Genomic DNA, 72,089 nt, shown 5'->3' on the forward strand with positions numbered 1-72,089 from the left:
CTGCTCCGCCCCTCCAGCACTCACTGGAGTGCCAGGCTGTGGAGGAGGTGGGAGGGGCTGGCTTGGCTTCTTGATGGATCACTGAGAGGCTGAGCCAGGTGACTGTTCAGGCTTCTTGGTGGATCCTGACAATATGGGTGGGATCTTTTCAAAAGCCTGGACCGGCTCAATGGCTTTAGCCTGTTGTTGGCTAAAAACGGGTTAAAGGAGTGCTGAATGAACTGCACTCCTGTGATCCATAGAAGTATAGCCAAAAAAGTGATCACTGGAGGAGTAGCCTTGTCAACTTCAGTGATTTCCAGCTTCCATTGACATTGGCCAGGTTTTGTATATACATAGTCACATTAGTACTAGATGGACCAATGTAACTATGTGAAAGTATCCCATGCCTGGAATTCATTCTCCTTCTGCATTGTAACTCCAGACCAATATAAAAGCTAAAAGAAATGCCCAAAAAAGGATGAAAATTAAACCAGCTTTTGCTTCAATATTCTCCTTCAATCCAGAGATTTCCCCACAGTACTTTTTTCTTTCACTAGTTGTCCTCAGTCTGATGGCCAGCATCATTCAACCCACATCCTCTGAGAATAGGTTGTCCTGTATCTCTCCAGCTTGTTACTGGATCATCTCTGTAACTCTTATTTCTCTTCCTATCAGCATGAGCTTTGTCAGTACATGAACTGATTGAGGTGGATTTACTATAGGCAAATAGAAAGTGGACATAGCAAGGCAAAGTGTACAGTCTATCACTGCCGGCGGCTATAGCCATGGTTGCAGGAAAGAAAATTGCCTAATATATGGCCTGCTTCAGTACCTGAGTTTGACCTAGTATTAGCTTTGTGAAATCCCAGTTCAGCAAAGTGTGAGAAGAAGTACTACAAGTAAACTGTGGGGTTGATTTACAAAAGACACTGTGGGGTTTAGTTACTAAAGACAGATAGACTGGGGGGTTTATTTACTAACACTGGAGAGTGCAAAATAAGGCTCACTTTCATAGAAACCAATCGGCTTCTCACTTCAGCTTGTTCAATTAAGCTTTGGTAATAAATCTGGAAGCTGATTGGTTTCTATGCAGAAGTGAGCCTGATTTTGCAATCTCCAGTTTTAGTAAATAAACCCCAGTGTACTTTGCAAGTGCAGTGAAGCTTCACTTTGCAAAAAATACCCAATCAGGTGCAAGAAAAATAAAAAACAGCACCTTTTGCTCGTGCATGATTAGATAATGGAAATCAACAGAGCTTCACCAGGTTCACCAATTTGATTTCCTGCAACCTTGGCTATAGCTGCCAGCAGTGATCACAGTCATCTTCAGTACAACCAGCATGCTCGTACATAGATCGAAATTCGTCCAGTTCCTGCTTAACTTGCCGAATTTCAATCTGTCTATGGCAGGCTTTATATTGCATGCGTGTTAAAGACATTTAATTTGTGTATTTTATATCTGACTGCAGTTCATCTATAAATGCTGCATGGAGTGCGAATGCGCGGCCGGCCGGACGGGATGGTCCGGCACTAGGTCCGCACATCCCCGGACCCAGTGACAGCCCGTGCACGGGCACCGATCCCCCGCTGCTTCTGGGATTTCCCCCGGGTGTTGCCCGGACTTTAGTGCCCCCGCACAATGCCATGGCGGGGAAGAGCTGCAGAGGCTCACAATTCTTACTCCCTGCAGGGAAGAAGGGACCCAAGATGGCGCCCGGCTCGGCGTCTGCGGCTCATGCCGCCTCATCTGCTGTCTGCAGAGCTGCACCTCTCCCACAGAGGGTGACACGGGGCCCTGCTTCTCCCTCCATCATGGGCCGGGACCGGACCGCTAATGTTGCGCAGGATGGGGTGAGTGAATCTCGACAGCCCCCTCAGTCACCTTCCACCTTCCTGCGGTACCCGAGTCCCAGGCTTTGGCCTGTTCACTGGGCCTTGATTCCCCTGCTTCCTCACCACTGGGAAGCGAGATAGCGGCCATATTTTCTAGCCAGTATAGTGGCCCCGAACCCGAGGACGCCAGCCCCGCTCACTCGCCAGCAATCCATCCTGATATACCACAATATTCGAGTGATGCAACCCTAATAGCTCGGTTCGCTGATTTACTGCAACGCGAATTAGATAGAGCTACTTCAAAATTGGCGGCCGACCTCAACCAAGATTTTCAGGAGTTGGGCCAGCGCCTAGACAGTATTGAGGCTAAAGTTGATACGACAGTTCATAGAGTTTCCCAAAACTCTAATATGATTACCGACTTGCAAGATCGCTTGGAGGAGGCTTACTCTAAAATTGATGATTTAGAGAATCAGGCTAGACGCTATAATTTCCGCATACGAGGTCTCCCTGAATCGGTTAAAGATCTCACTAGCTGCTCACACACCCTCATGCAATCTGCAATACCCGATATCGATGATCTCCATACTGAAATCGATCATATCCACAGACCGCTGATTCTCCCTAGACAAGGTGGGCCTCCTAGAGATATCATCGTAAAGCCTCATTTTTTCCAGGTCAAGGAAGCGGTAATTAAGTATAGCAGAGAGACTCTGGATCTGGATTTTGAAGGTCATAAGATACAAATTTTTGCTGATGTTTCTCCGACTACTATCCAGAAACGGCGATCCTTTAAGCCTCTACTTTCCCATTTGGTGCAGAAGGGTATCTGGTATCGCTGGGCCTTCCCCTTTCGCCTACAATTCAATCTTAATGGAAGGTCTTATGGATTCTCCACATTCCAGGATGGCGAGCAATTGTTATTTCAATTGGGCATTATATCTTAGAGTCCTTCATCTCAGTCCCCAGCAAGATCGGCTTCTCGACCTCAGTTGCTCTCACCTTTGTGGACTGCTTCAAATCCTCTAAAGACCAGGCCGCGGAAATCACCCAAGCAGACTTCCTAAGTTTCTACAGCTTTTCATGGGACTCATTGGGTGGTTTTTTTTTTTTTTTTTTTCTTTTTCTTCCACGGTTGGGTGGAGGCCTCTCTGTGGTTCCTCGGGAACATTAGCCACTACTTTTCTGCTGTTGTGGGAGGTTTGGCAGGGGGAGGGGCCTTAGGGTTACCTCTTATTTACATGCTGATTTCTTTATTGGAGGGATCGGTTGCATTTTTGACTACTAATTGCTGTGTTATTGGTGGGTTGTTGTTGGTTCCGGGGAGTGTCTATGCGCCCTCCCTGATTGGAAGACTCTTCCCTGAGTTGTTTTCTCCGGGTGGACCCATTCCTTTGCAGGGCTATTGCTCTGCTATTACGGGTGTGAAGTTTGATTTGCTTATGTTACAAAAGTTTGTATATCACCTTCGGTTGCTTGACATGAGGATTTCTCTATTCCAAATGTCCCTTTTTCCTTCTTTTTTCCTTCCTCTCTTTTCTTTATTGTCCTCCCTCCTTTTTCTTTTTTTTTCTCTCCCAGGGTCAGCTGTCGGCGTATCTTGATCCTTTGGACCCTTTTTATGCTCCAGGAGCGGAGGGTCCCCATTCTATCTAGTTTTTTAAATTGCCGATTATGTCTTCCCTACGGTCTTATAGCGGAACGATCCGTCTACTTTCCCATAATGTTCAGGGGCTTAACTTCCCCTCCAAACGCATAAAGGCCTTTAATTCATACCGCTCTTTTGGGGCGGACATAGTCGCCCTACAGGAGACGCATTTCCCACCTTCGTTTTCCCCATGATACGTACATAAGGATTATCCTGTCCTGTTATTTTGCTAATGCCTCAGAGAAGAAACGGGGGGGTTGCTTGCTGTCTTTCCTTTACCAAATATAAAGTTATCCAGACAAGGAGGGATGGTATCTTCTTGTGCAAGGACACCTGGGGGGACACTTGATTTACTTTTTTAATTTACTACACTCCAAATACCAACCAGGTGGCATTTTTTCATTGCCTATTGAACTCTATGGCTTGTGAATTCGAAGGCGATGTCATTCTGGCTGGTGACTCTAACTTAGCTTTAGATCAGATTTTGGATCGTTCCCAAACCGCCGTGCTTCAGCCTCCTTCTGGACAAAGCCGTAAATTGGCCCAGCTATTGTATCGGTTTGACTTTGTTGATGCTTGGAGGGAGGCTAACCCAACCTCTCGAGACTATTCCCATTACTCTAGGGCTCATAATTGTTATTCTCGCATTGACCATATATTTCTTCATACACATTGTCAGGGCTCCCGGGTATGACCAGAGGTGTGTGACTGACGCAGGGAAACGCAGACTTCAGATATGTTATAAACGATATAATTTATTAACACGTGCAATACTAAACATAATACAGTGCAAACAAACCCAACCAACCACCCACAGATAACAGTACAAACAATGCGAGCGTCGTCAGGCAGGCCGGGTCAATATCAATCGGGCAGGTAGGTACAGGGGGAGCAAGCGGAGAATGGTCAGGGTCACAAGCCAGGGTAAGCAGGTAGCGGGCAGCGTGGTACAGAGTGTCAGGCAGAGGGATGGTCAGGAACGAGCCGGGGTCAGAGCAGGAGAAGTCAGCAGAGGTATAGATCAGGCCGGGTCAGCAACAAGACAGGAACAGGAATAGGAACAGGAACAGAAACAGGAAGCAGGAACAGGATACAGGGCCCAGGAAAAACATACACCAAGGCAGAGTCTGCAGGTCTGGCCATCCCTTAAATACACCAGTATAAGCAGTTTCAGGTGTTTTGCTGGCTGCAAGGTTGAGTCTCTGATTGCTGGGAGCACCCGCTGGCCAGCCCTGGTACTGCAGCTCATAAGGCAGGTGAGTCCCACCATTGCTGGCCAGTCCATTCCTGACACACATTCACTCCCTAGACTCCTCACTGCTAAAATCCTCTCCATGCCTTGGTCCAACCATGACCCGATTTCTATAACATTGTCATCCGGGCTGCTTGGTAGGACTGCTTATTGTTGGTGCCTTAATGAATCTATTTTGGGTAATTCTATTGTCAGGGCATCTCCTCTCACTTACAAATGTACTTTGAACTTAATAAGTCAGAGGATATGAACCCGGCCATTAACTGGGCAGCCCATAAGGCCTCGGTTAGGTGGTTTATTATTCAGCTCTCTTCACGACTTAAAAAAGCCCGAAATGACCTTCTAGCCACCAAAACTCAAGCATATTCTGACTTGGTTGCCCAGCATAAGCAAAACCCCAGTCCGGACTTGATAAAGGTCTAACCATAAAGTTTTTACTTGGAGGGATAGACCTGGTACCTTATTGGCCCGCAAGTTGACTCCCAGACATTCTCAAACGGCCCTTCCTAAGCTCAGATTAGACAACCCAAGATCTGGGTAAGATTCTTCGAAAATTTCACTCTTTTTACACTGCACTTTATAGTATGCCTCAGGGAGGTGCTTCTTCGTCTTTTGACGACTCCTTGAGTTCTGTTTCTCTTCCCTGTCTCCAGGAGACTCATAGGGAGTCGATGGAACGGCCCATTTCGTGTGAAGAGATTAGGGATCCTTTGAAATCTCTTGCACCTTATAAATCCCCAGGACCGGATGGTCTTCCTCACAATTATGACAAAGTTTTCCCTGATATCCTGGTTCCCCATATGGTTCAATATTTTAATTATCTACGGGATGGGGGACTGGTGCCCCCCTGACAAAAATAAGGCTTTTATTAGTGTCATCCCCAAACCCCTCAAAGATGTTTCTATAGTTTCCAATTACCGGCCCATCTCATTAATTAATTGTGATCTAAAGATTCTCACTAAAAGTTTGGCCTTACACCTCCATAAATTCCTAGCACTGTATGTTCATGATGATCAGTCAGGATTTATCAGCGGTCGACAAACATCTGACCAAATTCGCCGGACTTTAGCTTTGCTGTCAGCCGTACATTCTAATTGGGACAAATCTTCACAGAGGGAAATTTTATTGTTATCGTTGGATATGCATAAAGCGTTTGACAGCCTATCGTGGGACTACCTATTTCAGATGTTAGACAGGTTTGGGTTTGGCCCTTCTTTCACGACCTTGCTACGGGCCCTCTATTCTAATCCTTCGGTTCAAGTTTCCATTCGATAAGTCAGCCTCCCTGTCGATAGGGTGTGGTACTAGACAGAGTTGTCCTCTCTCTCCACTATTATTCGCTCTGGAAATGGAACCGCTTGCGATCACCATTCGCTCTGATCCCACTATTTCGGGCATCCGCTGTGGTCAGCGGGATCATAAATGCTATTTTCTGATGATGTCCTTATGTACATATCTGATCCTCGCACTTCTTTATCCAGTCTCCTTCACCTGTTTCATCGTTTCTCAGAGGCCTCCGGTCTTACTCTTCATTCCTCTAAAACAATTGCCTTAAATATTTTGTTGCCTGACTCAGAGGTTCGTTACCTTCAGGACAATTTTGATTTCCAGTGGGCCCCTCGTTCTTTCCCCTATTTGGGGATTCAACTCACAAAATCTTTTTCATCCTTGTACAAGACCAATTATCTTCCGCTCTTCAAGCGACTTAAATCTGATTTACTAGAATGGCAGGATCTCCCACTTTCCTGGTTTGGTAGAATCCACTCTTAAAATGACTTTTTTACCGCGCCTATTGTACTACTTTAGGACATTACCGATCATGGTTCCCAAACGGGAACTGCTACTATTACAGGCTGCAGTCTCTAGATTTATCTGGAGGGGAAAGCATCCTAGGGTCAACAGGTCAACTCTCTTTTCCCTAAAGAAGCATGGCGGTTTGGGACTTCCTAATCTCCTAGCTTATTTTCATGCGGCTCAGATAGCACAGTTAACTTGTACTACAGCCAGGGGTTATGTCCCCCAGTGGGTTGGCATTGAGGCCTTATCCTGCCATCCTTATGCTATTGGTGCTCTTATGTGGCTCCCCAGTCGCTTACGTCCTCCTATTTTGTGTCCTACGCTGTCCTATTCGTTGATCGTGTGGGACAGATGGCTGGCTCGCAAACCTTTCTTCTCCCCACATACTCCATTAGCTCCAGTTTTTTATAATCCTGAGTTTATTCCTGGGGTGTCACCATCAGTGGTGGTTGAATAAGGGTTTGCTGCGTATTGGAGACTTCCTGGATGGACTTCGTCCTCGTTCTCTCCAGTATTTTCTGACACAGTACCAGATGCCTCCCGGAGAATTGTTTCGCTATTATCAAATTATCTCATTTATCTCTAGCAAACTTAAATTAATCGCGGAACCTTGTACACTCACTCCTTTAGAAGTCTCCTGTGGGGCAACTGGGTTGATGAGGGGTCGTTTGTCCATTGTCTATGCTTCCCTTGTCGATCCTCTCACTAAATTATCCTATATGACTCAATGGGAAAGGGACTTGAATAGCTCCCTAGACGGGATGATAAGTTAACTAGCATTGTCAATGATGAATCTAGATTTGAGGGAATGTGGGAACCATGGATCAGATATATCTCCATTGCTTAACGCCGCAGCTGACTCTCTCATTTTCTCCCTCTTCCCCCCCATCTTTTTTTTTTTTTTTGGTCTTTCTTTTCTTCTCTCCTCCTTGTCTTATCCTTGATCTTTTCTTTTGATCTCCCTATTCTTAACTTTTTTTCTTTTGAATTGGGGTTTTATATTGGTGGTTAAATTCTCTGTCAATGCCCTTGTCCATCGTCTGTTGGAACGTTTGCTACCTGGTGAGAATGCTGGCTTATATATATATATATATATATATATATATATATATATATATATATATATATATATATATATATATATATATATATATATATATATATATATATATATATATTTATATGTTCTATGACTTTGTTTATTCTCACCATTTCGCCATGTGGGCGGAAATGTTATTGTTCCTATGCATACCACTGTAAACCAATTCTCAATAAAAATATTGAAGTATAAATGCTGCATGATACCTTTTGTACATGAATGCCTTATCGTTTTAGGAGACTAAACTCTGTTCCCATCCCTCTTTGACTCTCTTGTCTTTTGTATCACAGCAGTGACATTCTGTAGGAAATCTTCAGGGTCTAGACAGGGAAGGTGGGTGAGGATAAGACCATGCTTGATGGAGTTTAGATGGGAGAAACTGAGATACAGGCTTCAGTCACACTTCCCGTTAGTCTGTCCTCACCCTGCTCCTCAGAACTGTCAATTGCAAAAACCTTCAGCAGTGGGTAGTGGTGTATTGAGTATAGTCTATAAATAATAAGTTGTTCACTTATAGGACTTTGTGGCATGGTTTTGTCATCCGTCTGCTGAATGCCACCACCGTTTGTGGTATTTCTGTCTGCCACTGAGCAAGCTGTCCTCTCCACACACTGAACAGTCATTTGTGGACCCCTGTGCCTGGGGAAGTAATGCCACCAATTGTATTATTTCTCTTTTCTTTTTCAGGCATATTGACCTTATCACTGTGAGCCTATAATTTCACCAAGTGTTTCATTCAAGTCCCATAAAACTCCTTCATACAAGAGAACTTTCACAACCGGTAAGACTGGATCCTGCTTACATATGTTTACCTTTACAGACATCTAAGTATTTATTTATTTTTTAGCAAATGAATGTGTATCTTTAGCAGGGAGTGTATCATCTTGGCACCATTAAGCCTGCCGCACTAATAGAAAAGTGTTTCTTGCTTTTGAAGCAGGTCCAAAGCTCTAACTTTTTTTTCCCCATTTTGGATAGCGTAAAGGGGGGTTCTAACCGTTTTATAGTCAGTTTTTTTTTTTTTTTTTGGGTGGGGGGGGGTTACCATCTCTTTGCCATTGGGAAGATTTCCCTTCACCTCCTGTCCCATAGCCACAACAGGAAGTGAGAGGAAATCCTTGGTTGTCACCAGGTTCACCAGAACTAATGTCCCTATTGGAAGACATTTATTATTCCGGGGAAAACCTAAAATTTACCAGCAAAGAGGCAACACGTTTACGAATTCCCAGCAAGGGTGAGAGCTCGGTGCGCAGGGTATGGGTGTCTTCCGTGCACCCAGGTAAAAGTTGTAGCAAAAACAGATGACAGGCAGCTCAAGACATCCTCATTTGAGTACAGGGCGAGTACAAGTCAAAAAGGCTTGCGTATGATCACACCAAGAGCGATGAGATCACATGCTTTACCAATTTAAAAATGGCGCTGTTTATATCTGTCAAAACTGGAAATGGCAAAATACTCGTCGCTTCCAGTTTCATATATCTATTAGAATTTATCGGGACCTTCCGGTCCCCAATCAGCTCTATTCTAGGCTGTCAGAATCACCAGCTTCATTCAGGGCTCGCTAGTGGTACAGTAGAGCCAGGTGAGGCACTGGCCGAGGGGGAAGTCAACCCATCCCGCTGCCTGTAAAAGCATTCCAACAGATAATTAGCCACTAGGATGGCTTTTACAAAAAAAAGATAGCCTCCTGAAAAAACAGTACTGGGATGATGTCTGTAGCTGCAAGCATCATCCCGGTATAACCACTTAAAACTGCTGACATACATGTACGTTAGGCAGTTTTTAAGAGGTTCTAGCGAACCAAGTAGGATTTTTCAGTGCTGAGTTCACAGGTCAGAATAGAGCATCAAAATAGATGAGCTGCAATTTTTAAAGCAGAACTCCGGGCATTTCTTTACATTTCCTTTTTGCTGAATTTCTGCCTTCATTGAATATGTCATCCATCTTCTGGTTCACTCAGTAGTTATTTGATATAGCCTATTCGTTTTCAAATCAAACTGTTATTCTCTTTGGTTTCCTGTTTGTAAGACCAGTGGCTGCTGTCCCGATCGTGGCGTCAGACCCCAGACCTTCTCATCCAAACTCGTGACCGAAGGGCTAGCCGATCTAAAACCGTGATGTGACGTGCATAACAATGCCACACCCAGCTGCACCCTGCACAACAATAACCTGGCCATAATACAGGCCTGTTATACAGAGGGTTAAAACAAACAATAGCGTCTCTTTAAAGGCAGGGATTCGTAACTTGCAATTAAGAGCTATAGAAACAGTTCAACGCTTTCAGAAAGAGAGATTTATTACTAAAAGGGTCAAACAGGTGCAATAAAATATTTACAGAGAAGATGTAACTAAGATATATACATACACATACATACATACATACATACATACATACATACATACATACATACATACATACACATAGAAAACAGCACAGCAAAGAGATAACAGGGAGAAGTTAAAGGGTTAAGTTACTTGCCATTAAGCCTTGGATGTAAGCAGATCACATTTCAGAGCAAAAGGCACAGGTTTCTCCAGGTGGTATATTGATGTTAATATTGCAGATGTCTTCAACTAACTTCTTAGGCTTGACAGCCTGCTTTAAAGTTTCTCGGCAGGGGGTGGTTCTGAAGTAAAAGACCAATCCCCTCTTTAAGGAGGGATTGTCGGGCGGAACCCTAAACTGGAGCCCACATCTTTCCTAATTCATATTCTGGGTCATAACTTCCCATCTGCACAAGTGACAGTCCACCCGTGGGTATATTATGCAGACAAGCCTGGGGATTATTTAGATATGAATTATGAAATTGTATGCTACACGGTTCGCGAGATCTATTTCTCTGCCTTCCCGTGCGCCTGAGATAAGGCAAGTGACCCATCAAACTGTTCGCCTGCTCATTGTCCATCTGATGAGATGTCCGGCTTTTATGTCGGTCTCTCATATTCCAAGATATGAGACATAGGGGAAAAATTGATCTTTTAAAAATGTTATCTGGTGTGGGCTTCTTGGGAATGCCTTGAACTCCTGGGAAGTCTCTGTTATCTTTTTACGAGGCGTGAAATTACACAGGTTCTTTGGACAGTGAGGCACTACGTTGCTCCCTGCTGGGATCTGGCCTGTGACACTTTTAACACACACACACATCTGTCACTGTGCCTCTCAGGAAGGGAGGGGGAAGGAGAAGGATGAGGGAGAAATGGAAACCCTTAGCAAGATGGAGTCTGCGTCAGTCTTTGTTGTGCACATTTGCGACAGCTGCTATGCCTCCTATTCCCCCAGGAAGCGGTGATGTAATTCAGCCCCACTTGCTGTGGTGGGGGGACCTGGGATCTTAGACACATTCAACATGTACCGGCCTAGTGTATCTGCCCACATTCACTACAATTTCCTGTGCTTGATGGGAACTGTAGTTTCCTTTTACTGCAGAAAGAGAGGAGAGGATATGATATACCTGCTGTTACACCTCCTCCTTCGTAGAGCAGATGCTATTTTCTTTTGAATTACAGAGATGTGGTCATGAAAATTAAATTAGACTTTTCTCCTAAATGGTAAGGATTTTCAAAATGTTACGGTTTTGTGTAGGGGGGTGTACTAATGGGTTATTTTTTTGCCTATCCCGGAGTTCTTCTTTAAGTTTTTTAAATATGCTATGTGAATGAGAACATGTAACAAATATAAAGTACGTGTTATTCCAATATGGCTGCAAAAGTGAAAATACACATAAAATTCATTCCATCTTTTTGGCACGTTCTACAGTGTTTTGCCACTTGCTGAATGGTGTAAATTGTTTCAAAATGCTGCAAATTTACAAGGAGGTTTTAGTAGTAACCAAAATGTCTGCGCTGCCCATAAATTAGTACATTATCTGGAACAGTGCCTTTGCATTTATTGAACCTTATTTTCATAATCTTATCTGTTCAACAATGTTTTACTGTCATTAAAAGTTCAAAAAGTACATGTAGTCAGCTACCCATCCCTTCCTGTGAACATATGCCAAATGTTGCAGTCATATCAATGCCAGCTACTGTATATTTAAATATGTATGTAAATGTCTCTGCTTTAGATGGTACTGCACATGCTCTGCATTTTATTTTGTTTAAAGTGATATTAACCGCTTCCGTGCTGCCCTATAGCAGAAATTCTGCTACAGGGCGGCACAGGTGTGCAAAATCATGTGTGTATATGTACGTGATTTTGCAGTTCCGGGTAGGGGGAGCGTGCACGCCCTACCTGCACCACCATTCGCGGCCTCAGCTGTCAATCACCGAGTCCCGGCCAGTGATTACCCGGCGATCTCCGAACATTTTCGACATGGGAGATACCTGTATGTAAACAATACATATCTCTCTCCTGTCAGCTCCTGCACAGCAGAGCCATACAAATCAGTTTGCTTACAGTGAAACACACACAGCCAACTTAGTGAAACAGCACACAGTTAACGCTTTGATCGCCCCACATGTTAACCCCTTCCTACCCAGTGCCATTAGTACAGTGTCAGTGCTTTTTATTGGCACTGATCACCAAGTCAGTTCCCCCCAATGTCAGAGTGCCCGCTATAAGTCGCTGATCGCCGCCATTATTTGTAAAAAAAAAAAAAAAAAAATTGTGTATATATACTGCTATTTGTTAACGCTATAACTTTCACATAAACCAATTAATTTTCACTTATTGGAATTTTTGTTTTCGCAAAGACATGTAGCCTAAATTTATGACGAAATTTTTGATTTTTTTTTTACAATTTATTTACTGGATATGTTTAATACCACCGAAAGAAAGCTCTATTTGTGGGGGGAAAAAAAGACATAAATTTTGTATGTGTGCAGTTGTCAGTTAAAGTAACGCAGCGCCGTATCGCAGAAATGGCCTGGTCAGGAAGGGGGGTAAATCCTTTGGACGGCAAGGGTGGTTTTACTCTGTGCAGGTTTATGCCATAATGCGGGGCTTGACAAATTTGCTTTGAACCTAGGAGCCAGCTAAAAAGGTTAGGAGGTTTTTTTTTTTTTTTTTTTTTTTAGCGTAACGTGGGTTGTCGGCACCCAGGGCAAGGCAACTTTTGGGCGACAAGCATCACGCGATGTGATTTGCCGCAGGATAATTGCAGCAAAACTGCACCACATTTTAGGCACCATTAAAAATGGCACCTGAACCTGTGTTTTTGCGATCACAGGGATTCTGTTGCGATCCCAAAACGCCCAGGTGTGAATGGAGACACCCTGCTTCACAGATATGCAATTCTGGGTGCGTTTTTAAACTGGGAGATTTGCATGGCAGGCTAGATATGTGTTCCTATTGAAGTGGTTCACACAGATGCAATCCACACGCATTGTGTTTTGAGTGCCATTATGAAAAGGGTCCTTTTGCAAGTTTGTAGCAGTACGTTCCAGGCTTGCAATTGCTAGAGTGGCATGCAGAGATAAGTGTTCACCTAGGATTGCTATTGACAAGCATTTTTGCATTGAAGTCAGTGGGATGCGATTTTGCATTGAAGTCAGTGGGATTTCTGGACTAAATTTATGAGGAAAAATTTAATTGCAAAATTGTATAACAAAAACTAAGAAAAAATGTTTTTGTTTTCTTAATTTTCAGTATTTTTTCATTGATATAGCCAAAAATAAAAACCCCAGTGGTGCTTAAATACCACCAAAAGAAAGCTTTGTCTCAAATAAATGATACAAATTTCATATGGGTACTGTGTTGCATGACTGAGTAATAGTCACTTTTTTTTTATAACTGAAAGGTTAGTGTCTGACATATCCCTTCCCTTACCCTATACAAAGGTATGCATAAATGTATATATTCGGTAAGGTAGGTCTGGAAGAACTTTCTTAACTGTGTTGTAAAGTAAATTAAGTAGTTTAGTTTTGTTTTGAAACATTTGCTTTTATTAACCAGTTCTCCCTATACTGACATAATGCTGTGCTAATTATTCTCTTGTTCTTTGCAGTCAACATGAATGCAATTATGGACACCCCAGAGATGCCTGCCGTCTTTGACGGGATGAAGCTTGCAGCTGTTGCTGCCGCCCTTTATGTTATTGTGCGCTGCTTGAACTTGAAAAGCCCGACTGCATCTCCAGATCTCATATACCAAGACAACCCTTTAACCCGCTTCCTAGTAAAATCTTGTCCTTTGCTGACCAAAGAGTGAGTAGCCAGCTGGTTTCTGCCTTTTTTATTTATTTCTGATATGATAGGAGCACAGCATTCCATATTTAATGCTTAAAATAATCATTAGTGCTTCTGAACAGTTAATCATTTGCAGTAGGCTACACTGAGCAAATATACAGAAGGCTGAGCAGTCATCTGTTTGCTGTATCTATGCATTACATTGCTATTACTCATAAAGGTTTGGGCAGGGCTCTTATTCCTGTCATTTCATGTTTTTGTGCGTGTTCGCTCATAAAGGTCCCCACTTAGAATCATAACCATGTTTAAGGTTCATTTTCAGCTGTTAGTGTTTAATTTTATAAGCTTGGCATATATAAGAGCATTTCATACAGAAATTATGAAATAATTTTTAATTCTGCATGAGTAGTCAAAGCTTCTGAATATGCAAGAAATATTAGGGCCTCGGATATACAAGTAGTATGCCTCTTACTAAAAACCTCAGACTGTAGTATCCAAAAATGGGTCGTTTGGGAGAAATCTGAACTGTCCTGGCATTTTGGGGCCTCAAGAAAAAAAAAAAAAGGAAAAAAAAATGTAAAAACTGAATACAAAATGTATTTTATTTTTTTTTAATACAGTTACCAGTTAGTGTCCCTGATCACAGCCACATCAGTCATATGATGATGCTATACTGCACTGGTGACAGTATGTAAAAAAAAAAAAAAAAAAAAATTTGATTTAATTTCTTCACTTTACAAAGAATTGTGACAAAATTACATTTTCAAAAAAACTTGCCTCTTGCTAATTACCTTGGACTGTCTACTTTCCAAAAAAGGGTCATTGGGGGGGGGCGCATTTGTTGTCTTGGCATTTTAGTGTCTCAAGAAATGAGATTGACCGTCAATACATTAAGATTGATCAAATTGCTTCAAATATATATATCGATGGAGAAAAATACGTTTTTTTTTTTTTGTTTGTTTTTCAAAATGTTCAGTCTTTTTTAGTTTATTTAGCAAAAAACCCAGAGGTGATTAAATACCACCATAGGAAAGTTCTATTTTGTGTGAAAAAATACAGTGTGACAGTGCTGAAAACCTAAAATGATGTGGGCAGGAACGGGGCGAAAATATCCAGTATTGCAGTGGTTAAAGAGACAGTGGGGTTGATTTACTAAAACTGGAGAGTACAAAATCTGGTGCATTTGTGCATGGTAGCCAGTCAGCTCCAGATGTCAGCTTCTTCAATTAAGGTTTGAAAACAAAAAAAAAACTGGAAGCTGATTGGTTTCTATAAACACAAAAAATAGGAAAAAAACCTCCTGCGCTTAAATGGAATCCTGCCCACGAAAAAGCTGCTGACACTAACCTTATACCCAATAAGTGAATAGTCAATAAAATAAAACAGTGTACAGCTAATATTACTAAGAAGTATTATGTAAATCGGTGATTACAAAACACAAAATAAATTAAATAATCATCCCCTAAATATAAACATCAGGGAAAACAACACACACATATATAGATAATAGTGTCATGCGTGAATCTCTCATAAGGGAATATCCAGTGCATAGGGTGACAAATACAACCCTAAATCAATACTGTGAAAAAAACACAATAGTGCACGATATTAGTGAACAAATAATCAATTCCAAAGTCTGAAAAAATAAATGCGATGCTTAAGGTGGTCCTCCCACTTCACTCTTCATGCAAAGTATCGTGCAGTGTACGTGATTCACACGTGTCAATCCTTCAGCATCCAAAATGCCCCCTCACCTCCTTAGACCCCACAGGGCCAGCACGCTTTGAGGATCAAGGTGATCCTGTAAGAATAAATTCCTCTCAGGCTTTTCCCTCACTGTTGGTAAACGTCTCCAGCCTTCACCAGATTAGCAGCCAGGGTCATAATGAAACACAAGCAGAGACCCTCCATAGTGCAACCAATTTTAATAGATAAATATCCAGATAAAAAGTATTTTACTCACATTACAGCAAAAAACGTCTCTTCCTCCAGCTTTCTACCTCATGCTATGGGTGTACTGCATGGGTGATCGAACAGGGTGATCAAATATGGCCCCCATGCCGGAAGTGATGTCACCGCGTTTAATGGAAGCTCCTCCCCACGTACCGACGCGTTGCGTCACGTTCAACACGTGACTTCCTCAATATTTGTCACCCTATGCACTGGATATTCCCTTATGAGGGATTCACGCATGACACTATTATCTATATATGTGTGTGTTGTTTTCCCGATGTTTATATTTAGGGGATGTTTATTTAATTTATTTTGTGTTTTTGTAATCATCGATTTACATAATACTTCTTAGTAATATTAGCGCTACACTGTTTTATTTTATTGATTGGTTTCTATGCAGAGCTGCATCAGATTTTGTACTCTCCAGTTTTAGTAAAGCAGCTCCAATGCCTTCTAACCCTTGCAGCACAAAGTGACAGTGTCCCTGCAAATGGTTCCCCATCACCCCAGAAGGATCTGGCCTTCTCCCACTCTACCAAAATAAAGTGTTCTATTGCTGTTATGTCCCCACTGGAAAGATGTCCCCACACATCCTCTCCTGTGACCATGTCCATTATGAGAACTTGTATAGATAAGCCTCTTAAAAAGAAAAAAATCCTTCTGTGTAAAATAAATGAGGGGGCGTCTCCTGGGATTTCCTGGTGTCAGAAGTGACTTTTGCAGATAGCAAAGGAATGACAGAGCAGACAGAATCACACTCAGTGCTTTGGGTTCAGGCAAGTGCACAATGTAAAAGGATATGCTTTGTTTATTTTTCTTTTCGGGGTTTTAGCTGGCCCATACACTATACAATTTTCTTACAAATTTCTGTCCAATTTACTTTAGATTTACCTTCAACTATGTAGTGCAAGGGCCCGCCTAATTGGATACAATGTTGTTTAGTTTTGACCTCATATTTATATGGTTTTTTGATAAATCTAAGCAAAAATCTCAAGAAAATTGTATAATGTATGGCCAGCCTTAAAACCACTTTGAAGTATACGTATACTTCAAGCGATAATTGTCCAATCTGGCTATTTTGTCCCAGATTGAGTGTGGTGTGTGGGTAAGCCCATGTCCAGCTAAACAATGTCTCCGGTAACGTTTGATCAGGAAAGTTAGAAAATCTGTCCCATATGCTATTTGTGTCCTTATGAGATGATCAGCCCCGGTGGTGTCTTCTAGCAACAGTCTTCTACTCCATCCTAACTTTCCCATTCACAGGTTCAGTACTGTTATATGGAACAGGATATTTTTGTTTGTGGAACCAGCACCCCATCCGCCCATCCTCTTAGATTTCCGAGTGGCTTTGGTCCAACTCCTGCTGTTCAATTTATTAAGCAGGAAAGTTATGTTGATACTTTGTCTATTGTAAGTAACTGACAATTCCACATTTTTCCCCAAACATCCTCACTCCAAGAGCTGATTTGTTTTCTTTCATCTGATTATATGCTTAAATAAAATGCTGGAAGATGTCAGTGTGGTTTTCATTGTATTTGCTTTTACATTACTTACACCTTAAAGGATAATTTCATATTTTTAACAAAAAATAAATGCACATTTGTTTGCATTTTTTTTAACTTTTTTTTTTTTTTGAGGGAGGGGAGAGCCTGCAAAGCATTGCACCAGCGATCCGCAAATCGCTTGTGCTATGCAGGTCTCCTCCAGACTGTCGCTGTAATCTGTCTGTTCGTACATCGTACAATCAGGCAGTTTTAGGCTACGTTCACACTAGCGTTGCCAGCAGGCGGCAAACGGGCGTTTGGGAATCGTTTTTACCGCTTTCCAAACGCCTCTGAAAATTCTGCACATTGGAGCACATATTGCGGTTCACACGGGAGCGTTAGTGTCGCGTCACGGCAAAACAGACGCCTCTGGTCGAGTCAGGAGGAGTTGAAGCCTCCTATTCAAGTGTATGGTGCCGCTCCGCAAGCACCTGGCCGGCGTTTGCGGTGTGGTTGCAAGGTGTTTGCGGAGCGTTAACACCATTCAAACTTCATTATAGGCGTTTTTAAACGCCTAGCAACCGCTGCAAAACCAGCCATACGGCGTTTGTGGAGCGTTAAAAACGCTTCACAAACGCCGGACCAACGCTTGTCAAACACTATAGGGGCGTTTGGCTAGAGTTGGAAAAAAAGCCAAGTGTGAACGAGCCCTTAGCATCAATGAACTACCAGAGCACTCAAAAGCTCCCTGTAGTTTCCCATTCATAGGACTCTGTGAATGGATGATGTGACCGCGTTTTTTTTAAATTGTGACAACTAGCGGGTGGAGCGGATCCCCTGCTGTCACCACACGGGATCAGGGGGGTGCAGGGGCCAGTCGTACAATGACATGTTACACCCTGAATATGGTTGTATGTTATGAAATGTGAACTTCTCCTTTAATACTGATTATCACAGTCAGGACTGGGATCCAAACCCACATGTGTGAGCCTTCCAGGAAGCTGTAACCTGTAAGGGCCAATCATCCACAGCTGGGGCCATCTGCGCCCCTCAGTCTCATGTATACACGCCCCTTGTATACAAGACAGGGAATGCTGCGGCCGCAGATAATTAACCCATGCAGGTGAAAGCTTCCTGGCAGGTTTGGACCCTGGTCCGAACACGACTAAGCTCCTCACTAATCATAGTCACTACTCATTGTTGACAAATGTGCAAAAGATGTAAGGGTAGCTAGTTTACACATACATTGCTGTTATATACAGTTTTCTTTTAAAAAGGATTTTTAGATGTTATTAATCTGCTTAAATCCTCTGTGCTTTATATACATTTTGGTTTGATTTGTTAGATACATTCCACCTCTCATCTGGGGAAAAAGTGGACATATCCAAACAGCGCTGTATGGAAAGATGGGTCGAGTCAGCTCTCCAAACCCATATGGTCTGAGGAAGTACCTCACTATGCCTGATGGAGCTACTGCAACCTTTGACCTCTTTGAGCCACTAGCTGAGCACTGCACTGGAGGTTTGTACATACATGAAGAGGTGGATAGATCTGTTTGTAATGTACCTAAATATTAAGAATCTATAGTTCCTATTTAAAGACTAAATCCATCTATCTTTATTCTGGGCTTAACATAAAGCATGGTCAGAGTCTGCAGCCCCACACTCTGACTGCTCCCCTACCTTACAGGAGCTGGGGGATAGTCTTCCTGTTGGCTCCTTTCAAATTTACAATTGTCATTCAGAGCCACACATAGCTGCATCATTCATACACAGGAAGTTGTGAATGAAAAACCTACGATTGCCATCTGCCCTCATACTGGTAGTTCATTGATACTTCCCGCAGGCTTCTAAATGATGGACCGAACCTGGGTAGGGACTAGCAATTGCCAAAAGTCTGCAGGAGCCTGTAAATTGCACCCATGATGGTTGATGCGGTGTTTTCTAGGCTGCTATGTGAAAAAATAATACTTTTTTTTTTTTAACACAGGTGCATTCAGAATTTTTTGAAAAGACGCACTTAGCTTTTAAACTCAGGGGTTATCAGCAGTCTTAAAGTGTTACTAAACCCAGGACCCTGCATTCACTATATCCGGTGTACACAGAACATGGAAATGCAATTATAATCGGAAATATGAACTGCTAAATATCTTTTCCCATCATTAGCAGTCTTGTGTCTTTTTTCAGTGTTCGGCTGAGCACTGGTCAAAGCTTGTAGGTGGAGTCTTCATTCTCCTCTGACTGTCCTATGAGGCTGCATGACCCCTGACCATCTGTCTGGACAGCGCTGATTGCCCCTGTGCCAATCACATGCACCCTCTCAAGAAAAAAAAAAAACTCTCTAGCAATACACACCAACACAGAGCATGTGCAGATTTTCCATGGCTGCTCCAACTATGGCAGATGGATTGGGGACAGTAGAAGAAGGGGAGGATCAGAGAAGACAGGATTAAGCCGCCTTTTTACACAATGCAGATGAGTAACCCCTTAGGTTCTACAGTGAGTATCAGAAGAATGCTTTACTGCAGATACAGACTGATTTTACTCTTGCGGGTTTAGTAACCCTTTAATTGCCCATGTCACCTAGAGAATGAAGAGTCTAATTGGTTATTCAGCCTTTCCGGAACTATCTAAAACTCCTTTTTAAATTAGAGAGAACTTCAGCAGGTACGGGCCAAATTTCGATCAATGTATGGCCATTAATGTTCATGAGCAGTTGATGTTTTCATGAATGGACTTATTGGAAAATTTCTGCTCAAACAGCGCATGCCGACAATGGCTGCAGCACTGATCAATGTATTCTGTTGGCGGGTAGCCCTGCTGTTAGAATATAATAACTAATAACACAGTGGGAAGCATTTCCCCATCCACCTCAATGGGGATGTCAACTCTGTCCCTTTTTTTTTTTTTTTTTTTTTTTTTTTTTAAATCTATAATCTATAGAGCGAGCATCAGTAAATGTTCACCATAAATAATCACTATGAACAGAGAAGCATGGAATTTAGAAAAAATCTCACAACCGCCCTCTGAAAGTGATCTACTGCAGATCGCTTTTCAAGGGTCTGCTGCAAGTGTGAACGAGCTCTAAAGGTAGTAAGTATTTGAAAATCAAAAGTAAAGGTGGGAAGGGGTGGGGGTTGGGCATGCTGATGAACAGAGGGTTTAGATCTGCTTACAAATCTAGAGAGTAATCTTTCTTCTCATCAATCTACAGACAGTATCACTATGGTTATATGTCCTGGGATAGCCAATCACAGCGAGAAGCAGTATATTCGGACTTTTGTGGACCATGCGCAGAAAAATGGATATAGATGTGCTGTGCTGAATCACCTCGGAGCCTTACCGAACATTGAGCTAACATCTCCACGCATGTTCACGTATGGTAAGCAAGTTTAGGACTTTTAGAAGACAGCATTCTAAATGTACAATAGCCAAACGGCAGGTTCAAGGTATAAAAACACACAATTACATATGTTATGGTATACAGTATAGAACGTATATAATAAAAGATAGCCTTGTATTGCCGATTAGTCACTTTCACAATTTCACACTGTTAGAATAAAGCATGTATATTTTCTTCTTCTACATTTAAATGATTAACAGAGAAGCCAGTGGCACGCAATTTTGTTGAATGACTTCATGTTTTACATGTGGCATCCCATTGAATGATATTAATCCAATCAAGTATTGGTATTCCAACTGCCCACTCCAGCCTTCCCTGTTTGTTTTTGCTGCGTTTTATATTCATTTCAATGGGGAGGTGTGCTTTAAGTGGTTTTTTTTTTTGTTTGTTTTTTAATACTGCACCAAAGCTGTACCAAAAATGCAGCAAATCGAAAACGAATTCTCCTGCGCTCTAGGACCCAGGCGGGTGGCGAATGGATGGAACCAGACCTGGAAAAATCGACCACCAATGCATGTAGAGTTGTGCAGCTCCAAACAAGGCTGGGGAAGCCCGACCAATACTGCAAAACGAAATGAAAATGTGAAGCGCACCAACCTTGCGCATTACCTCAGTAACCAAAATGTATTAATTATAAAATGATACTCACAAACAGCGAATAAAATCTGGCATGTAAGTCCGCAGAGGGACTTGAAAGATAAAGAGCCAACGCGAATCCCATCAAGGGGGTCCATACTCAGTACATCTCACGCGTTTCGAAGATGAAGAAGGGACGCGTCGGCTGTACTGTGTATCCACCCCCTTGATGGGATTCGCGCTGGTTCTTTATCTTTCAAGTCCCCCTGAGGACTTACATGCCTGATTTTATTCGCTGTAAGTATCATTTTATAATTAATACATTTTGGTTACTGAGGTAATGCGCAAGGTCGGTGCGCTTCTCGTTTTCATTTCGTTTTCCAAAAATGCAGCAAGCAGGATTTTAAAAACTCTGCAGGCCTGCAATGGATCAATGTGAAGAATAGAATTACATGGTGACACTTTTTTTCTTTCGCTTTTTTTTTTTTTTTTTTTTTTTTTTTTAATGCAAAAACAAGAAAAACGGATCAGTGTGAAAGCAGCCTTAGCTAGCATGACGTTTTACTTTATTAAACTGTTTGTTATTTTCAACTGCAACAGATTGGTCTGGAAGAGCAGTACTGATTGGTTTACATTTGCAGTTGTCCACCCCCATCCACTGCCCATCCAAAGGCAGTGGATGGTGGTGTACACAGGCCGCGGCTGCAGTGCTTTGCTTCAGGGCCATGGCAAAAATGATCCCCCTGTTTTGTTTGGTGGGCAGTACCGCTGCCAAATGTGACCCATTCTGTTGGATGGGGCTGCAACTATATGTATTGCAGCATGGTGGTTCAGCATTTACAGGGTTAAAACAAGTGGTGAGGAGGTGACACGTGTCCTCACTGCCTGTCAAACACCTCTGAAAAGCGACCCCCACTGCTGAACACTTTTCAGAGGCTCAGCAGTGACTGGCTCTGGTGTAAATATATCCTTTATGCTATTTTGTCATCAGACTATCTGTTTGCCCTTAGATGTCCTGGGGCAATGTTTGCTGACACTGGGACAACGCTTGAAATATCTTGTGTCATCTTAACTTTCACATGTTATCTCAAAAGCACGTCAACTAAATTTTTTTTTATTGCATGCTTTGTCACCAGCTGTAAGAAATAATCATTTTGTACCTTTTAGTATTTTATTATTATTATCCACTCTCCATTTTATTGTGATTGTACCGACAAGAAGTATATATAGAACAACCTTTGCTGTGGCTCTCTCAAAAAGTAAACACATATAAACAGCCATTAACTGAACACCTAGCAATGATCCGTGAGACAGCAGTATTCTGTGGACAGCTCTGGACATCTTATACTTTGACAAACACATTGTGACATGCATAGCTGTGGAATCACAAGAGAATGAGCTTGCTTACTTATTTATTTATTGCGTGCATAAGTGTACCTGTCACTGTATGCACACATTTACCAGGCTTGTAATTGGGTGGACAACATTTTCAGAAAGTCTACTGTTAGTCATCTTGTGACATCAGGCAACATATCTTCCCCTAATTCTAATCAACTGTCTTTATGGTGGTGTTCTTGTGAATGATACAACTGAATATATATATATATAATCACACACTTTGCAGTTTCTAAAGCTAGCAAAATCCTTTCTTGTATTAAGAGAGATATAATTTCCCCCGGTACAAATCATTAGTAAGGCCTCATCTTGAATATGCAGTTCAGTTTTAGGCAACAAGAAGGATATCGGGGAACTGGAGAAAGTACAGAGAAGGGCAACCAAACTGATACGAGGCATGGAGGAGCTCAGCTATGAGGAAAGATTAGAGGAAATGAATGTATTCTCTCTTGGGAAGAAGAGATTAAGGGGGATATGACCAACATACATAAGGGGTCCATATAATGAAGTCGGTGTAGAGTTATTCACTTTAAAATAATCATAGAGGACAAGGGGCACTCTAAGTCTGGAGGAAAATAGATTTAACCTACAGATATGGAAAGGCTTCTTCACAGTAAGAGCTTTGAAAATGTGGACTAGACTCCCTCAATAACTAGCTCAGTAGATTGTTGTAAAAAAAAGCTGGATGTATTCCCAAATACACAACAATAACTGGATATTACCCAATTATAGGTAATAACACCAGGAATTCCTGGAAATATCCAATTGCCTCTTGGGGGATCAGGAAGGGGTTATTTTCCCCACTGGAGCAAATTGAACTATGCTTTACTGGGTTTTTTTTTTTTTGCCTTCCTCTGGATCACCCATGTGTTTAGGATTCTGTACATGGAGGTTTGATATTTGTTTTATTTTCTATTGGTTATACCAGTGATCTCCAAACTGTGCCCCTTTGCTTGCCTGTATCTGGCCCTTGGGGATTCCTCCTACAGATATGAAGCGCTATTCCTCCCACTGAAATAAAAAATGAAATTATATTTCATTCACTAACAATATTTATGGGGCACTATTCCTCCTACTGACAACATTGATGGAGCACTCTTCATCCTACTGACACCAATGATGGGGCACTATTCCTCTCACTTACACCAATGATGGGGCTCTATTCCTCCCACTGACACCTACATTATTCCGATCACTAATGCCCATTGTGGGGCACAATTGCTCCTCCTACTGACCACAGGCACTATGTAAATTTTTATTCCCATTGACCACAGTTCGGCCCCCTAAAGTCTGATGGACAGTAAACTGGTCCTTTATTTAAAAAGCTTGGAGACCCCTGAACTAGACAAATTTGTGACTTTTTTTCAACCTTACTACGCAACTGCGGATGACGTTTGTAGACTGCCATTGCTCAAGTTTGAACAAGCTGTCAATCCAGACCAAGAATGCATATTAGGTGCTGACCTTCCTCTTTCTTCACTTGCTTGTTCCCAGCCAGTGATCTAGTATTTGATGTCAGAGACAGCCAAACAACTGGTATTTTCAGAGGGAGGTTAGCAATACCAGACCAGTGTTCCTCTTTGTGAATGTTCCCTTTAAAAGGTGTTTAAGAAAAAAAACAGTTGTGGGATAGTTACCACTCTTGCTCATGCTGGATAAGTAAATCTAGTTGCAATCTAAAGAGTAAAATATTTTATACGGAAATAATATATGTTTCGAAGAAGGGAATTGTGTGAATAACTTTCAGAATTTAAAAATTAAACCAGGCACTGCCATTTGGACCAGCTTTAATCTACTTTTTAACATGCTTCCTCTGGAGGTTTAATGGCTCTCTGTACGCCCATTGTTTTCAATCCAAAACTTGGCTGAAATCTTTTCTACACACAGGAAAATGTCACATGCCACGTTTGTCCCCAAATCCTTTGCTTTTTTTTTTCCTCATTTCTTCCCTAAGCAGTAATAAGTCACCCTGGGTTTTGATGATTTCTCACTCTGTAGGCAGAGTTTTATGGAACAGGCTAGCACAAGACAAATGTCTCTGAGAATGACAGGTGATGAGGCATCTACATCTACCACATTTTAAAGTGGTTCTAAAGGCTGAAGTTTTTTGAAAACCTTCAGTGTGCTGCTACCCCGCAACCCCCCTCAATACTTACCTCAGTCCAATCTCAATCCAGCGATGTGCATGAGGGCAGCAGCTCTCCTGGCTCTCTCCCTCCTCATTGGCTCAGAGATAGCAGTGAAAGCCATGGGCTCCCACTGCTGTTAATCACAGCCAATGAGGAGGGTTCAAGCGCAGGGTGGAGTCATGCTCTGCACATCTTATGGACGCAGAGAACTGGGCTCAAAAGCGAGCATGCACATGTGCCCCAACAGGAAGTGGCTTGTTTTGGGGGCACTTGGCAGAGGGGAGAAGCCAGGAGCGCCAGAGGGGGGGGGGCTGCAAAGAGGAGAATGAGGGCTGCTCATTACAGCAAGGAATCTGCAATATATTACACATTTTTGTTTTGAATTTAGATACACTTTAAAGTGTCCTTTCACCTTTACAGTAAAACTGCAAAGGTGCCCTAACACCGACCCCCTTCCTCCCTTGCTTCCCTGCTGTACCATCCATGATCTTCAGCTGTCAGGGCTGCCCGGAGCCAGTCCACCAGCGCCGTCTGTTTTTCTGTAAAAGTGAACTGACCCTTTTAGTACAGCCTGTTCTTTACCCGAAATGTTCACACTCATTACCCAGTACTTCAGGCTCAACAAGAATACGAAAAAAATCATATGGAAATTCCCATATAAATACAACTGTGTCTCTTCTTCTCCTTTAATAATTGTATAGTTGGTCTGGGAATCTCTAATAGAAGTATAAAAGAAAATCTTGAGTGCTGTACAGCATATTGTAAAACAGTAATTGTACACAGAACACCATACACGTTTGACTGAATCCACATCTCTGTTCTCAAAATTCACATTTCCATACAGAACTAATAAACAGTGTTCTCTGTGGAACCGATGTGTACTCTTCATATACATACATTCCTACTGTATAATTAAACTGGTTGTAAACCCTCACATATACCCAGGGAAGTTACTGGCCTCAGGTGATCCAGAGATGAAACAAAGCCTCCTAAAAATGTTGTACCTGTGTATCTGCGTCCTCTCTTTTTGAACATTCCTTAAAAGAATTTATACAGCTTGTCAGAGTTCAGAAAAAAGTGGGCAGAGCTGTAATGACAAACTGCAGAGCTCAGTGAGGAGAGTTCCGAGAGCTGATTGGAGGAAAGAGACAGACCCCCCCTCCACACATCTCACAGGAACAGAGCTGAGGCAGTCTCCCAACCTTGTCATCCTTTTTTTTTTTCTTGGTGTCATGAAAACTTGTCAGAAGTGTTTCTTGCTGATGGCAGAGTAATGAAGCAGCAGACAGAAATGACACTTAGTGCTCTTAATTGAGACAAGTACACAATATAGACGGATATGCTTTGTTCATATTTCATGTTTTAGGTTATCAAATACTTAAAGCTGAACTGAAAGTTTGATCTTAAATACATACTTAAATTTAACCAGCTTGAACCAATGTAAGTATGCACAGTCACTGTGTTCGTCATTGCTATTACAATGATCACCGTAGTCTTGCAGGTCCTGTGCCATGCGGTTGCCCCACTGCATACTGACCACAGGGGGTCACTCCCTGGACATGGCCATTATTCACAGAACCTTACATATTTTTTTTTCCGGTGAATACAAAGTGCTTGTTGGAACGAGATAGAGATTGTAACATCACTGCTTCTCTGCTCCACCTCCTCCAATCAAAGAATGGCTTGTATTCATTAAAAAATACAAGAGGTTCTGTGAAAGGCTGCAGTGCCGAGTGAGTTGTCCGCCTGTGGTCATTGTGCACTGGAGCAGCCACTCAGCACAGGACCTGAAAGATTACTTCGATCAGTGTAGTAGCACCACCTACTACAGTAATTGTCAGCTTCCACAGCAGTCCATCAGCTATGAGATTTGCAGACCTATTAGTCTTACCTTTTTAAAGTGGTTGTAAACCCTTACAATACCCAGTGAACTGACTAGCCTCAGGTGATGCACAGAGATGAAACAAGTCCTCCTACATCTGTCCCCATACATGCATTCATAGTGCAGAATTTACACAGGATCTCTCCACTCTGAAAAGCAGAGGAGAGCTGATTGTAGGGAAAGGAGACACTCTCTTCACACAGCGCACAGGAACAGAGCTGAGGCTGTCAATCACTGGCTGTGTGCTAAAGTTCCATCCACTGTCAACATTTTTCTCTGGTTAGGAAAACTTTTCAGAAATGACATTTGCTGATAGCAGAGGAACTAAGCAGCAAACAGAAATGACACTTAGTATTCTGGATTGAGACAAGTACACACTATAGATGGATATGCTTTGTTCATATTTGAGGTTTACAACCACTTTAAATTCAGCTTTACATATTTTGCTGACTCAGTTGTTAGATTTCAGCCTGTCATTTTCTACCCTAAGGTTGTACGTGGGAATTTGGAGGAATGGTCAACTACATCAAGAAGACGTATCCTCAGACCAGGCTGATAGTTGTGGGGTTTAGCCTTGGTGGAAACATAGTGTGTAAATTCCTTGGTGAAGCTGTAGTCAACCAGGAGAGAGTCCTGTGCTGTGCCAGTGTGTGCCAGGGGTACAGTGCTTCCCGGTAAGTCATCTTTATAGCATATGATATATATATATATTTCTTGGTAACTTTACAATGATTTAAAAGCATCAGAATGCAAACTTGTCCCCACTGCCATGTGGACTGAAACTTGAGTCTGAGCACGAGTTATCCTGCTATGATTAGCTATAATATGTAGGTAGGAACAGCAGAATACATAGCATGGCATACTAATCATGTTAAGTCAGCTCTAATGTGCAGTCATTACCATCATCTCTTCCTCATCTTTCCAGATTCTGTCCCTCTGTCTTCTGATAGAACATCTAATCTTTCTCACCCAAATTTTAAGATATCCAAAACCTCCTAATTGGGCAGAAGAGGCCATATACTAAAAATAATAATATACGCCTGACGAATGATGCACATTCAATTCGCTTCCATTCAGATATCTGAGTAACAGGCTGGAAAAGTCAAACAAGATAACAAGTTCCATGCATGAAGTTACCATGAAACTGGAATCATAGTTCATGATCCAGAAAGAATTGGTTTCATTCACTTTCCTCACCACCAGGCCTTTGCTGACATTTTTTATTTTTTTTTTTTACATGTGAAAATGTATATTTTTGAAAGCAGAGGCCCTAGAGAATAAAATGATGGATGTTGTCATCTTTTTATGTCACACGGTATTTGCACAGCGGTTTTTTAAACGCAATTTTTTGGGGGGGAATAAATACACTTTAATGAATTTTAATGCACAAAAACACATAATACCCAATTGTTTAGTAAAGTATAAAAGGTGATGTTATGCTGAGGAAATAGATACCAAACATGTCACACTTTAAAATTGTGCATGCCTTTGCAACGGCGAAAACTGCGTACGCTTTAAAAGCCTTTACAGGTTACCATTTTAGATTTACACAGGTCTGATGCTAAAATTTATTACTGTGAATTTAACATTTGAATTGATACCTTGTGTGGTGAGATCGCTGTTTACGTATGTGTGTGGGACCGACATATGTGTTTGCCTTTGCATGCAAGGATGGCGCTGTACATTTTTTCTATCTTTACTTTTTTTTTTTTTAATTGTTACTCTGTCTCCTTTATTTTTTTCTTTATTATTGTCATCATAGGGAGTGTAAATATCCCCTGTGATAGCAAGGCCTTGTGCACACTGGACGTTCTAAAAAATACCAGTGGTATTAGCTGTAGAATGCCTTTTGTCGTGTTTTTTTAGTGTTTTTGCATTAGTGGTTTTTAGCGCTTGCATTTTTTAGTAAAACTACACTCCCATAAAAGCTTGAGGCTCAAAAACACTCATAAATGCTGGATAGTTGCATATTCAGCTTTTATCAGCGTTTTTCAGCATTAGATCGTTTTTACACGGAAAAAAAGAAAAAAATTCCTCTTGAAGCCCACTAGTTCGGGGGGGGGGGGGGGGTTTAGCCAGAAAATGCCCCTGCCAAAAAAGACTGGTTAAAGCCTATGTGTGCATGGACACATAGGATACCATGCTGGGGAGTTTACTGGCTGTAGAGAAAACAAAATGGCGGAAGCAAAAAACAGGAGCTGTAAAAACGTCCAGTGTGCACAAGACCCAATAATCAGTGACAGGTCCTCTGATATGAGACTAGCAAGCAGAAAAATAGATGATCTTTCGTTGGATTTTCTCATCATGTGTACTGGACATTAACCTTGGACACCATTGTGCCACATCTACTCCCTCTAGTGGAAAACCGTTCAGTTGTATGTTTAACTTACACTATTGATTGTGCTATATTCTATATCTTGTACATACTGTTACAGGTTGCATGTGACATTTTTTGACGTAGAACAGTAGATATCACAAAGTACAGTACAAAGATTATTATGTTATCCTCTTCCACAGTGAGGCCTGACGGAGAAAGATAAATAGTTCTACATCCAGTCCAAGCATGACTGATTATAGTATCTGTTTGTTCCTATCATGTATGGAATATACGATAGGAAGTTGAATAATACAGCCACAGGCAATGTTCTGTCTTTTGTAAGTGAACCTAATGTTTAGGGCTGTATGATTTTTTTCCAGTTTGCTCCTAAATTTATGAAAGAAATCCAATTTTCGATGTAAGATAAATAATTATAGTTGTAAATCTTGCTCCTCTGTATGGTATCACCACTGGTTTAAAGCTGAACTCCAGGTATAATTTTTACTACTACATTCGTCTACCTTGATTTTCAATTCACTTATGCCAAATGGGTCCAATAAACTATCAAAATCACCAAGTGTGTGTCTTCTCCTTTAATCATTTATTAAAGGAGAAGACACAAGTGGATTGGAAATCTGGTAAAAGGCTTGGAAAGTCATCTGCAGGGTAAAACTCCCCTTTTTTTTATTGTTTCTGCAGCGCTGGACATTCTATTGAATTTTTGAACGGAGTATGCCAGCAGATGTTGGTGGTTTGTTCAGCTGCTTGGGAAACTGGGAGGCACTTGTGTACTGGTGAACGCTTTAAATTGGTCTAACTGTATAAACAAAGGCAACCACTACAACCTATAACCAGCCTTTGCAGCAAGGGGCACATGGAAGGGCAACGCACATCAAAAACAAATTCCCAGCTCACTTGCCAGCCTGCTTGGTAACCGCTTCCCGTCTGCCCTATAGCAGAAGTACTGCTACAGGGTGGTACGGGTGCGCAAAATCACGTATATCACGCCAGCCGCGGCTGTCAATCACTGGGTCCCGGCCTGTGATTACTCGGCGGCGCCCAGTGATTGCCGAGCATCTCCAACGGGGGAAGAACTGTTTGTAAACAAAAATGTTCTCCCTGTCAGCTCATGCACACAGCACAGCCATGCAAAGCAGTGTGCTTTCAGTGAAGCCCTAACACACAGCCCCTAGTAAAACAGCACACAGTTAACCCTTTGATCACCCCACATGTTTACCCCTTCCTGCCCAGTGTCATTAGTACAGTGTCAGTGCTTTTTATTAGCACTGACCACTGTATTGGTGTCACTGGGGATGTCAGTGAAACCAAGTCAGTCCCCCCCCAGTGTCAGTCCCGCTGCAGTGTCAGTCCCACTGTAAGTCACCGCCATCTCCTAGATTGTAAGCTCGAAAGAGCAGGGCCCTCGATCCCCTCATGTTTTGCATTGTACTGGTATTGTTCTGTCATATGTTCTGTCCCCCTCTGTAATGTACAGCGCTGAGCAAACCATTGGCGCTTTATAAATACTGTATAATAATAATAATTACTAGTAAAAATAAAAAAAAATTTCAATTGGTAAGGACCCAGAAGACTTTCATTGTCTGCTTTGCCAGTGGCCCATCAAGTATGAGATATTCTTACTTACATTAGTCCAAGCTTGTGCAATAAAGAGCATACCTGGAGTTCAGAGTTAACATTCAGCAAAGTGAACTTTTCAGGTCCCGTAATCCTACTGCTTCCTTGGCCATGGTGTTAGTCACTGTGCTGCCCCAAATGCCATGGTATGTTTCTAAGTGGTTAGCACTTCTGCCTAGCAGCACTAGGGTTGTTGGTTCGAACCCAAATCACGGCACTACCTAGGTTAACTGGCTCCTGTCTAAATTGTCCCTAGTGTGTGTGTGTATCTGAGTTAGGGATGTTAGATTGTAAGCTTTTTGAGGGTTAGGGACTGATGTGAATGTACAACATATACGGTATGTAAAGCGCTGCGTAAATTGATGGTATATAAGTACCTGTAATAAATAAAATAAATTTGTGTCTGAGGGCCAGTTCATATCTGTGCACTGCGTTTCTATGTGCATTACCATTGAACTCTATAAAACATGCATTTTGATGAAAGTGCATTAAAGATGCAGCAAGCAGGATTTTTTTTAAAGTTGCACCAATGTGTTTGTGATGGCCTGACAAGTCCTATGTGCTCGCCTGGATTGGGGCTTCCTCTGTGACACTTCTGACTCCTCATTTCTGGGTTTCTTCTAGGGCACAGGAAACATTCCTACAGTGGGATCAATGTAGACGATTTTACAACTTCCTCATGGCTGACAACATGAAGAAAATCATTCTGTCTCATAGGTATTGCCTTGTATAAGTAACTCAATTGAGTCATTTACTGGATGCTTCTGCTTCTCTGCACAAAACTTATTCAAATATTTGTACTTTTATGATTTATCTCTTCTGTTTAGGAAATAGAAAATGTTCAAGAAAATTTAGGAAAATGTCTGATGCTTTTACATGTTGTTTGATTTAGTAGCTGTGTACAAATGGGTCTGAACAGCAAGCAAGGAAGCCGTTGTGTATTATTTAGACCTACAGTAGAGCAGAAAATATAGCCTAACCTGAGCTGTATTGCATGATTCCTAGAACACATTTCTTTGAGACAAACTTCTCCTTATCTGCTGTATATGAAACTCCAAGACAAATATTTTGAAGTACAACTAAAGGCAAAACTTTTTTGTAGTTTTGGATAGCGTGGAGAAGTATTAGAACATCTGTCAGTTTTTATTGCTGTTTGTGTCCCTGCTAAGGAGATTCACCCTTGTTGTCCCCTGAAAAGTAATAGAGGGGAAATGAGAACACTAGTTCTGGGGTCCCCAAGTGATTCCTTTAACCACTTCCTGTCAGGACACTTTTACCCCCTTCCTGACCAGGACAATTTTCAGCTTTCAGCGCTGTCACACTTTGAATGACAATTGTGCGGTCATGCAACACTGCACGTATATGAATTTTTTACCATTTTTTTGAGACAGATAAAGCTTTATTTTGGTGGTATTTATTCACCACTGGGATTTTTATTTTTTTTGCTATGTAAATGAAAAGTCCAAAAATTTTGAAAAAAAGTGTTTTTCTTATAAAATTTTGCAAATAAATAATCTTTCATCATAAATCTTGGACAAAATGTATTCCGTTATATTTTTAGTAAAAAAAAAAAGCCAAATTAGTTTATAACCAAAAATTATAATTTCTAAACTTTTTTTTACATTTTTATTTAATTTTTTTATATTATTATTTATGTTTTTTTTTTCCTACATACTGTCACCCTACCATGGTGACACTGTACTACTTGTGGGGGGTGATAAAGATTTTTTTTTTTACAGTGATTGCTTTTACACCCAGTAGGATGTAAAAGCAATCATTTCACTTTCTCTCTGTCTGCATTCTTGCAGCCATTGAGAAATACTGAGTGAGCTGTGATTGGTCACAGCTTGTCACATGGTACAAGGCTGTTGTGAATAGCCTTGTACCATGTGACCTCTGTGATCATTCACAGATTACACACGTAGTAAGCAATGATGTTACAACTGACATCTTGCTTACTACTTTCCATGTGATCACTGATTGGCCAATCAGTGATCACATGATCTGGACCTTGTACAGAGGTCCCGTCCGACGATCAGTGTTTCACTGTGTCCGGAGGACACATCGGGAACCGGATTGCGGTGCTGCGCACTCCCAGGGAGCGCGCACAGCTAGAAATTGCGGGTGCCGTTTATGAACGGCAACCCACCTCTGGACTGCCACCGTCCTGCCGTTTATAAGCAGCAGGCGGACGGCAAGTGGTTAATTTTCAGGGATTTCCTCCCACTTCCTGTTGCGGCTATGGGACAGTAGTGAAGGGAAATCTCCCCATTGGGACACAGATGGCAAAAAGTAAACTGACAGGTTTTGACCCTCCCTTACGTTATCCAAAATGAAGAATAAAGTTTTATATATAGTTCTACTTTAACTTCCAGAGTATTGGTCTTAGTTGGTGCAGAAGCTGCTCAATATGCTGTTCACATATATGTATTGAAACCATGTATTTAGTGGTTTGCCTGAAGCTCAGTTTTGATCCGCTGCTGTCTGCCTTTGGGTTACACTGCAAAATAGAGATTTTTCTCTTTGCCCTGAGAGGATACACACAGAAAAGGTCTGCCACAGCTATGTATTTTTCATAAAAAGTTAAAGCGGTAGTAAATTCAGATTAAAAAAAAAATAATAATAAAATTTAAATGATGTCACTATCAAGATATGCATTTCTACTAAACCTACTTTTACTGCACACTGTAATCAGTTCGCTAACATTGGTTTACAAAGCAGAGTTTCTGTCGACTTCTATTTTCTAAAACGTAGTGTTTTATCTCTGTGGGGTGGCATCTGCTCAATGTTCTCAGCTTTCCTACTCCGTATGACATCCGCTGGTGTCTGACTTTGTTTGGGTTACACTGCAAAATAGAGATTTTTCTCTTTACCCTGAGAGAATACACACAGAAAAGGTTTTTCCACAGCTATGTATTTTTCATAAAAAGTTAAAGCGGTAGTAAATTCAGATTTTAAAAAAAAAAATCCCTTGCAAGGCAATGTTATAATGTGATAGTATGCATCGCATCCTGGCACATTGTGAAGCCCTCTAGCGCATGCACGCAGGAGTCACGGGCAACAGCACAGTGCCCTTAAGCAATGGCTGTTCCTTCAGAGCACATGTTCCGGCTGCCAAAAACAGCAAATATCTCCTAAACGGTGCATGTTTAGGAGATATTTATTTTACTTTATTATAAGCTTACCTGTAGGTAAAAATCACAAAGCGGACTTCAGGTTTGTGAACCCTTACCTTGTAATCCAACTCATTCAGTTTAAAATTGAAATGAAAGGCTGTAAGTGATCACTTTCCCTCTGTTCTTAGCTGCATAAGGAGCTAAGATAGGTTGAGGGATGAGAAACAGCATTACACTGGTCTTCCCAGTGAATGACTATGCAGGGGGGCATGTCAACAGAAGTGTGATTGGAGGAGAGCTGGCTGAGCACCCAGCACAGCCAGAAAACTGACCACGCTATGCTGTCCTGCCTAGTGTGGCAGGAGAGCAGATGGACTGACAGGAACACCAGGGATTACACACTAAGGAAGCAATACAAAGAAAACCGGATACTTCTTTATACAAGTACATGGTACAGCAGGCACATATCAGGAGTATGAACTGTTGGGTTATTATTATTATACAGTATTTATAAAGCGCCAATGGTTCGCTCAGCGCTGTACATTACAAAGGGGGACAGAACATGTGATAGAACAATACCAATACAATGCAAAACATGAGGGGATCGAGGGCCCTGCTCTTTCGAGCTTACAATCTAGGAGGGAGGGGATGGTGGCACAGGAGGAGATAGCTGTGGGGGATGGAGTGGTAGGAAGAGTGGAGGAGGTCGGCAGGTTAGCAGGGGGTGGGGTAGGCTTCCCTGAAAAGATGGGTTTTCAGGGTGCGCCTAAAGGAGAGGAGAGTAGGTGATAATCTGATGGGTTGGGGCAGGGAGTTCCAGAGGATGGGTGACACCCTGGAGAAGTCCTGGAGGCGGGCATGGGAGGAGGAGACCAGGGAACTAGAGAGAAGGAGGTCTTGTGAGGAGCGGAGTGTGCGTGTTGGGAGGTACTTGGATATTAGGTCAGTGATGTAGTTCGCGGCAGTATGGTGGACGGCTTTGTACGTCAGTGTTAGGATTTTGAATTTGATCCGTTGTGCAATCGGAAGCCAGTGGAGGGATTGGCAGAGGGGGGTGGCGGAGATGGAGCGGTTGGAAAGGTGGATGAGTCTGGCAGCTGTATTCAGGATCGACTGAAGCGGGGATAGCCAGCGGCGAGGCAGGCCAGTGAGGAGGGAGTTGCAGTAGTCGAGTCGTGATATGATGAGGGAGTGGATGAGCTGTTTAGCGGTTTCTGGGGTTAGGAACGTGCGGATTTTGGCGATGTTGCAGAGGTGGAGTCTGCATGAGTTTGTTAAAGATTGAACTTGGGGCTGGAAGGATAGGTTGGAGTCCAGAATGAAACCAAGTACTCTGGCATGCGGGGCGGGTTTGATGGTGGCGTTGTTGGATGTTATGGAGAAGTCAATGGGGGGTGGGGTCCAGGCTGGGGGGAAGACAAGAAACTCGGTTTTGGAGAGGTTCAGTTTAAGGACATATTCTTTAACCTATGTAAGTTTACAGCCTACATAAAAAAAAAGTACATATAGAATCTCATTCATTACACGCTAAAACTTCAAAACATTAGTGGATCAGTAGTAGAATTCTCAGGAGGCCTGAGTTCAATTCCTGGCCAATGCAGTTATTGTCTCCTTGTGTCTATACCAGCAGAAGGAAGGAAGACCTGATTCTCCTAGATTGTTAGTTAAGCCAGGCATAGATAGTTCAAATTTTTGTTTTGTTTGGTTCACCAGGGAGCTGTCGAGATTCAAACCATCTATGGGCAGACTGATTGTATCAAATTTGATTGTTGTTCAACTTTGGTACAACCAGCCTGTCAGATGTTCCATGTTATTATTGCCTGCAGCTATAGCAGCTAGCTGTAATCACTGTGTTCTCCTGGCAGGAAAGGCTAATTCCCCAACCCCTCCCGATAGCTCCACAGGAGGGATTCCTCCATTGACACTGACTGTGTTAGTGGGGGAATCAAGTGATTTTCTTTCCCGCTACCTGTGGTTTCAGGAAAGAAGTTATGGCATGCCTTAGACCTTGTCTAGAATACTGTGTGCAGTTCTGGAGCCCTCACTTACAAAAAGATATCAATAAGATAGAACGAGTCCAGGGATGGGCAGCGAAAATGGTGAAAGGTCTAAGAGATAAGACATATCAGGAGAGATCTGACAGGACCACCCACTAAACAAATTTTAGGTGAATTTATCAGGAACCCGCCTAAATTCAGTCAGTGTATGGCCAGTTTTTTCCTGGACAGGTAGAGAGCTATAATTTCTCCAGCTTGTCATGTCAACTTATTGCTTCTGCAATACAATGGATAGCCTCTTTGTGCAATAAGCTGCTTGTATCACTGGATCTGTTGATTGTTTGACATGGTTTTCACTAAAGCGAACTTTTACTGTGCATATCGCGATGTGTCTTTAATAAGGAATGTGCTGGATCACAATCTCATTTTAATTCGTTTACAGTGTGTTTGCTTTAACTACTTCAGCTCTTGCTCATGTACTAGAGCAGTGGTCTCCAAACTGCAGACAGGGGGCGGATGCAGCCCTTTGCTTGCTTCTGTTTGGCCCTTGGGCCATTATTCTCACTCTCTGTCAGCAATAGTGGGCCTTCATTTCTGACACTGACAATGGGGCCCTATTCCTCCCACTGACACCAACGATGGGATGCTTTTCCTCCCAGTGACACCAAAGATAGGACACCATTTACTCCCACTGTCACAAAGACATTTTCTACTCCCACTGACCACTGTCCAGCCCTCCTAAAATTTGAAGGACAGTAAGCTGGCTTTTTAAGAAAGTTTGAAAACTCCTCGACTAGAGCAGAGGCTCCCAACCTCAGTCCTCAAGTACCCATAACAGGTCTTGTTTTCATGATTTCCTTCACTTTGCACAGGTACTTTTAATCCATATCTGTGTCTAGGTATTTGACAGCTATTTTATCTGAGTATGGGAACCACTAGGCTAGAGTAATTTTTACATTTTGGTGATGAGCCTATTGATTCAGCAAATTTATTTTTGCTAATATCTACAGTAAGTGGTATGGGTTTATTTTATGGGGCAAAAAAGGCTTTTCATTTAGTTTTAGTTTCACTATTTTCCAGAAACTATAAATCCTGAGTGTAATTATTTTCAAATAAAATAGTCATTAATGTTTCTTTACATTTTAATATTTTATTACAACTTGGTGCTAATCCATGCCCCTGAAGTCAGGTCCAGCCCATGCCCAGCCATCCCATCCAATAGGGGCACCTTAATCAGCCTTGGCTCTGGGGGCAGGAGTGGGAGGTCACAGGCGCAGACAGAAGTGGATTTTCTGGCTCGCTCCTGGCAGAACTTTACTTTCAAAGCTTAAAATGGTTGAAATGTTTTCCTAAAGTGGTTGTAAAGGCTGAAGATTCTATGCTTGAAGGCAAAAAAACCTTTATTGTGCAGCCCCCCCAGTATTTACCTGAGCCTGATTCCGATCCAGCAATGTGCTTGAGAGCAGAGGCTCTTCCGGGTCTCTCCCTTCCCATTGGCTGAGACACAGCAGTGGGAGCCTTTTGGCTCCTGGTGCTGTCAGTCACAGCCAGTGAGGAGGGAGAAAGGTGGGGCCCAAACCAGGCTCTGTGTGTTTTTTTTATGAAGAGGCGGCTGAGTGCTCCAAAGAAAGCACTCTGCAAAGGGGAGAAGCAAGGAGCACCAGCGGGGGACCTGAGAATAGGAGGATCTGGGCTGCTCTGTGCAAAACCATTACCAAGAGCAGGTAAATATAACATGTTTTGTTAGTTGAAAAAAAAAATCTGAACCTTTAGTATCACTTTAATGTCAAGTTATTTCATGTGTTTTTTTTTATTTTTACTTTTTCTAAGCATGTGCTTGTTCCCCTCAGACATGCTCTGTTTGGTGACGCCAGAATGAATAGAATCTTTGAGGATTCAGTCATAAGCCGATTATACACAGCTACATCTCTCATGCAGATCGATGATACCATCATGAGGTGAGAGATGTAAAGAATACACTTTAAATGTCACAGAATTAATATTATGGCCTTTTATCTTTTTTGATTAGCAGTAATCTACAAATAGCTGGTCTTGTAAGAAAATATTATACCTTCCAATTAGATAATTGGCAGACGAACAAAATGTGGATGTACTTGGCAGTCAGACATACAGTATATATTAGCGTTCAGCTGGCAAAGTTATTTGAAATAACTTGAAGTTACTTTGGCTATTGCCTTTGCTCTGCTTTTTTTTATATGTGACAAAAAGTATGCTTAACTACTTGCTGACTACCCACCCAACTCCCGCTGTGATTGGACACAACAGGATTTTGTCAGCAGGTTTCAGCCAATAATTCATGGCTGAGACCTGCTGTTCGGCTTTGTCCAATCACAGCTCAGAGCTCTGTGTTGACAAACAACACAGATTCTGTTTAAAGGGGAACAATCTGTTTCTTCTCCCTGCAAAGCAGATATTTAGTAAAAAGCAGCACACATTACACATCGTTAGGCACACAGTTAATCCTTTGATCACCCCTAGATGTTAACATTTTCCCAGCCAGTGACATTAGTACAGTATCAGTGTATAGTATTATCAGTGATCACTGTATTCGCTTTGCTGATGATGTCAGTGTCAGTCAGATAGTGTATCTCCCAGCCAACGTCAATTATTGTCAGATTGCCAACTGCACGATCACAGTCCCACTGTAGGTTGCTGATCACTGCCATTACTAGTATAAATTACAATTCCACTATATTTACCATAGTTTGTAGACGCTATAACTTTCAATAAACCAATCAATATTCACTTATTGGGATTTGTTTTACCAAAACATGTAGCAGAATACATTTTGGCCTAAGGTTATGAAGAAATTTAGATTTTTTTTTTTATTATTGCATATGTTTTATAATGGAAAGTAAACAATTCTGTTTTGTTTGGTTTTTTTTTTCAAAATGTTTGGTCTTATTTTGTTTATATAATAAAAAATAAAAAACCCAGTGGTGACCAAATACCATAAAAAGAAACCTCTATTTTTGTTTAAAAAAAAAAAAAAAATATATATATATATATATATATATATATATATATAAAAACACATATATATTACACATATATATATTACACACACTTAATTTGGGTACAGTGTTGCATGACCACGCAATTGCCAGTTAAAGTAGCGCAGTGCTAAATAACAAAAACTGGTCTGGTCATGAAGGGGGTAAAACCTTCCAGAGCTCAAGTGGTTAAATATACAGTATATGTTTGCATATATCATTTTTTGTTCCTCTGGTCAGTACTGCCTAATTGTGTTAAGTGTAAAAAGCTCACCAACATTGCACTGCATATCAGAAAAATTGTTATAAGGCTCTTTCACACTGGGCATCCAGGGGCAGTAAAAACAGGCCTGTTGTCTTACCACCCCTTCCCTTTCCTTCCCAGGCCACACATCACAATTCTAACATACAGCCTAACAGAGCTAAACACGTTTCGCAGCCATAATGCTTTGCTTTGTGGAGCCAGCAATTTTAACTCGGGCTGCAGAATTTGACAGGCGGCACAATCAATAAAAATCATTTTTTGTCCCTTCAGTGTTAGTAGTAAGGAATTTTGTCATTCCTTTTTTTGATTCTTGTCTATTTGCTTCTCCTTTGTCAGAAAATTCCATGGCTATGAGACCCTTAAGGAGTACTATGAAGCAGAAAGCTGTGTTCGGTATTTACAGAATGTAAGTTTTTGTTAAGGCACATAACTCCAATATTTAGAGTTCAGGTACTGGTGTAGAGTGAAGGCATTTTTGTGATAAGGCCCCTCATAAATGCCTTAATTGTGTTTTGGGAATAGATGGAGGGTTGATCAAGGATTTGAAAATATTTTATTTTTGAAGGCCTGTGTCTGTAACTTGAACCTGCTGCTGGCTTATTATATTGGAGGTCAGGTTGGGTTTAAGATGAGCATTACCCTCACTTTTTACGGCTGTGTTTTCTGTAGTGTAAAACACATCTATGGAGAATCCAGTAGTGAAAGTTAAATTGGTTGTAAACCCTTACATATACCCAGTGAAGTGAGTGATACACAGAGATAAAACAAATCCTCCTACATAAGTTGTACCTGTTTATCTGCCGTCTTCTCCTCTCTATATATGCATTCAAAGTGTTATGAAATAATGCATAAAGCTTCTCTAAGAATTAGAAAAAAAAAAAGAGCTGAAGTTACACTCTGCAGAGCTTAGTGAGGAGAGTTCTGAGAGCTGATTAGAGGGAAAGGACACCCCCCCCCCCTTCCCTCCATACAATTTGCTGGAAGTCCCTCCCTGTCACCATTTTTCGCTTGGTGTCAGGAAAACTTGTCAGAAATGATTCTGATAGAGGAATGAAGACAGAAATGACACTTAGTGTGTTTAACTGAGACAAGTACACACTATAGAGGGATATGCTTTGTTCAGATTTCATACCTGAGGTTTACAACCACTTTAAGTAATTACTGTAGCAGGTGGGTGTTGGGTTATTACATTACTGCTGAAAAATAAAAGAACATTATGTGTAAATCAACGTACTGTAACTGTATGGAAAAAGTTAGAACCCCTGTGGTGTGTGCCCACGGAAGCATTTGGTATTGAAGTCTTCAGTTTGACAGCGTATGACAGATGCAACCAATCTGGCTGTAGAGGCAAATTATAATATTCTTTCTCTTAACGTGTTTTGCTGAAGACACATGGCATGGGTAGAGTTCTATCAAACATAATTCACCATTATAAGTTCTTGTTTTCTACTATTAAAGGAAGTTTCTGAGAAGCACTGTGAACATGCTGTGCCAGTATGTGGGTTGCTGACACTTCAGTGATTTTGTGCATTTAATTCTCATGAAAATGTATACCTTTTCAGACTTTGTACAGACAAGTAAAAGGGTGACTATAGAAGAAAGTATACAGCTGTAACACTCTGTAAATGTAACGTATGATTAGCCACATGGTTCACATTCTGACATCCAATTGATTTCAAGTCAGGTGTAGTTTAATATTATTCCTGAGTTTATTTCTCATTCTAGATTCATGTTCCTCTCATGCTGGTAAACGCCGTAGATGACCCGTTAGTCCATGACAGTTTGCTGTCCATTCCTAAGACTCTGGCCGGTAAGTTTCTCTTACATGTGTAATTCAGGAAAGTTGCTTCATACCTGTGTAGCTATTGCTCAAAATATAGAAAGTGACTTGTTAACCACTTCAGGACTGCCCACCCACATTGTACTGCAGGTGGGCAGGTGGCTCTTACAGGCACAGTGACATACCTGTACGCCGTTCCCTTCTTTTAGGTTCAGGGCGCATGCCCCTAATCCCTGACAACTCCCGCTGTGTGGGATTTTGTCAACAGGTCCCAGCCAATGATTCATAGCTGAGAATTGCTGATCAGCTGCGTCCAATGACAGCCCAGAGCCCTGTGTTGACAAACAACATAGGGCTCTCTACAGAAGGAATGATCTTTGTTTCTTCTCCCTGCAAAGAAGGAAAAAATGCCTTTTTAGTGAACAGCAGTGCATAATACACACATTAACATTTGTTGGGTACACACTTAACTCCTTGATTACCCTGTCAGTGTCATTAGTGTATAGTATTATCACTGATCACTGTATTAGTGTCACTGGTAATGTCAGAGTCAGTTCCCACCCAGTTTCAAGATTGCCCACCACACTATCACAATCCCATTAACCGCTGATTGCCCCCCTTACTAGTATAACAAAAAAAATCCATTATATATACCATAGTTTGCAGTATAAATTCCACAGAAACCAATCAATATACACTTATCGGGATTTTTTTTTTCTTTTTTTACCTAAGACATGTAGCAGAATACATTTTTATCTAAATTTATGACTAAATTAGATTTTATTTTTTATTGGATATGTTTAATAGCATAAAGTAAAAAATATTGTTTTGGGGTTTTTGTTTTTTTGGGGGGTTTTTTCAACATTTTTGGCCTTTTTTTGTTTATTTTTATAATAAAACCCAGTGGTGATCAAATACCACCAAAAGAAAGCTCTATTTGTGTGAAAAAATTATATAAAGTTGGTGGGGTACAGTGTTGCATGACCGTGCAATTGCCAGTTAAAGTACCGTAGTGCTAAATAGCAAAAAATGGCCATGAAGGGGTTAAAACCTTCCAGAGCTCACGTGGTTAAAGAAGATTTTTTGTAGATTGATAAACTGGTTACTATTTAACCAGTTCTTGCCCGGCCTATAGTAAAATCATCATCCGTTGCTGATACCATGTGACTCCTGTAACCGATCATAGCAGGTCATATGACAATTGTAAATAATAGATGGCTTCCTTTCATGCCAGCCATTGTATACCCTTGTATTGCAAGCTGTGATTGGTCACAGTGAGCACATGGTACAGACTGGGCCAATCACAGCCCATCTGTGTCATGTGATTAGCCGTGGTCAATCACAGCTAATCACAACAAAATAAACTGAACTGAGTTCATTCAATAAAATGCTTGCTTAAAGCAATGAAATTTATTCATAATGTGTTATTAAAAAAACTGATCACTTCCCCATAATAGTACAATGTTTTTATGGTAATATTATATTACTCTGGTCACAGTGTGGTATAAAAAAAAAGGAAGTAATAAATGAAAAAAAATATTTTTTTTTGTACTGACACCAGCGAGTGTCCCTGATTACCGCCACACCAGTTATATGATGACGCTGTTCTGCACTGATGACAGTATGTGTAAAAAAAAAAATAAACAAAATTTGAAAAAAATTTTTTTAATTTCTTCATTTTCCAAACAATTATGACAAAAAAATGACAACTTCAAAAAACTCGCCATGCCTCATACTAAATACCTCAGACTGTCTCTCTACTTTCCAAAAAGGGGTAATTTGGGGGATAGTTGTACTGTCCTGACATTTTTGGGCCTCAGGAAATGAGACAGACCGTCAGTACATTGGGATTGATTGATTTTCAGATATGTATCATAGTTTGTAGTCTCTATAACTTTCCTACAGACTAAATAATATACACTGTTTTGGGTTATTTTCACCAAAGAAATGTAGGAGTGGCCTAAGTTTTGTTTTTTTGGATTTTTTTTTTTTTTTATTTTGCAAAAAATAAAAAACCCAGCAGTGATTAAATACCACCAAAGGAAAGCTCTAGTTGTGTGAACAAAATTATAAACATTTAGCTTGGGTACAATGTTGCATGACCGTGCAATTGTCATTCAGAGTGTGACAGCTCTGAAAGCTGAAAGTTGTCCTGGGCAGGAAGGGGGTACAAGTACCTGGTATTGAAGCGGTTAAATATAAAATCTTATAAATATAGCCAACTGAGCTGTTACTGTAACCTGGGCTGTACTGAGGCAGAGTCAGAAGAGGCTCCCAGCTCTGTGTCTGGGCGGAAGGCGCTTTTACCCCTGGATTGCTCCAACTGTCTCTTGTGCCGTGCAGGACTAATCAGCTGTTGCAGTGACAGCAGAGCCCCCCCATATTACACTGAAAGAGCTACTCTGCAGACCTGACACTAGACCCAAGTGCAGTGGAGCAGAGGTGGCGTGCCTAGCCCTATGAGGATAACTACTTTTGGAAATCCTTATCTGTATACTTATTTTGGGTGCCTTCAGGGATAAATCAGGACTACTGGCAGAGCTCTGCTGGTGGGAGCAGGTGCCTTACGTAGACTGATTCACAGCTTTACCATTTCTTTGATTAGGTATTGTTTAGTACAGAGGTTTTGTGTTGTGAAGTTGTACTGTGTATCTTTACTAAACTTTTTTTCTTTGTGTTTAATTTTCAGCAAAAAATGAAAACGTTATGGTGGTTTTGCCGCTTCATGGTGGACACTTGGGCTTCTTTGAGGGTGCTGTACTTTTCCCAGAACCCCTAACCTGGATGGATAAACTTTTGGTGCAGTACTCCAATGCCATCTGCCATTGGGAGAAAAACAAACCACATTGCTCGGATGCTGAGTCGGTAGAATCTGATCAAAAGTAGACTAAAGCACTTCTGTCACCTTCCCAAAGACTTGCCTAAAGAATTGCCCTTTTTAAGCATATATAGTACTTTACTAACAATTACAGTCACTTTTTTTCTTTTTTTTTTTGTGATAACTGTACATCACAATATGGGTCTACCCATGTTCTCTTTGCAGTAAAAGGATCGGGGAAGAGGCCAAGACTCCACTGTGAGCCTTCAGAGTTCCTGCATTCTCTTTATGATTGGTTACTGCATTGCTTTACATATTTGCTGGTTTCAACAGCAAGGCCATTATGTTTCCATCTATATTGTCAAATATCTGGAAAACCTAGATGTGTTTATATGTTAGAGTGAGACCTTCAGTGCAGATTGTACATTCCGTTTTGTGGAGAGAAAAAAAAACTTTACACCTTTGTAATACCAGAGGGAATAATTTAATTTTTGGTATTTGTCAACATGGGATTTCATGTGTAGCATAGTTATTTCTGTAGGCGCAAAAGATCGTGGGATCATTTTGTTGTAGAATCTAAGTGAATGAACTCTAGCTGGTTCAGAAAATGTCGGCATTGCTGATGGTTAAAGGAAACGTGTCTTTAAGGAATTTAAAGTGATATCCACTTTAAATGAAATGTAAATCCTCGCTTAAAGGGATTTAGTCACTCTTTGCTTGCCTTTTTTTCTGACCCTTGTGGCATAACCCCCCCCCCACCCACTGATACCAACAACGTGGCACTAATCCTTGAGTCACAAAATTGTACAGAGGATCCCATTGGGTTTACAGTAGTCCATTTTTGATTTAAAGAAGAAACCCTTTAATCAGGCGAAGTCAAATATTCACTACAGATTTTTGCTTGTCTAAATCTTTCACTTGACGAGTTCTACAACAAAAGTTCCATTTCCTGCCATGTAGAGGGTTTCAAAAGATTCCCTTCATAGGGAAGTCCTCCAGGAAGGACCTCTCTGCAGAGGAATTGTGCAGAAGAAATGCTCAAGGCTGTAGAACATTATTGCTTCAAAGTCTTAACTGCACACCCTCCATCTGATTCTGTTGACTTTTGATACTTAACTTTGTCCAACAATGCACTGATATCTTGATTCTAAAATGACAGAGTTATCTGCTAAAAGCACAGTACTTGTTTGAAGTGATATTTGCCTTTGTAGATTTGGAAATATGTTCTTTTTTTTTTTTTTTTTTTTTTTCTTCGGATCTAGCGATACCACAGTGTGGGCAACATACTGCTTCTGCTGTGCATATGTGACAGTTTGAGGCATTGAGAGATTATATTTTTCGGATTGTATTTTTGTTTAAGTCAAAGGGAACCACACATGAGCTGCACTTTTTAGAGCTATTAAGTTGAGATGACTTACTGCACTTTTTTTTTTTTCTTTCCATTTTACCAAAGCCGTGAGCATAATTTGAGAAGTTGTCTGTTGTAGTAGTAGAAGTATTTATTTTGCTTCAGTAGGTGCACGAAGGTTAAGATTCATCACGCTGAAATCTATAGTGCCACCGACTGTGCTATATATAAATGCCATCTAGTTGGCAACCAGTTTCTAATGTTTTGGACTTGTCCAGATGAACTACAGACCTACTAGAATGAGTTGGCTGGAGGTCTGTCTGGAAGTCCCTGATCTTGGATATCTGGATACCAAACTATGCCTTGTTTGTTATGTTATTGGCATACTACCTGCTTGAAATTATGAAAAATAGGAGATTAATTGCCATGTGCATGATGTACATGGTGTCAGCAGTAGGCTGAGCTAGTGCTGAATAAATCTTGTGTCTTCTGTTCATGTTGAAGCACCTTAGCAGGGTATTAGCATCTCAGTGTGGCTTGGAATGGTGGTTGTTTAGAGTTGTCTTTTTTTTTTTTTTTAATCTTTTCTTTTGTCATAGAGCACACTTTTTCTTTTCTTTGTTATGGGCACTTGGTGTTTTACTTTACATACATGTTTCACAGTGGGGACAATGTTCCATATCTCTTTTAAATGTATGTCAGGAATTCATCCTTTTTGTCTCTTGGAGGAGGATTCTAGTTCATTCCTGGACTGAATATTTTAATGAATAGCACACATATCACTACTGAGATTGAAACCGTTGTGATAGCCTAGGGGAGGTCTGAAGATTGCAGTACAAGAAATTCGGACACAAAATGACCCATATAATATAAAGCCTAGTAACACGATGAGAAAATCGGACAGAAAATAAGCTGATCGTTCGTACACAGCTTCAAGAGCCGATCACGGCAGTTCATGTAAAATTATCCAAAAAGACAAGCATGAAACATTTTCTTGTACGATATCAGAATGAATGATTTTTGTTTTAATCAGTACAGTATTCGTCCTTAAAAAATCCAGTAACCAAGACCGTGCCTGTTTGGAAACGAAAGAATACATTATAATACAGTACAATACATCACATCATTGCCGGAGTTGTGTTCTGTCGTATAAGAATTTTTGTAACTCTAGTAACCTCTTTCTTACTAATATGAGACTAGCATGCAAAAACAATGGACAATCATTCCTCCGAAATTCTCATTGTGTGTATGAGGCTTTACCCCTTGCAGTTGTTGGTAACCTGTAATGCTTTATCAAAGTCGTGGAGAAATTTGTATGACTGCAGCAAGTGGTGTTAAAGTGGTTGTAAACCCTTACATATACCAACTGAAATGACTTGCTTCGGGTGACACACAGGTGCAGATAAACAGGTACAACTTATGTAGGTGGATTAGGTTCTTATCTCTCTCCTCTACAGCCATTCAAAGCACACCATTTACACAGCATTTCTGAGCTTCAGAAGGCAGGGAGAGAGGATCTAATGTTGCAAACTGTACAGCATTGAGCAGGGAGGTTAGTGTAATATGAGACCTGAGTGGAGGGAATGGGCATGCCCCCCTCTACACAGTTACACAGGGAAGCATGCACAGCTGAGCTTGCTAATCACCTGCTGTGGGTGGGGGTGGGGGGTGGTGCGGTGCCAACTCCTGGGATTGCATGCTATCAGCATACACTTGTTGGAAGCGGCTTGTGTAGATAGAGGAATGAGAGAGCAGACAGAAATCACACTAGGTTCATTTTTCATTTCAGTGGTTTACAACCACCTTAACGGTCAGTTCAGGTATCAAACAGTACAACTGCTCCTCAGATACGATTATCCCCTTGGCCATGACTATGAAATGGTCAATATCTAATGTTCATTTACCCTATAGAGTAGGGGCGTCAAACTCAATTCCATCGTGGGCCACATCAGCATTATAGCTGCCCTCCAAGGGCCAGTTTTATCTGTAAGACTACATGTCCAGAACACGTGCCCCGCTTACATACGGTGTCAAGAATACCCCCCCCCCCCTCCCCATCAGATGTCAAGAACCCACCACCACCAGAAGACAAGAGCACCCCCTCTTACCTCAGATGCCAAGAGCCCCCTCCACCATCAGAAGACAAGAGCCCCCCCCAACCTCCCTTACATCACAGTGCACTCCCCTTGCCTCGTGATGCTGCCTTGGAGAAGCTCGGGGTGGAGCTGGGAAGTGCAGGGCCTGGAGGAGGACCAGAGGAATTCTTGAGTCAGCTGCCAGAGTCTACTGAATGCTGAGACCAGGGGAGGCAGAGATGAAGGGGGGTGTTGCAGCTTCACAGATAGGCGCAGGATCTGTAGGAGTTCTGTCCTCCTCTCTGCTACCAACTGCTGAAATGAAGGGGGGGGGGGGTGCAGAATCAAGCCTCTCCAAGACTGAACAGCAAAGTGCAGGATCTATAGGAGGAGTTGTGCCCTCCTCTATGCTGCCGTCTGAGACGAGGTGGGGGTGGAGATGAGGGACTGCTGCAGGAGCAGTGCGGGGGGCCACATGACATGGTTTGGCGGGCCGAATTTGGCCTTGTGTTTTGACATGTGTGCTATAGAGTAATACATAGTAATTATAGGTTAGTAATATACTTGTATGCCCTATAGAGCAGATTATATTTGCTCTTTTCTTCCTAATTAAGGCCTTGTGCTTGGTACTCCCTTTGAATTAGCACTTTCCCAAATTTTTGATATGAAAGAGATGTTGTTGCTGCTACCCCACGTGATTCCACATTGTCGTAGCTGATGAGTAGGCACTCGCACACTGACTGGGACGGTACTCATCAGTCTGCTTCAGTTTTGCCTTAAGCCACTGTTTGTGGTGTGAAGAGACCGTGTTGATGCTAGAAATATCTATCACCAACGTCAATCGATCAGCCCCTACATTTCTGTTTTCATGTACTGCCCTTGAGGCATGCATTGGAGAACTCAGACCGTTCCTTTTTCAGACTGATGAATGAGGTGTCATTACAGACCATGGCAGTGACAAGTGAGCTGCAGCCTCCTACATACGACATGCACAATGAACCTACAGGGAAGGGCGTGTTTGGTAGCCGTATTTTGCCTTTAACCGATCTAGGTGGAAAATGGTCCATTGGAGCTTGTTGTATTGGCTATTTAATTGTTCTTGAATGCTCATCTATTATGGGACACCTCTAGCCCAGTCACTGTAAGGTATCTGAGTGGGAAATGATTGTCACGTTTGTATTTTGAGACATCAGTGGAAATTCACAGCGTGGAGTATATTAATGTGGAATAATTGAACAGTTATAACATTTCTAGTGGTGGTATAAGCTGTTAATGTTTTTTTTTTTCCTGTTGATTGCCACCTTAATTATGCCTGTAATTCTTTTTTTTGTTTGTTTGTTTGTTTGTTTGTTTTGTTTGCTTCAGTATTGTATTGTGTATTTGAATCTTATTTGGTTGTCAATTTGCATGATTGTTTTCTGTGGTTTAACACTCAGGGATAGAACTGCCACACACCAAAGTGTTGATGATTGAACTGAGGGGGATGCTCATCACAGGAATTTAACATGCAAGCACACTTGAGATGGTTTAATTTATTTTTCTTTCTTTTTTTTTTTTTAAATCAGTGTTCGTTATGTTCTCTTTTTCTGCTTCTTCAAGTAACACAATAGTAATGTATAGTCAACTTTGCACTCAGGATTTATGGCACTTAAAAGGTTAGTCCAGCCAGAAAAAAAAATTTGTGTTAGTGAAGACAGTGGAAAATACTTGTTTTGCTACGGTCTATCAATTTACGATACTGATTACAAGGGGGCCTGTTGGGTTTTCGCTTTCCTTAAAGGGTAACTTCACTTTCGTGGGAAAAAAATAACAAATCAAAAAATAATATAGCGTTTACATTTGTGACTCGAGTCCTGTTGTTATTAAAAATTACTTTTCCTTTTCCATCTTCAGTGCTGTAGTTTTTTGTAAAATGTAATGCAATATGGCAGCATTCTGTACACAGATGGTGTACAGAACATCCCCTGAAAATGTCATATCCTGCTTGTGTGATTGGCTTACTGACTTTCCTAGAAGTGTGCAGTAAGATACAAGTCAGATTTTTGGAATCCCCTGGAAAAAAAATAGCACTTTTGGTGAGATATACCCAAAGGGGAAATCACATCTAAAGGGATGCAGACCCTCATTAGAGCCCTGCAGATGCAGCAGCTGATCATTGTAAACTCACTCCCATACAGATTCACTCCACACATGGACACAGACAAACGGCTATTTCTTCTGAATAACAAAAGGCAGGAATCTGCAACAACTTTTGTTAAAATTGTACATCACCCAGAGGGGCTTGTTTTTTTGTTTTTTTTTCTCAACAAAAGTGGAGTTACTCTTTTATTCTATATTATGAAAAACTCAGTGGAGCATAGAACAAACAGATCAGCAGCAAGATTCCAGTGTTAACCCCTTCACGCCGGCGCCTCCCGGCCCATTAGGAGTTTCAGAAGGCGGGATTTAGGGATCATTAGACCGCCGTGACGCGTCATCACGGTGGTCACATGATCGGGAAAGGTCCTGATCGAAAGAGGAGACGGGGACCTTTCCGTGAGTACCGGACACGTGCTGGGAGCGCGCAGGTTGCACGCTCTCAGCACATATGTTTTTTATTAATAGAACGCAAATGTGCGGCTTCTCGGCATCTAGGCCCAGACGCCGGGAGGCCGCACATTTGTGTGTGGCCGGCGTGAAAAGGTTAAAGGTCTTGAGCACATAAGGTGCTTTAATTCATGATTGTTCTTTCAGCATCCACCAGTAAATGGCAGATCAGTTTTTGGTCGAAGGCCTCCTTAAAGTATACCTTTCATTTGCCCTTCAGTGTAGGTTGACTGCTCAGTGCCAGGGTCATGATACTTTGCAATGATGGGACCTAAACTGGCCTATACACTCACAAAATACAGTTTGTCAATGAATAGGTATTCTTTATTTACCGTGGTCACATTTTCATCAAGTCGTTGTCTGACCCAACATTCCTGTGAGAGCTGAAAGTTGCCTAAATGGATCCGTGTAATATAGTCCTTAATGTAATTTGCCTACGTTGTGCCACCAGCCACAGAAGAAATCAGCTCTTCCTCCTGGTAAATGTTTCATATGTTGAGTGCTTGCCATCAGGAAGGGGTGACTTGACTGACAAAGTTGTAAGATAGGAATATAACATTGGTCTATGTGCTTCCAGCGTACGTTCACACTGTCTTCACATTTTCCCCAATGTCAAGAATGAACTGGGTTTTTTTTTGTTTTTTTTATTCTGCATTGTAAATGTACTTTGAGACCTTGTGTTTGGGACAAAATGGCTTGCTCGTAGGTTCTTATCAAATTGTTTGGTCTAAACTGTGCTAAAATGAAACTTCGTTTATATTTCCATTAATCCATTTCTCAGTTCATCTGTCTTTACTATTATGCCTTTTCAGAAAACATTCTTTTCTCAGTGACTTCCTGCCTTTGTTCATGTATACAAACCTATAGAAATTTCTCTAAAACTAATCTGCATAATTGGATTTCTAACTTCACTTTAGCTTATAACTTTGACGATGATATGATATAGTACTGTGCACTTCTAAGTATTCCTCATGGCAACATCCATATCAAACTAGCAGCTGTTTGCTCATGAGAAGCTTCGGCTCTCATCTAGCTCTAAATGTTCACCTGACAATGTTCTGGATTTATCTAGACAGCTGAAACCTCCAGTAATAGCAGTCATAAAAGTGATCTCCACTCAAAACTGTTTTTTTGTTTTAGGGAACATGTCGGAACTCCATCCAAACTTTTGAAATCATTTATAGTTCATTGACTGGTACACACAACCTCAAACTGCTTTTGCATTCCCACTCAATTTGGTAGAGAAGCAGTTCTGATGAGACCAACATCCCGACAACACAAGCTTTTATAGTGTCACTGGGTTTTCTTTAGGACTATAGTGAGATTGTGCTCCAGAAAGAAGACAAGTTGAATGACATTAATTTTCACATTGACAACACAAGAAATTCTCTCTGCTGCTGGCTGGTCTCTGAAGATTAGCATGCAGTGTACCTATTTAAAGCTCATCTCCATGTTTCATTAAACTCTAAATAGTTGTTTTGGACCAAGCTGGTCCAAACAAAATATTTAGGTCACTAATACTTGCTAGGAGCGCTGTATAAATTCTATTTGGCCTCAACTACATACTGTATATAGCACTCTGTTCCAGCAGATGGACGGGGGCTTCTCATCGCACTCTTGAACCAAAATCCAGTCAGGCTGAGCACTGCTTAGCCAGTCAGAGGAAGCTTTTTTTTTTTTTGTTTTTTTTGTTTTTTTACTGTGAATGGCAACAAAGCTTCCTCTGTATGTCTGAGGCAGGCTGATGATGTCACAAACCCCAACCAAATAAACTATTTAAAGTGATTCTAAAGGTTCATTTTTATATTTTTTAAAATGACGAACATGTGCAATGGTTTTGAACAGAGCAGCCTTGATCCTCTTCTCGGGTCCCCCATCGGCGCTCCTGGCTTCTCCTCCCCACTGAGTGCCCCCAGAGCAAGCTGCTTGCTCTGGGGGCATTTGTGCGTGCTCGCTCTTGAGCCACCTCTGTGTGACTCAAAGAGCGCAATTATACCTGCCCCCTCTTCCTCTTCACTGGCCAGTGAGATGTGAAAGAGAGCTGAGAAAGCCACAGCTTTCATTCACATCACTGTATCAGGCTCAGGTGAGTATGGGGGAAAGGGGGGGGGGGGGGGAATTGCACTCTTGCATAGAATGCACGAAGGTAAAAAAAAGGCTTAACAAAAGCATCAGCTTGTTCACCATAAGTTAAAAATGGGTTGTCCATTTACATGGCCTTTAATCTTGTTCTACTGAAAACATTCACCCAAAGCATCCAGTCTGTTTTAGCAAGGTTGTTTTACACCAGTAATTGGCTTTAAATAACAGGCAAGCAAGGTAAAGCTGGTGTGTAAATTTATGTTTTTTTCCATGGTCCAAGTTCTCCTTCTACCCAAAGTCCTGATCATGTTTGCTTTGTGGATAGGCCAAAGGTGGAAGTGCTCTAGAAGAGAGTTTTACAATGGCAGATTTTGGTATCAAGGGTAGGGTGCAGGATGTCAGTGAAAGAGGATCTTCACCCTGTAAAGAAAAAAAAAAGCCAGAAGCTACAAATACTAAAAAAAAAAACACACACACTTACCAGTCCCAGGATCCAGCAATGTCCTCATCCGACCCTGCTCTTTGCCAGCCTTTGGTCCCTGGCGCTGGCATTGTGGCTTCACAGCTGGCTGCCCACTGCTCATGCGCAAGCACTGCGTGCTGCACCCTCTGTATGATCCCACAGTCTATTGACGTGCTTCAGGAGGATGTGTGGGGTTTTTGGGGGTGAACGTCCGCTCTGATCGCCTAGGCGATTGGCGCAAAAGTGAAAATGAGTACCTGTCAAAACCAGGTACTCGCTACATCCAACCCCCCCCCAAAAAAAGGCATTCCAAATATGGAGGAGGAGGAAAAACTACCCCTTTTGGAGGAAGTTCTGCTTTAAATCACTGCAACACTTATCCAACTTACAGATTTTGGTGGAGTTCACTTTTTAGTTTTTGGATAGAGAAGACAAAGGTTAAAACCTCAGGAAGGTTCTTTTGCCATTTGTGTCCCATACAGAAATACCTTCACTGCTTTACTAGTGGGGCCTTGAACTGCAATAAAACCTGACAGGTTCACCTCTTCTCCAGCCAATATATGGAAAAATAAACAAATTGTTTTGTCTCTAGATATACTTGAGGTTACCCACATCCTTTACATGCAGTGGAGGTAGTCCATGTGTGAGCTCAACAGATAAACCGCAGAAGGTATTATCCGCTAGGATCTGGTAACCTCATTACTGTATTCATTTTTGGTAGTTTAACTGATTCTTATCATATTGAGGCTGAATTCTAATTCCAATGGAAACCATTTTTAGATCTGGTCTAGCTACACAGTGTCCCTTTTTGAAATTGTAACCGTGTATTCTAATCATTAATGCTGGTTATATCACACAGTGTCCCTTTTAGCATAGTAGCTGTGTACTCTAAATGAGCCTTGATGCTGGTTATATCAAACAAGAATCATTTTTAAAAGGGCAGCATTTATCGCAGTTAAAATGATATACAATAATGATCAATACAGTTTATCAATATAAGTTTTTAACCGTGTCTACAATGTTCCAAGTACAGAATACAAAGCCAGAAAAATGACAACCTGAACTGATTTGGTGAGAACAGCTAACTGTTCTCTGATTAGTAGGAGCTTGCACTAATCTAAAGCTGGGTACACATAATTTGTTTTCCTTCAACCAGCGGGCTGAACAGGATAAAACTAAGATTCCTGCATACACACAAGGAAACTCGGAACATGTAAGCTTCCCACCTTTGTCCTATCTAGGATCATTTTATTTTTTGAGTCCACTGATGCAGTCCAGTTAATGGATGTGAAACGTGCACCTTAACACACAGCCAAAATACTAGAAGGACTATAGTTTTTTTAAATAGTAGATACTATAAATGGTCCAAGCAGTTTGACCATAAAAAAAAATACTATTACTTCCAGCAATCCATACAGAAAATCACTATATTAACAAAATTACCAAAAATTACCTCCAACCTAATACATTAAAAGGATTGCCAACGTCAAATTTTAAAACCACTTCCTGACCACTTACATGTTTCGTTCTATATTGAGGTCAGCCATCACCCAGAGAGACCATGTCTAGTACTGATCTAAATCAGTCACCTCAGGGTTGGGGAAAGCTACTATGACCATGTAAACCAGTGGTTCTCAACCTTCCTAATGCCGCGACCCTTTAATACAGTTCCTCATGTTGTGGTGACCCCCAACCATATAATTATTTACTCAGTAATTATAATTCATGAGTGTCGTTTTACCTCCAATACTGCTGCTTTCAACACAGTAGCTGCTTTCAACACAGTAGCTGATCTTTACACATCGGAAATATGTGTTTTCCGATGGTCTAAGGCGACCCCTGTGAATGGGCCTTTCGACCCCCAAAGGGGTTGCGACCCACAAGTTGAGAACCACTGATGTAAACGCTTAACAATATTGCATGGTCAACATCAACAGCAAGCTTAATTAGCAGTAAGTAAAAGGCTGTCCGATAGGGCAGGCCCCACCAAGAAGGTAGATGCAGGAATCTCTGCTGCACTATTGTTCTCTGACAGCGGGGACTCCTCCACTGTCAGAAATCACTGATCAGCGGATGCAGCCATTGGCTGCTGTGGCTGAGGGAATGCAGGTTTTCCAGCAGGACTATTCAACAGAAGCAAATCTAATGATCAGCTTCTGTCGAACAGGGAGGGCCACACACACATCGAACAGCCAGATTACGATCTGTGTGTACCTGACCTAACTCTTATACAGGTTGTGGGTTTGTTGGCAGCCATGTTTGTGTCACTGAGACTGTAAAGGCTAATCAGATGTATATTGCATGCAATGCTTTTTTTATTGCCAGCTAGGAAACTGTTTTTTAACAAATGGGGAAAAAAGCCTTTTTGGAGCAAGCCATATATCTACAGAATATAGTTTCTGTTATGGTGCTGTATTGCGAGTACATCAATTTCTATATGTTCCCCAGGTTGAAGAATGTACTCCATTGTTTTGTAACCCAGTGCCCTGGATAGTGAGGAAAATTTTTATGTTTTTTTTTGTTTTGTTTTTTTAAACCTAACTGTGGACAGTAACAACGGAAAGTATTTGTGGTGTTTGTGTTCCCCTGATCCCAAACACAACTGCCTTAATAAGCAGGGTAATTGATGATAATGTGTACACAAGTGCTGGCACTTACGAATGCAGTTATTTGTACCGTCTTTGCTGTATCCCCCTCTAAGTTGGCTTGCTCCTACCATTAGTGCACCATTTTTACGAATATATTATTTTGGAACTTTAAATGCTGCCCTAAAATGGTTACATCGAGACACATACAACCTGTGGCTTTCAAGTGGTCATTAAAATATGGCTGTGGCCAGAAGGGGCAAGCTGGGAATTGTCCTTCTTCCAAAGATAGAAAGCCACGGGTTGCTCATATCCTGGTTACATTTGTGAACTGCAAACCTGGAAGTGACTGAATTTCCTTATCAAGAGATCAGATAAGGGGCTGGTCATTTTTAGAGATTAGGATTTGCAAATAGCAATGCAATTTTATATACATATACCCTAGGATAAATTCTTTTTTTTTTCTTATTTTTTCATTTGCTTTCTGATGATTTTTGTGCGTGATGTATGACAAAGTTCATAAAAATGAAAAAAAATACATTTTGTTACCTTTTTGAACTTAATGGACCTGAATATGTTATAATAAAGAATATGTTTAATTCATGTGTTTGTGGCTGAATTACTATGTAAGCAGTGCAGTTTGTCGGAAATATACATCAGGAAAAGCAGAAAAGTTGGCAACCTAACTTCTTTTTTTTTTTTTACTTTTAACTTCTGTCTTTTGACAAGTATATCCGAAGCATCAATTCTTCTAGCTAAGATTGGTGTTTGATGTTTGGTAATGTCAGCTGTGGATACGTGCTATATTTGCAAACATGCTCAATATGTATTTCACTTTGCTTCTGTTGTCCTTTTTTTTTAGAGCTCTTCTAGGATCATCAATAGTTTTGATAGCTCAGAATTCCCCCATTAATTAATTGAAGTGGAACTTTATTCAGAAAATGCCGTCCTGCTAGATCACTTCAGGCTTCAGGCTGGACATTTTTGCAGGTATAGCTATGTAAAACATTAACATAAGTGGACAACTCTGGAGGCAATTTACAGCACACAATAATTTTGGTAGCATAATTAATGTGGAATGTTCTAACTGTTCGCTCTTGCTAACAAACCTTTTTTTTTTCTCCAAGTTATGGGTAAAGTTCCATTTTTAAACACACTATGGATAAGGTTTTCTGCTTAAATGTTGTCAACAAAGATATCTGGGTATCCTATAGGGTAGCCTGCTTCAAAGGCTAGCTCACAACTGGAATGCAGGAATGAGCAAGGGCTAATTTCCTGGTACAGACATTCAGGTTTTTTTCCTTCAACCCTGCTGAGAGATCGCTGTACTACACAAACGATGTACAGTGCAGAGATCTCCCGCTTTCTTTGTGTTCTGTTGGGGGACTCCACCCCCTTCCCCACCAGAACACACTAATTGGCGATTGCAGCCATTGATTGGCGCTGGCTTTCCAGAATGTCTCTTCGACAAGACCGGCTTCTGTTGGAAGAACAGCAGAACACATGGCCAGAATCTTGCCCAGTTCTTGCTTAGCTGGAACGATATTCAATCTGTGTGTACCTAGCATAAGTGTGTCTGAAGTGATGCCAGGGATCCTTCTTTTCTTTCTCTTTTTTTTTTTTTTTTTTTTTTTTTTAAGTTGCCCCTGCCCTACCTCATTGTTGTTTAATCGTGCATTCTGAGCTACTTCCATATTTTTTTTATTTTATTGAATGTATCTTTCATCCTTTTAATAATGAAATAAGTCAGTTTCAGGTTAATATCACCCAATTATTTAATGTCTTGAACTGTGTATTGCTTTAATTTTTACACAGAAGAACTGTGTCCAAGGGTATGAAGCACTATTTTATGTAGACCAATTCAATTATTATAAACCCTCTTAACCTTTAACAGGGCAGAAGGTCCAACTGGAGAAGAGATTGATATCTAGCCAAAGAGCCCAAAAATTAACATTTTCTTAAAGACTCAAAGTACATTATTTCCACATACTCCATTGGGTTCTCATTAACCATTACAACACCATAGGGCCTTCATAGATTTCAGTGCTTCAGAATTCCACAAAACCAAAGAAGGGATATCCCATAATTACAGAAGGGCACAGATACAGCAGGGGCCATGGGTAAAGGGGGATGGGGGGGGGGGGGGCACGCTGGTAATGTAAAATAGTAGGGGAACTGGGAACATTTTAAAAGTGCAACATTTTAACTTATCTGCCAATGGACAGCCGTTTCTTTCACAGGCTATCCCTGAATTTCTTTTTTTAATACTATCATGTAGGATTTAGGGAAATGTGACACCGTCTGCATAAAGCACACCCCCGACCACTTTATACTGTCCTCTTCAGTGCTCACTGCCTCCCTTTTTTTTTTTTTTTCTATGGTTGTCGCTACTAAATACTGGGTGCGTCCAGCTATGGCAGAGCATGCGACTTTCTCCCTTGATGCATTAGTCCAATTGCTATGGCCAAGTACTGTCATATGGAGGGTGGGGAAGCTCTGGAGAAATGAGTATAAAGTGGTAAAATGATTAACACAGCATTGTCACTTTTCCCCTGGAAAGGCAATGGTATTTACTAAAACTGGAGAGTGCAAAATCAGCTTCCAGGTTTTATTGCTAAAGCTTAATTGGACAAGCTGAAGTTAGAAGCTGATTGGCTACCATGCACAGCTGCACCAGATTCTGAATGCTTCAGTTTCAGTAAATCTGTCAAATGACTCTTTAAGTTAGTTTCTTATATCTTTGAGGAAAATGTGTTAATGGTAAAAATATAAATTTATTATACATACTCCCCCCGCCCTCCAACTCTTCCCATTCCCTCAGAAGTTTTGAGGGTATGGGAGATTAACCATTATCTCTACAATAAAACAATGGATGTTACCCTGCAGTTTCCAGACAACTTGCTGAAGATTTTCACATTTTAACTTCGGTCCAAAGCTCCTGCTGCCATTTTTCTGCAGCCCCTAGAGAGGAATTCATAGTGTCTAGGATACTCTTTAGAATTTTGCTGTGCCTCCAAAAGACAAATGTTGGTGCAGGTGACAGATTCATGTACTGTACCAGTTGTAGACAAGCCCATGAATCTGTGGCAAGCACCCAGTGTGGAGTTGAGACTGAAGCATCGATGTGGACACTTCATCGTCAATGCAACTGTGTCTCAATGCAACTGTACGAGCAACAGCAGGGAGTTTTATTTTAGTTGGGTGGGCAGAGTCCTATGGGAATTCAGACCCCATCCATTCCGTACCCCTTTTGAATGACAGGTAGTGGGCGTATTCTTTGCCAATAGCCTGCTACTGGCTATAGAATCCTCCCATTGCCCGCTGTCAATTACAAGGCAAGTGGACCTGATAGGGAACTAGTATTCCACCCACTGCGGTGTCACTGGTTGCTAGAAGGCTGTTGGCTGTCAAACCCTTAGCTTCCTTAACATTCACACCCCTTGAAATTTTCCACATTTTGTTACAACCAAAAACATAAATATATTTTATTGGGATTTTATGTGATAGACCAACACAAAGTGGCACATAATTGTGAAGTGGAAGGGAAATGATAAATGGATTTTAAAATTTACAAATAAATATCTGAAAAGTGTGGCATGCATTTGTATTCAGCCCCCCCTCCCCCCCGGCATCAATACTTTTGTAGAACCACCTTTCACTGCAATTACAGCTGCAAGTCTTTTTGGGTATGTCTGTATGTCAGCTTTGCACGTCTAGAGAGTGAAATTTTTGCCCATTCTTCTTTGCAAAATAGCTCAAGCTCTGTCAGATTGGATAGAGAGCATCTGTGAACAGCATTTTTCAAGTCTTGCCAGAGATTCTCAATTGGATTTAGGTCTGGACTTTGACTGGGCCATTCTAACACATGAATATGCTTTGATCTAAACCATTCCATTGTAATTTGGATCTCGATGGGGGCTGAAACAAAGAAAGACCAGGAGAAAAAAAATAAAGTTGGTGATGGAGGAGTTGTATAACTTGGAACAGTTGCACAAAAAGAAACTAGACTCAGAAATACTTAAAATAGAAGAACTAAAAGATCTTATGGAAGTGGAAACAAGGAGGATCCTTAATAGGGTCTCAAAGGAACGGTGGTATCAGTGGAGGAATCGACCTGGGAAATTGCTAATGAAAAGAAATCAAAGAATTTTATATAGAAAAAAAATTAAAGATGAAAAAAGAGAATTGGTATATTCCACCACTGACATTGCTAATATATAAAATACTGTAGCAGGTTGAATGATGTAAAGAATGGGGACCGGAAAAAAACAGAGGAGGAAAGGAAGGAAAAAAGGCAGAAATATCTAAAGGAGGTGGGTCTACCAAGAGTCCCAGAAGAAAAGTTAGAGGCCCTAGAGAGAGTAATCTCCCAGGAGGAAATTATTTTGGCATTGAAGAGTCCGGCAGCGGGAAAGAGTCAAGGTTCTGATGGTTATACGATGGGTTACTATAAGAAATGTAAAGATATACTGGTGCCTAGATTAAGCGCACATATGAACGCGTTAGGAGAAGAGCTGGGGATGAGAGTGGAATCATTGGAAGCATATATAACAATCATACTCAAATAAGGGAAAGACTGTGTGCAATGCGCCAGCTATAGACCTATATCGTTATTAAATATTGATACAAAGTTATATGCAAGAATGTTATCAATTAGGATGAAAGAACTGATGCCAAAGTGGATACACCTGGATCAGGTGGGATCCATCCCAGGAAAAGAAGGGAGGGACAATAGATTGAGATCACTATTTCTTTCGCAAAAAGAGAAGCTGCCAACAACAATTTTGTCAATTGATGCCGAAAAAGCTTTTGATAGGGTAGACTGGGGTTTTATGATGGATACTTTAGAGGCGTTTGGTTTAGGGCCTAAAATGGATAAAAGGGCTTTACAGTGGACCATCAGCTGCAGTAAAGGTAAACGGGTCCCTTTCACAGTTTTTTTAAATGAATAATGGTACAAGACTGAGATGTCCATTATATCCCCTGTTATTTGTAATATCTTTGGAGCCCTTATTGGAGATGGTCAGAAAGAGTGTATATGTAACAGGAATTAAGATAGAGGAAGTGGAACATAAGGTAGCAGCCTATGCAGACAACATGTTGTTCTATATGGTGAACCCCAGATTCTCGCTACCAAATGTATTGAGACTGTTAAAAAAATATGGAGAGTTATCAAATCTGAAGGTAAACCCCTCAAAGTCGGAGATCTTGAATACTAGTCTCCCAAAAACAAAGCAGGCCATACAAAAAGAGTTCCCATTTTCCTGGAGGGAAAGGGAAATAAGTTATCTGGGTATAAAACTAACGTTATCAGTAAAGAATTTATACCAAGTAAATTATGTCCCATTAATAAATGAAATAAAAGATGAGTTGGGGGGGACTTTCAAGGGGATGGAGATCCTGGTTAGGTCACATAAATTTGATAAAGACAATAATAGTGCCAAAAATCTTATATAATTTTCACATGCTCTCAGTACATATACCAGGGTCCTTCTTTGGAACATTAAAGAAACTAATACTCAGGTTTATTTGGGCTAATAAGAAACCAAGAATTAAATATGAAGTATTGAGTAAAAAAAAAGAGAACGGGGGGTTAAATTTACATAATTTTAGGAAATGCTATTATTCAATATTACTGTCACGTATTGTAGATTGGACACATAACGCACATGGGAAATGTTGGGCAATTATGGAAGGTGTTCTAAGTAAGGCACAATTAGAAAAGACTATTTGGATACCACACAAGTTTTGTATTTTGGGAGAAAACACATTGACACATAAGGTACTAAGAGTGGGGGATGCACTGCAATAAGCAAGTGGATTGGAAATACAATTCAGTATTGATTCCTCTGGTGGGCACGGAGTATTTTCCACCTGGGAAAGACAATATTTCAGGAAAGAGGGTCAAAGATAGAAATGCAAGTTTGAAGGATATCGTCGATAAGGGGAAATTGCACACTTTTCAAGACTTAAAGGGTATGAATGGCAGTACTACCAGCTAGGACATTTTGTTGCAGCACCACCACCACAACAGCTGAGGACGCTGGAGGATATATATCCATTACAAAAAATGTTGCATTCAAACATAATACGAAAACATGTTACCTCCAGGACTTACAAGATCCTTACTGATCTGGAGGTTTCTGATCCTCTCCCATACTTAGAGAAGTGGGAAAAGGAGCTGAGAACAGAATTGAACGAGCAACAAAAAAATAAGATTTAAATTAACACAGGTGGTGATGAACATGAACACAGTTCAAATTAATTATAAGTGCTTAGCAAAATGGTATATCACACTGAGTGTGGCACATTACTATTATTATTACATCGAGTTTATATAGCGCCAAAGGGTTTGCTCAGCGCTGTACAATAGAGGGGGGGACAATACATGGCACAGTACAACAATAACAAACAACGTACGAGGGGTAAGAGGGCCCTACTCTTTCGAGCTTACAATCTAGGAGGGAGGGGGTAAAGGTACAGTAGGAAGTGGCTGAGGGGAATGAGGGGTGGGAGGAAAGAGGGAGAATGGCCATTAGGTGAGGGTGGGGTAGGCTTCTCTGAAGAGATGGGTTTTGAGGGAGCGCCTGAATGTGAAGAGGGAAGGCGACAGTCTGATGGATTGGGGCAGTGAGTTCCAGAGGATGGGGGAGGACCTGGAGAAGTCTTGCAGTCGTGCATGGGAGGAGGAGACCAGGGAGCAGGATAGAAGGAGGTCCAGTGAGGAGCGAAGGTTACGGGTAGGGCGGTACTTGGGGATCAGGTTGGTGAAGTAGTCAGTAGAGATGAGCGAAGTATTCAAAAATTCGATTCGGCTGATTCGGCGAATTCGAGGAATAAATTCGATTCGAGGCAAATATATTCGCTGCGAATTTAACTTATAAAAAGGGTGTTTCTAGGCTTCAGAGAGCCTTTATATTAGTGCAGAACACTGTACCTTTAATTTAAATGCCCTTGGAGTCTGCTGGGGAAGAGAAATAATACTGTCAGTCAGTATGACATGCAGATGAGTGCCGTCGATCTTAGAATCACCGCACACTTCACTCATTTGGGCAGTCACGGGGCCAAAACCAGAGTGTGGAGCCACAGTGTGGCGGTGGAGGCAGCAGCAATGGGAGGCCATACAGCACCCTATGACAAAATGGAACCCACCAGCAGTGTGAGGAGACCTGAAAGTGGCACATGGCAGAGTGTGGCGATGGAGACAGCAGCAATGGGAGGCCGTACAGGGACCCATGAGACATTCTGGACCTGGCAGCAGCATGAGGAGGCGGTACGGGGGCCCATGGCAGATTACGGGCCTGGCAGCAGCAATGGGAGGCCCGTAATCTGCCAGCACCCTATGACAAAATGGAACCCACCAGCAGTGTGAGGAGACCTGAAAGTGGCACATGGCAGAGTGTGGCGATGGAGACAGCAGCAATGGTAGGCCGTACAGGGACCCATGAGACACTCTGGACCTGGCAGCAGCATGAGGAGTCGGTACGGGGGCCCATGGCAGATTACGGGCCTGGCAGCAGCAATGGGAGGCCCGTAATCTGCCAGCACCCTATGACAAAATGGAACCCACCAGCAGTGTGAGGAGACCTGAAAGTGGCACATGGCAGAGTGTGGCGATGGAGACAGCAGCAATGGGAGGCCGTACAGGGACCCATGAGACACTCTGGACCTGGCAGCAGCATGAGGAGGCGGTACGGGGGCCCATGGCAGATTACGGGCCTGGCAGCAGCAATGGGAGGCCCGTAATCTGCCAGCACTCTATGACAAAATGGAACCCACCAGCAGTGTGAGGAGACCTGAAAGTGGCACATGGCAGAGTGTGGCGATGGAGACAGCAGCAATGGGAGGCCGTACAGGGACCCATGAGACACTCTGGACCTGGCAGCAGCATGAGGAGGCGGTACGGGGGCCCATGGCAGATTACGGGCCTGGCAGCAGCAATGGGAGGCCCGTAATCTGCCAGCACCCTATGACAAAATGGAACCCACCAGCAGTGTGAGGAGACCTGAAAGTGGCACATGCCAGAGTGTGGCGATGGAGACAGCAGCAATGGGAGGCCGTACAGGGACCCATGAGACACTCTGGACCTGGCAGCAGCATGAGGAGGCGGTACAGGGGCCCATGACAGATTACGGGCCTGGCAGCAGCATGAGGAGTCGGTACGGGGGCCCATGGCAGATTACGGGCCTGGCAGCAGCAATGGGAGGCCCGTAATCTGCCAGCACCCTATGACAAAATGGAACCCACCAGCAGTGTGAGGAGACCTGAAAGTGGCACATGGCAGAGTGTGGCGATGGAGACAGCAGCAATGGGAGGCCGTACAGGGACCCATGAGACACTCTGGACCTGGCAGCAGCATGAGGAGGCGGTACGGGGGCCCATGGCAGATTACGGGCCTGGCAGCAGCAATGGGAGGCCCGTAATCTGCCAGCACTCTATGACAAAATGGAACCCACCAGCAGTGTGAGGAGACCTGAAAGTGGCACATGGCAGAGTGTGGCGATGGAGACAGCAGCAATGGGAGGCCGTACAGGGACCCATGAGACACTCTGGACCTGGCAGCAGCATGAGGAGTCGGTACGGGGGCCCATAGCAGATTACGGGCCTGGCAGCAGCAATGGGAGGCCCGTAATCTGCCAGCACCCTATGACAAAATGGAACCCACCAGCAGTGTGAGGAGACCTGAAAGTGGCACATGGCAGAGTGTGGCGATGGAGACAGCAGCAATGGGAGGCCGTACAGGGACCCATGAGACACTCTGGACCTGGCAGCAGCATGAGGAGGCGGTACGGGGGCCCATGGCAGATTACGGGCCTGGCAGCAGCAATGGGAGGCCCGTAATCTGCCAGCACCCTATGACAAAATGGAACCCACCAGCAGTGTGAGGAGACCTGAAAGTGGCACATGGCAGAGTGTGGCGATGGAGACAGCAGCAATGGGAGGCCGTACAGGGACCCATGAGACACTCTGGACCTGGCAGCAGCATGAGGAGGCGGTACAGGGGCCCATGACAGATTACGGGCCTGACAGCAGCATGAGGAGTCGGTACGGGGGCCCATGGCAGATTACGGGCCTGGCAGCAGCAATGGGAGGCCCGTAATCTGCCAGCACCCTATGACAAAATGGAACCCACCAGCAGTGTGAGGAGACCTGAAAGTGGCACATGGCAGAGTGTGGCGATGGAGACAGCAGCAATGGGAGGCCGTACAGGGACCCATGAGACACTCTGGACCTGGCAGCAGCATGAGGAGGCGGTACGGGGGCCCATGGCAGATTACGGGCCTGGCAGCAGCAATGGGAGGCCCGTAATCTGCCAGCACCCTATGACAAAATGGAACCCACCAGCAGTGTGAGGAGACCTGAAAGTGGCACATGGCAGAGTGTGGCGATGGAGACAGCAGCAATGGGAGGCCGTACAGGGACCCATGAGACACTCTGGACCTGGCAGCAGCATGAGGAGGCGGTACAGGGGCCCATGACAGATTACGGGCCTGGCAGCAGCATGAGGAGTCGGTACGGGGGCCCATGGCAAATTACGGGCCTGGCAGCAGCAATGGGAGGCCCGTAATCTGCCAGCACCCTATGACAAAATGGAACCCACCAGCAGTGTGAGGAGACCTAAAAGTGGCACATGGCAGAGTGTGGCGATGGAGACAGCAGCAATGGGAGGCCGTACAGGGACCCATGAGACACTCTGGACCTGGCAGCAGCATGAGGAGTCGGTACGGGGGCCCATGGCAGATTACGGGCCTGGCAGCAGCAATGGGAGGCCCGTAATCTGCCAGCACCCTATGACAAAATGGAACCCACCAGCAGTGTGAGGAGACCTGAAAGTGGCACATGGCAGAGTGTGGCGATGGAGACAGCAGCAATGGGAGGCTGTACAGGGACCCATGAGACACTCTGGACCTGGCAGCAGCAAGAGGAGGCGGTACAGGGGCCCATGGCAGAGTGGCGAAGCGTAAGCAGCTTAAATTGAAGGCCATACAGAGGCCTATGTTAAAAATAATAAGATGTTTGGGGCATGATTCATGGCAGATTTAGTCAGTTGTGTCAGGAACTGGTGGTTTGAAATCCAGACTAATCCACGCCTGATTCATTTTTACAAACGTGAGTCTCTCCACACTTTGGGTGGACAGTCGTGTCCTCCGCGGAGTTACAATACCTCCTGCCGCACTAAACACGCGCTCCGATGCCACGCTACTGGCCGGGCATGACAGCCTTTCAAGGGCAAATTCAGCTAGTTGGGGCCAAAGGTCAAGTTTCGTTGCCCAGTAGTCAAGGGGATTGTCTACCTCGGTTGGCAGGGTGCTGTCCAAGTAGGCCCAAGCCTGTTGTTTGAGGTCCTGCTCCAGGTCCACCTGATGCTGCTGCTGCTGCGGCTGGTTAGTAGTTTCCTCACTGCGCTGGTGAAGAAAGCTACTCATCATCGACTGCAGACTGAGGCAGCCGCTGCTGGTGGAGCTGCCACTGCTCCTACCACCCCACCCCTCCCCTCCCCTGCTGCCATGGCAGCGGAACGCGAGCGCACAGGGCCCACAGTGTCTGAGGATGGACGTTGGCGCAGAAAGGCAGAGACCAACTGACTACATAGGTGGTTTTTATAGTACGTTATTTTGGCCTCCCTCTCAGCAGGTGTTAAAAAGGCCACCATTTTTGAACGGTAGCGAGGGTCCAATAAAGTGGACAGCCAAAATTCATCCCTCTGTCTGATGGTTATTATTCGGCTGTCGCTACGCAAGCAACCGAGCATGCTATGGGCCATTTGTGCCAAGGAATGCGAGGGACTCCCTGCCTCCATCTCCACAGCATACTGCCACGGTGCGTCTGGGTCCTCTGTCTCCTCCTCCTCTACCAGATGCTCCTGCTCCTCCACTCCTGTCCGCTGAGTGGAAAAACCACCCATTTCACTCAATAATTCCTGAGCACCAATGTCCTCCTCTACCTCCTCCTCTTCTTCCTGTCCTGCCCCCACAGGGGTCATGTGGCGTTGAGATCTGTGCGCCACGTCTACCGCACCCTGACCAGCCATTGTTAACAGCATTTGTTCCAGGACGTGCAACAGAGGAATGACGTCGTTCATCCCATAGTCCTGCCGACTCACGAATAGCGTGGCCTCCTCAAAGGGCCTGAGCAAGCGGCAGGTGTCACGCATGAGCTGCCAATGGCTGACATCTAAGTTACACAGGGGAGTACCTTTATCCGCTTGTAACATCAGGAAATCGGTGATGGCCTTTCGCTGTTCGTAAAGGCGGTCTAACATGTGTAGGGTTGAATTCCACCTTGTTGCAACGTCGCAGATCAGGCGATGCTGTGGAATTCCGTTCTGCCGCTGCAGCTCAAGGAGGGTGTGCTTTGCAGTGTAGGAATGGCTGAAATGCATGCAAAGTTTACGTGACATTTTAAGGATGTCTTGCAGTGGGATGGTGGATTTTAGGAACCGCTTGACAACCAGATTGAACACGTGAGCCATGCATGGCGCATGGCACAACCTTCCTTGACGCAGAGCAGACACCATGTTCTTTCCGTTGTCGGTCAACATGGTTCCGATTTTCAGTTTGCGCGGAGACAGCCATCTGTCGATTTCTCTGTTCATTACACTCAGAAGTTCCTCCCCTGTGTGACTACGTTTGCCAAGGCATACCAGGTGCAGCACAGCGTGACACCGTTGCGCCCTGCACATGTGATATGCCGGTCGGGTAATGGGACTTGGCACGGGGGTGGCGGCTGAGGACACGGCGGAAGAAGAGGTGGTAGAGGCGGACATCTTTTCTGGACCAAGGACGTGCAAACGTGGAGGCAAAAGCGGCGTGACCTGTCCAAGTTGCTGGTGCGGCTGTGCCGGCACCACGTTCACCCAGTGGGCCGTAAATGACATGTACTGTCCCTGACCGTAGTTACAGCTCCACACGTCGGCGCTGCCGTGCACTTTGGCAGAGACCGACATGCTCAAAGACTGGCCCACCATCTCTTCTACATGTGAATGCAGGGCTGGCACTGCCTTTTTGGCGAAGAAATGCGGCTTGGCACTCTCCACCGCGGTGCGGCACAAGCCATCATTTCTCGGAAAGGTGCTGAGTCCACCACTTGGAAAGGGAGGGACTGCAGCACCAGCAACTTGGACAGGAGGACGTTCAGCTTTTGCACCGTCGGGTGCGTGCTCGCAAACTGTTGTCTCTTGGAAACGGATTCCAAGAAAGACTGCTGACGGAATCCGTGAAGAGGAGTAGCAGGAGAAGGAGCATCTGAACGAGCGGAAGATGCCAACGAGCGACAACTCCCCTCAGCAGAGGTGTTGGAGCCTTGACTGGCTGATAGAGGGCGATTGACGTCGGGTGACGGAGCAAGTAACGGAGCGGGTGATGGAGCGGGGGCTGGGGCAGGCAGAACCGCCGTATCTTTATCACGGTTTTCCCAGGCCACCGAATGGCGACGCTGCATATGCTGATGCAACGCTGTAGTCCCAACATGGGCCCCCTGGCCACGCTTGACTTTCTGGCCACATAGTCGACATACGGCTACGTTTACTTCCTCGGGCGGCTTGACGAAAAATTGCCACACCGCCGAGTAGGAAACTTTGCCCCCGCTACTCCTCACTGGCTGACTGCTACTTCCTCCGTGCACACCGGCACCACTACTGGCCGTGGTGGTAGGCTGCAGTGGAGCTGGTGCTCTACTCCGTGGCCGTTTGCCTCCACTGACACTGCTGCGACCCTGCTGCCTCCTGGGCAACCCACCGACTGTTTTGCTCGCTGCCAAGCTGGCACCCTCTTCTCCTGATGATGCGGAAGCAATAGCCTGATGACGACGAGGCTGCCAAGTGCGATCAGCCTCATCATCATCAATTAGGGTCTCCGCCTCACTACTAGCCCCCTCGGCTGCGTGTGGGTCAGGAGACAGACCTGTCTCTAGACCGGCTACTGAGCCACTCTCCTCGCCAGTACTTCTTCGCCTGGCTGCTGAAGAGGCGGATGTCTCCCCCCGTTCCTGACCGCCCTCTGTTAGCTCTTCCTCACTGTACAGTGGGGCTGAGCCCACAGCATGCGATACTTCGCTTGGTGAGGGAACACCAAAGGACAGGGGCAGGTAGAGGACACGTGATTTCAGTGGGCTTGCTCCCGGGCCATGCCAACTAACGGTTGTGTCTGACGTACCCACCGACCGTTGGCTGTAGGTGTCAGAGGTGACCTGGGAAGAGGAAGACGACCGAGCCAATCAATCGATGACGGCAGGGTTGTCGGTGGAGACACGACCGCTGGATGACACCGGGAGCACTGGCCTCTGGCTGCGACTAGTGCTGCCTCGACCCCTTCCTCTGCTGCCACGTCTGCTCGCTCCTGAAACATTGACTCCTCTGCCACTCCTCTGCGTGTTGTCTGACATACTCTTTAATTCAACGATTCTGTGTCCCTGAGTAACGATTCTGTGTCCCTGAGTAACAATTCTGTGTCTGTCCCTGAGTAACAATTCTGTGTCCCTCAGTAACAATTCTGTGTCCCTCAGTAACAATTCTGTGTCCCTCAGTAACAATTCTGTGTCCCTCAGTAACAATTCTGTGTCCCTCAGTAACAATTCTGTGTCTGTCCCTGAGTAACAATTCTGTGTCCCTGAGTAACAGTTCTGTGTCCCTGTGTAACAATTCTGTGTCCCTGAGTAACAATTCTGTGTCCCTCAGTAACAATTCTGTGTCTGTCCCTGAGTAACAATTCTGTGTCCCTGAGTAACAGTTCTGTGTCCCCGAGTAACAATTCTGTGTCCCTGAGTAACAATTCTGTGTCCCTCAGTAACAATTCTGTGTCCCTCAGTAACAATTCTGTGTCTGTCCCTGAGTAACAATTCTGTGTCCCTCAGTAACAATTCTGTGTCCCTCAGTAACAATTCTGTGTCCCTCAGTAACAATTCTGTGTCTGTCCCTGAGTAACAATTCTGTGTCCCTGAGTAACAGTTCTGTGTCCCTGAGTAACAATTCTGTGTCCCTCAGTAACAATTCTGTGTCCCTCAGTAACAATTCTGTGTCCCTCAGTAACAATTCTGTGTCTGTCCCTCAGTAACAATTCTGTGTCTGTCCCTGAGTAACAATTCTGTGTCCCTCAGTAACAATTCTGTGTCTGTCCCTCAGTAACAATTCTGTGTCTGTCCCTCAGTAACAATTCTGTGTCCCTCAGTAACAATTCTGTGTCCCTCAGTAACAATTCTGTGCTTGTCCCTGAGTAACAGTTCTGTGTCCCTGAGTAACAGTTCTGTGTCCCTGAGTAACAATTCTGTGTCCCTCAGTATCAATTCTGTGTCCCTCAGTAACAATTCTGTGTCCCTCAGTAACAATTCTGTGTCTGTCACTGAGTAACAATTCTGTGTCCCTCAGTGACAGTTCTGTGTCCCTCAGTAACAATTCTGTGTCTGTCCCTGAGTAACAATTCTGTGTCCCTGAGTAACAGTTCTGTGTCCCTGAGTAACAATTCTGTGTCCCTGAGTAACAATTCTGTGTCCCTGAATAACAATTCTGTGTCCCTCAGTAACAATTCTGTGTCCCTCAGTAACAATTCTGTGTCTGTCCCTGAGTAACAATTCTGTGTCCCTCAGTAACAATTCTGTGTCCTTCAGTAACAATTCTGGTTCCCTCAGTAACAATTCTGTGTCTGTCCCTGAGTAACAATTCTGTGTCCCTGAGTAACAGTTCTGTGTCCCTCAGTAACAATTCTGTGTCCCTCAGTAACAATTCTGTGTCCCTCAGTAACAATTCTGTGTCCCTCAGTAACAATTCTGTGTCCCTCAGTAACAATTCTGTGTCTGTCCCTCAGTAACAATTCTGTGTCCCTCAGTAACAATTCTGTGTCTGTCCCTGAGTAACAGTTCTGTGTCCCTGAGTAACAGTTCTGTGTCCCTGAGTAACAGTTCTGTGTCCCTGAGTAACAATTCTGTTTCCCTGAGTAACAATTCTGTGTCCCTGAGTAACAATTCTGTGTCCCTCAGTAACAATTCTGTGTCCCTCAGTAACAATTCTGTGTCCCTCAGTAACAATTCTGTGTCTGTCCCTGAGTAACAATTCTGTGTCCCTCAGTAACAATTCTGTGTCTGTCCCTGAGTAACAATTCTTTGTCCCTGAGTAACAGTTCTTTGTCCCTGAGTAACAATTCTGTGTCCCTCAGTAACAATTCTGTGTCCCTCAGTAACAATTCTGTGTCCCTCAGTAACAATTCTGTGTCCCTCAGTAACAATTCTGTGTCTGTCCCTGAGTAACAATTCTGTGTCCCTCAGTAACAATTCTGTGTCCCTCAGTAACAATTCTGTGTCTGTCCCTGAGTAACATTTCTGTGTCCCTGAGTAACAATTCTGTGTCCCTGAGTAACAATTCTGTGTCCCTGAGTAACAGTTCTGTGTCCCTGAGTAACAATTCTGTGTCCCTGAGTAACAATTCTGTGTCCCTCAGTAACAATTCTGTGTCTGTCCCTGAGTAACAATTCTGTGTCCCTCAGTAACAATTCTGTGTCTGTCCCTCAGTAACAATTCTGTGTCCCTCAGTAACAATTCTGTGTCCCTGAGTAACAATTCTGTGTCCCTGAGTAACAATTCTGTGTCCCTGAGTAACAATTCTGTGTCCCTCAGTAACAATTCTGTGTCTGTCCCTGAGTAACAATTCTGTGTCCCTCAGTAACAATTCTGTGTCTGTCCCTGAGTAACAATTCTGTGTCCCTGAGTAACAGTTCTGTGTCCCTGAGTAACAGTTCTGTGTCCCTGAGTAACAATTCTGTGTCCCTGAGTAACAGTTCTGTGTCCCTGAGTAACAATTCTGTGTCCCTCAGTAACAATTCTGTGTCTGTCCCTGAGTAACAATTCTGTGTCCCTAAAGTCTCTCTGGCCCTAACTCTGTCCCTAATACAGAGAGGTCTGTCTCTCTTGAATGACCGGAGGCTAATGGAGAATTCTAAGATGGCCGCAATTTATAGCTCGACCATTACACAGTGCTGGCTGGCTGCTGATTGGCTAATGCGATCACATGTCATGAATGAATGCATTATGGGTCAGCGCGCCTTGTCTGCGCGCCTTCCCAGAGATCCCCGCTCCGTCGCCACACATGTCGCCGCCATTTTTGGAAAATTTCCTAATCTTTCCTAATCTTCGAAAGGAATTCCACTTCGCCAAGTTCGATTCGCTCATCTCTAGTAGTCAGGGGCAGTATTGTGAACGGCTTTGTAGGTCAGGGTTAGAAGTTTAAATTTGATGCGTTGGGCAATCGGGATCCAGTGGAGGGAGAGGCAGAGGGGGGTGGCAGAGGTGGAGCGGGTGGTGAGGTGGATGAGTCTAGCCGCTGAGTTCAGGATGGTCTGGAGCGGGGAGAGCCTGCACTTGGGTAGGCCGGTGAGAAGAGAATTACAGTAGTCAAGGCGTGAGATGATGAGGGAGTGTACTAGAAGTTTGATGGTGTCAAGGGTGAGGAAGGTACGTATCTTGGCAATGTTGCGGAGATGGAGCCTGCATGTGTTTGTGAGTGATTTGACATGCGGTTGGAAGGAGAGGTTCGAGTCAAGAATGACGCCAAGGACTTTGGCTTGCGGGGCGGGAGTGATAGTGGAGTTGTTGGTGATGATGGATAGGATGGGGGGGGGGTGTGGGCAGGGGGAAAGACGAGGAGCTCGGTTTTGGAGAGGTTGAGCTTGAGGAAATGTAGCGACATCCAGTCTGAGATGTCATTTAGGAGGTGAGTGATGCGGGCAGAGATATTGGGGGTGAGGAGAGGGGTGGAGAGGTAGATTTGGGTGTCGTCAGCGTAGAGGTGATAGTTGAAGCCGTGGGAGTGTATGAGTTTGCCCAGGGAGGAGGTGTAGATGGAGAAGAGAAGGGGTCCAAGGACAGAGCCTTGGGGGACCCCAACAGGGAGGGGGAGGTGGCACCATTGTAGGTGACACTGAAGGAGCATCGGGATAGGTAGGATGAGAACCAAGAGAGAGCAGTATCTCTGATGCCAAGGGAGAGTAGTTTATTAAGGAGGAGGAGGTGGTCAACTGTGTCGAAGGCCGCAGAGAGGTCCAGGAGAAGGAGGACAGAGTAGTCATCCTTGGCTTTGGCGTTTAGTAGGTCGTTAGTGATTTTGAGGAGGGCAGTTTCAGTGGAGTGTAGGGGACGGAAGCCGGACTGTAGTGGGTCAAGAGGCGGGGGGTGACCGGAGGAGTTGAGAGGGGATAGGGTCCAGGGGGCAGGTAGTGAGGCGGGCTTCTGAGAGGACTTTGGCGACTTCCTCAGTAGTGACAGGGCAGAGGGAGTGCAGTGCAGGGGGGGTTATGGTGGGTGGGGCCTTGGGAGAGGTGGGGGCAGTGCGGTTGTGAGGGCAGAGGAGGGGGGAGATGAAGGGGTGACAGGGGTGGGGAGGCTAGGTGGGGAGGTAGATTGCAAGTTGATGATGTCCTTACGGATAGCGTCAATCTTGTTGTGGAAATGGGTGGCAATCTTGTGGG

At 43.0% G+C, this 72,089-nt stretch overlaps 1 protein-coding gene across 1 annotated transcript; it reads left to right on the plus strand.

Annotated features, from left to right (window-relative positions):
* The first annotated feature begins 13,561 nt into the window (after positions 1-13,561).
* ABHD2 (abhydrolase domain containing 2, acylglycerol lipase) lies at positions 13,562-55,242 on the plus strand. The gene is made up of 9 exons (XM_089687674.1): positions 13,562-13,755; positions 18,520-18,695; positions 20,388-20,555; positions 27,049-27,232; positions 31,135-31,227; positions 37,474-37,581; positions 39,239-39,308; positions 40,628-40,712; positions 43,372-55,242. Exons 1-9 carry the CDS (start codon positions 13,562-13,564, stop codon positions 43,566-43,568), a joined length of 1,275 nt encoding a protein of 424 aa, XP_089543800.1. The 3' UTR covers positions 43,569-55,242.
* The last annotated feature ends 16,847 nt before the right edge of the window (positions 55,243-72,089 follow it).

The sequence above is a fragment of the Staurois parvus genome, unplaced genomic scaffold (assembly GCF_062004578.1).
Source record: "Staurois parvus isolate SC_StPar_1 unplaced genomic scaffold, SC_StPar_1.0 ptg000432l, whole genome shotgun sequence".
Lineage (NCBI taxonomy): Eukaryota > Metazoa > Chordata > Amphibia > Anura > Ranidae > Staurois > Staurois parvus.

Coding starts and splice junctions, on each gene's coding strand:
- ABHD2 (XM_089687674.1), top strand. CDS start 13,562: ATGAATGCAATTATGGACACCCCAGAGATGCCTGCCGTCTTTGACGGG. Junction 20,556..27,048: donor TCCACGCATGTTCACGTATG/GTAAGCAAGTTT, acceptor TTCTACCCTAAG/GTTGTACGTGGGAATTTGGA. Junction 40,713..43,371: donor CATTCCTAAGACTCTGGCCG/GTAAGTTTCTCT, acceptor TTTAATTTTCAG/CAAAAAATGAAAACGTTATG.